At 39.5% G+C, this 51,236-nt stretch overlaps 5 protein-coding genes and 1 long non-coding RNA gene across 8 annotated transcripts; 5 read left to right on the top strand and 1 right to left on the bottom strand.

Moving 5' to 3' along the window:
- The first annotated feature begins 2,697 nt into the window (after window positions 1-2,697).
- On the top strand, window positions 2,698-7,407 carry LOC146674930 (uncharacterized). Its single transcript, XM_085399036.1, has 7 exons — window positions 2,698-2,823; window positions 3,753-3,848; window positions 4,009-4,140; window positions 4,220-4,354; window positions 4,468-4,505; window positions 5,443-5,483; window positions 5,567-7,407. Exons 2-7 carry the CDS (start codon window positions 3,807-3,809, stop codon window positions 7,171-7,173), a joined length of 1,995 nt encoding a protein of 664 aa, XP_085255162.1. The 5' UTR covers window positions 2,698-2,823; window positions 3,753-3,806; the 3' UTR covers window positions 7,174-7,407.
- Window positions 7,408-12,462: 5,055 nt separating this feature from the next.
- On the bottom strand, window positions 12,463-14,159 carry LOC146674931 (uncharacterized). The gene is made up of 2 exons (XR_014909691.1): window positions 13,998-14,159; window positions 12,463-12,760 (listed from the first exon to the last, which is right to left on the bottom strand). It is a non-coding gene; the product is annotated as an uncharacterized LOC146674931 (long non-coding RNA).
- On the top strand, window positions 12,948-17,494 carry LOC146674932 (uncharacterized). Of its 2 annotated transcripts, XM_085399077.1 has the most exons (7): window positions 12,948-12,998; window positions 13,080-13,152; window positions 13,433-13,561; window positions 14,706-14,821; window positions 15,062-15,153; window positions 15,410-15,583; window positions 16,515-17,494. In XM_085399077.1, the coding sequence occupies exons 4-7, from the start codon at window positions 14,731-14,733 to the stop codon at window positions 16,968-16,970; spliced, it is 813 nt and encodes a 270-aa protein (XP_085255203.1). In that variant the 5' UTR covers window positions 12,948-12,998; window positions 13,080-13,152; window positions 13,433-13,561; window positions 14,706-14,730; the 3' UTR covers window positions 16,971-17,494. The 2 variants fall into 2 exon arrangements, with proteins under 2 accessions (XP_085255203.1, XP_085255209.1); XM_085399083.1 differs by lacking the exon at window positions 13,433-13,561.
- Window positions 17,495-21,354: 3,860 nt separating this feature from the next.
- Window positions 21,355-27,312, top strand: LOC146674933 (E3 ubiquitin-protein ligase RNF19B-like). Of its 2 annotated transcripts, XM_085399058.1 has the most exons (8): window positions 21,355-21,434; window positions 22,364-22,402; window positions 22,584-22,640; window positions 22,935-23,015; window positions 23,760-23,863; window positions 24,070-24,158; window positions 25,904-26,074; window positions 26,226-27,307. In XM_085399058.1, the coding sequence occupies exons 1-8, from the start codon at window positions 21,388-21,390 to the stop codon at window positions 26,673-26,675; spliced, it is 1,038 nt and encodes a 345-aa protein (XP_085255184.1). In that variant the 5' UTR covers window positions 21,355-21,387; the 3' UTR covers window positions 26,676-27,307. The 2 variants fall into 2 exon arrangements, with proteins under 2 accessions (XP_085255184.1, XP_085255191.1); XM_085399065.1 differs by lacking the exon at window positions 21,355-21,434 and having other exon boundaries at window positions 22,373-22,441; window positions 26,226-27,312.
- A 224-nt stretch (window positions 27,313-27,536) lies between these two features.
- On the top strand, window positions 27,537-31,937 carry LOC146674934 (uncharacterized). The gene is made up of 10 exons (XM_085399046.1): window positions 27,537-27,924; window positions 28,625-28,733; window positions 28,811-28,929; window positions 29,135-29,205; window positions 29,290-29,419; window positions 30,483-30,574; window positions 30,673-30,804; window positions 30,891-31,019; window positions 31,143-31,168; window positions 31,383-31,937. Exons 1-10 carry the CDS (start codon window positions 27,720-27,722, stop codon window positions 31,516-31,518), a joined length of 1,149 nt encoding a protein of 382 aa, XP_085255172.1. The 5' UTR covers window positions 27,537-27,719; the 3' UTR covers window positions 31,519-31,937.
- A 1,727-nt stretch (window positions 31,938-33,664) lies between these two features.
- Window positions 33,665-37,556, top strand: LOC146674935 (thialysine N-epsilon-acetyltransferase-like). The gene is made up of 6 exons (XM_085399137.1): window positions 33,665-33,816; window positions 34,043-34,094; window positions 36,078-36,161; window positions 36,648-36,749; window positions 36,841-36,881; window positions 37,054-37,556. Exons 1-6 carry the CDS (start codon window positions 33,754-33,756, stop codon window positions 37,219-37,221), a joined length of 510 nt encoding a protein of 169 aa, XP_085255263.1. The 5' UTR covers window positions 33,665-33,753; the 3' UTR covers window positions 37,222-37,556.
- The last annotated feature ends 13,680 nt before the right edge of the window (window positions 37,557-51,236 follow it).

Below are 51,236 nucleotides of genomic sequence, written 5' to 3' on the forward strand. Positions count from 1 at the left end.
GGCGCAAAACACCAGCTACTGGTAGACAGAACAATCAGCCGAGACTGCAAGACCAGACTGACCAACCTGTGCACTGCCTGGATTGATTACAAGAAGGCCTATGACTCAATGCCCCACAGCTGGATACTGGAATGCCTAGAATTGTACAAGATGAATGGGACCCTAAGAGCCTTCATCAGGAACTCAATGGGGATGTGGCGTACAACACTAGAGGCCAACTCCAAGCCCATAGCACAAGTCACCATCAAGTGCGGGATCTACCAAGGAGATGCTCTGTCCCCACTGCTGTTCTGCATAGGCCTGAACCCCCTCAGTGAGATCATTAACAAGACTGGCTATGGATACCGACTACGGAACGGAGCAGTTGTCAGCCACCTCCTGTACATGGATGACATCAAGCTGTATGCCAAGAGTGAACGAGACATCGATTCACTGATCCACACTACCAGGCTATACAGCAATGACATTGGAATGTCGTTCGGACTGGAGAAGTGTAGCCGGATGGCAACAAAGAGAGGGAAGGTAGTCAGAACTGAGGGGATTGAACTACCAGAAGGCAACATTGCAGACATAGAGGACAGTTACAAGTACCTGGGGATCCCGCAAGCAAATGGGAACCATGAAGAGGCCGCTAGAAAAGCTGCAACCACCAAGTACCTGCAGAGGGTCAGGCAAGTCCTGAGGAGTCAGCTGAATGGTAAGAACAAGATCCGGGCCATCAACACGTACGCCCTGCCCGTGATCAGGTACCCTGCTGGGGTAATAGGCTGGCCAAAGGAGGAGATAGAAGCCACTGACATAAAGACAAGAAAGCTCCTCACCATGCATGGAGGGTTTCACCCCAAGTCCAGCACCCTGAGGCTGTACGCTAAGCGGAAGGAAGGGGGCCGGGGACTGGTGAGTGTCAGCACCACAGTCCAGGATGAGACAACGAACATCCAAGAATACATTGGGAAGATGGCCCCAACTGACCGAGTGCTCAGTGAATACCTCAGGCAGCAGAAACCCAAGAAAGAGGAGGGAGACGAGGAACCATCATGGAAGGACAAGCCCCTGCACGGTATGTACCACCGGCAGATAGAGGAGGTGGCTGATATCCAGAAATCCTACCAGTGGCTGGACAAAGCTGGACTGAAAGACAGCACAGAGGCACTAATCATGGCAGCACAAGAACAAGCTCTGAGCACAAGATCCATAGAGGCTGGGGTCTATCACACCAGGCAAGACCCCAGGTGCAGGCTGTGTAAAGATGCCCCAGAGACAATCCAGCACATAACAGCAGGGTGCAAGATGCTAGCAGGCAAGGCATACATGGAACGCCATAACCAAGTGGCCGGCATAGTGTACAGGAACATCTGTGCCGAGTATAACCTGGAAGTCCCGAGGTCAAAATGGGAGATGCCCCCAAGGGTGGTGGAGAATGACCGAGCTAAGATCCTGTGGGACTTCCAGATACAGACGGACAAAATGGTGGTGGCTAACCAACCGGACATAGTGGTGGTAGACAAACAGAAGAAGACGGCCGTAGTGATCGATGTAGCGGTTCCGAATGACAGCAATATCAGGAAGAAGGAACACGAGAAGCTGGAGAAATACCAAGGGCTCAGAGAAGAGCTCGAGAGGATGTGGAGGGTGAAGGTAACGGTGGTCCCCGTGGTAATCGGAGCACTAGGTGCGGTGACTCCCAAGCTAGGCGAGTGGCTCCAGCAGATCCTGGGAATAACATCGGAGATCTCTGTCCAGAAGAGCGCAGTCCTGGGAACAGCTAAGATACTGCGCAGGACCCTCAAGCTCCCAGGCCTCTGGTAGAGGACCCGAGCTTGAAGGATTGACCGTCCACAGGGGCGTGCTGGGTGTTTAGTTATATATATATATTGGTTTGACTGTTTTGGATTGTTTCTCTTCTATGGTATTTTATGATCAAGACTAACGTTTTAAATATATAGCTTCTTTGCATGCATTCTTTCTTCCCATCAGCTAACAGGTACCATGGTCTGATGAAACAAGGATCCACATGTTACTTGAACAGTGTGCTGCAGGTGCTGTTCATGACCAAAGACTTCAGAGAGGCTGTGAAAAAGTTTGTTGTCCAGCTTTAAGTGTGATTCTGTATTTATCATATATGAAGTTTAGGATGCATTTGTTAATCACTCATGTTTACTTCCTGTGTAGGTACTCTGAAAAAAATCCTAACACTGACTTCCTTGATCATCATCTGAAAGTCTTATTTGATAACTTACATAAGGATACAACATACACATATAAAATAACAAAGAAGATGGGCATCAACAACGGTACAGAACAACAAAACTTTTTTAACACTGTAAATTCCTGAGCACTGTATAACTTTAAACATATTACTATTATTTATTCAAATGTTTCATCATTATAACAATGGAAAATTGTAGGTTGAAATTACAAAATGACTTAAAAATAATAATAACATGCATTTATCACAGTGAATGAACAGCAGGATGCTGCAGAGTACTTTGAGAGGATTTTAAGAATGACCAGTCCTGATGCATCAGAGGTAAGGTCTTCATTGATATATCTATACACTGGATCAATATATAACTTTTTAATTCAGGGGTCTTTGTCTTACAGTATAAAATGCTTTGTCAACTTTTGTTGTGAACAAATGCTATCTAATTATAACTGAAAGAAAATGAACAGATTTTTGTGCATCTGTATTTTCAGATCTTTCACGGTCAGTTAGCAAACAAGACCACCTGTTCTAAAAGTCATATACAGACTGATGGAGATGCACCATTTTGGCATCTTCCTCTTTCACTGGTGGATTCCTGCAGTGAAGACTACAGTGTGGTAAGGATCTGACAAGCTGCAAACTTCTCTGCATGTTTCTATTCTCAGGATGTAGCAGCTGTGAGAAATTGTTTTGACCTTACATCCTTTTGCCAGTAAAAGATATATAATCTTTTCATATTTCGCTCAGTAAATGATGACTGTTTTATTCTATCCACTGCATTTAGCTTTGCTTAAGTGGATTCTGTGCAGTGCTTTCTCTGATTATGTAGCAGGAAAATGTATAGCAATGATCTCTGAAAAAAATGGAATCCTGAAGATTTTTTATACTAATCATGGCCTCTCTGACTTGCACTAACGTATCTTTGGGTTTCACAATTTATATTAAATTAAAATTAAAGCAATAAGATATAAAGCACACATTCGACACTTTGAATCAATCTTAGATAGTATATATGCTGACTTTGTCATTAAAGAACAAGCAAATAGTCCTGATCTCACCAAAAAATTGCTTGTCAGTCAGTTGTCCAATTAATTTGAAAAAGTGGGATCTGTGTCCAAAAAAAAGCTGTAATTTTGATACAGGTCATACAAAATTATTTTTAAAAATCATTGAATTAAACCTGAAAGTCTGCACTTCAGTCACATACTGACTGATTTACAATCCACTGTGGTGGTGTACGGAGGCAAAACTACAAAAAAAAGCTGGTGTGGCAATTTTATATCAGGTAACTGGTTAAGCTAAAAATTATTTAAATCAGCTCCTACAGTCCAAATGAATGCTAACATGAGAAGTTGTATATATGTTTACTGGTTTGGATTTTTTTCACTTTTCTCTTAAGCAATATATCTTAACCTTTGAGTCTGAATTAATAAAGTTAGTAGGTCATGTTTAAATCTTCCTCCTCGTGGAAACATTCTTCACTTCACTGGTCATCACATGATTGTTTGAGCTGATTTTAAATAACATGGGTGTATTTATTTTTCAGGAAGAAGGAATTGGAGAGTTTTTTAAACCTTCAGATTTCTGTGGAGAAAATCAGATGTACTGTGAGCAGTGTGATGACAAAGTTGATGCTACTATGGTGAGTATAAAGAAGTTTATGATTGTTTTATGATTCATTAAATACAATTACTCAAGCATATTAACATGTATTGGGAACAGACAAACTCCTTGAGGCGACTGTTATTGTGATTTCGTGTTGTATGAATAAAACTGAACTGAATTGAATGTTTTTCATTCAGACAGATGTAATAAAGCATCATCCAGATGTTTTGTGTCTGATGCTGAAGAGGTTTGAGTTCAACTATAATTACATGTCATACATCAAAATCACCTGTTCTGTGAAGGTTCCCTACAGGCTGCAGATACCAGAGGTATTTTTAGTATTTTATCACAATCCTGTTTGTTTTCTTCAGTCATTCTGATGCTTTCTGTTTTTCCTTTGGTAATCAGAGTCAGACATATGAACTGTATGCGTTTGTGGATCATTTTGGGGATCTGAGAGGTGGACATTACAGTGCAACAATCAAGATCCAGGAGGAACATGGAGACAAATGGTATCAATTTGATGATACCATTGTCACAGAGGTAGGACTAAACACTCATTCATTGTTGATACAAAAAATAGTTTACATTACTCATGACTTACAGTGGCCAAACAAATCCATCATGTCAAACTTTATTATTTTTTCCATCATCAGGCTGACTATCAGCCATTCCAGCTGGATACCACTGAGAGGTAAGTTTTTGTGCTTTGTATCCTCACTGTACATTATTTTCCAATTATTTCATAACTTTTCACGTTCGCATCCATGGCCGTTCTAGAAATCTATATATATGTGGGCAGACATAAATGTAGCTAATCTAGCTTTTAGGGTAACTGAGGCACGCAAACCCCCTGACCTCATTAAAAACAAAAGAAGAAAGAATAAAATAAAATATTGCTCGTGAGATTCTAACAACAACAAAAAAACATGAAATTTACCTTAATTGGATGTCCTACATTAAATATGTTTAAACCCAACAATAGTACTACTCACTATTCCCAATATTAACAAAATTAAAAAAGGGTAGGCCAAGTTATATATATATTAAAAAAGACAATACATAGACAATACATAATACATGCATAGTAATAAAAAAATTGTAGATTGTAGATTGGATGCGCTTAAACAGAGCACAGAGGAAAAGAATAAACGAGACATGAAACCAGCTGATATTTCAGCTACTGTAGTAATTCTTATCCATATTCAGTTTGTCTATTATTCTATTTATTATCTATTATTTTCTTTAACAACTTCAAAAAGTTTGACTTAAGGGGGCAGGATGTTTGTTTCAGGGGGCAACGCCCCCTCTTGCCCCAGCGTAGAGTCGCATTTGTATCAAACAAAACATGCATTCAATACACTTTTCTCAAATATACTGTGCTACATGTTAAAGTATTGTTTCAACTCTATCCCTAAAACTCTCCTGTGCAAAAGCGAAAATAATAAAATGAATGAAGAAAATGTAAACAGGTGTATCTTTAAATATTTACGCTATTAGAAAAATATCAACATACACAGACACATATTAATAAGTCAGAAAACACTGCTGCAAAAAATAAATCTGTTTTAAAATATTAGCCAAATAAATCACTGCATGCGACAGTAACATATATCATATTTGTCCATTAGGTTCCAGACTGCATATCTTCTGTTTTACAGGAAAAAGAAAGGTAAGAGCAGATATTTTATTGTGGTTTCTTCAGCTGTTTGGTGCCTGCATGACTTTGTTTTTGCTTTGTGCTTCATGCCTTAGATACTGGTATTCAAGAGTCCACAGATGTGTCCATCAGTGAACCACCCACCATCAGTAGTGAATATGATCAGAGTCAAGATGGGAAAAATAAGAGAAAGAGAGAAGACGCGGAGGAGAAAGACACCGAGGATAATCCAAAGGCTGCTCGCTTACAAGAAGCAGGGGGATCACCTGACACCCCTTGTAATGTGGATCCTCCGGACAAAGAACTAAATAAGGACAATGGAACCACTGGAAGTGATGACCTGGATCAAAAACATACAGAAGTGGATGATGCTAAAAAGAACAGGCCAGAAATTAATCCTGATTTTAAACTTGATGTCAGTGACACATCAGCAGTATGTGATGAACTAAACAGACAGTATGAGATGAGTAAATTAATGGATGGTAAATCAGATAAAGCCGAAGATAAACAGTCAGAGAAAAAAAGCCATGCAGATCCTCCAGCTGTTAGAGAGAACATATATGAACATCAGGAGGATAAACAAACAGTTGAAATTTATTACGACTGTAGTCACACTGAGGAGGCGAAAACAAAAACAGATTTTCAAAACGATGCAAAAGGAAAGATTAGTGCTGATAAACCAACAGCAGTGATGTGCTGTGACACACTTCGAAATAAAGAAACAGTTGATGTTAGAAAAGAAAACATAATAAAAGATGATCAGATTCATGAACATGGATACAGTGATACATTGAACATGCAGGATATCAGTGTTACACATTCAAATAATGATGCTTGTGTAGAGAGAGAAATCAGTGATATGGAGGAGGACAGGACAGAAATAAAAGGAGCTAATAAAGGTGACCACAGTAATTTTGGGGAAAACACAGCAGAGAAGGTAATTGGTGCTGCTAAAACACAAAAAGATGTTGATGTGGAGGAAGAATATGAAGGAAATACTGAACAAATTCAGATAAGAGAGAAATCCCTTCAGAGACCAGCAGGATCAGAAACTATAGAAATACAGAAAGAAAACCAGGATTTTGGTACTAATGAAAAAACAAAAGCAGAGAATTGTCAACCAAAGGTCAGCACTGAGATTAAGGAAATCACAGAAGGAGGACGTGGTTCACAGAAGTCAGGAAACGTTCAAATAACTTCTGTAGAAAAAAAGCAGAACCCTGATGGAGAGCATTCTGGGACAAAGCTGAAGAACACGGGAATAGAAACTGTAGAGAAAACCTCACAGGGCAGCTCTGAGAGACATGTCAAAAATAATGAAGGAAAGACTGAAACTAAAGTGCAGGCAAACAATGCTATCAAGCCTGGAGGAGTTAAACCGAATGAGTCAAGTTTGCCAGAGCAGCAGAAAAGAAGAACCAAAAGAGAAGAACAAAAACATAATGACACAAGTTCTTCAATATACAACAAAAATCATGAAATGGATGATGGAGAAATAGAACCTGCAGGTTCAGAATATGATGAAACAAATGAGACATGTGGGTGCATCCCATTAAGAAAAAAAAAAAAAGAAAAGAAAGAAAGAAAAAACAGTGGCAGCACAGAAAGAAAATTAAAAACAAAACAAAAGAAAACTACTGGGTTATTTGCGCAGGCAAGGAAAAAACTGAAAAGGCCACACCAGAATTTGGAGTCAGATTAAGTTGAAATATTTTTTAAAAGATTATATATTTTACAAGCCTCCACTTGTGATAATTCAGCATAAATGAATCATCTTTATTTGAAGACATTATAAGCAGGCCACAGAGATCAGTAGCATACAAGCCATATGCGGAGCTCTTTAATAAGTGTAACTATCTTGATTTTGATTTAATTGGAGAATGCAGTATGTGTGTTATCAGCAAGAAGAAAGAGGCAAGAAAACAAAAACAAAACAAACAACAACAAAAAAAAACATACCAGTATATTTTTATTATTTTAAGCAGCTTTAGAATCATTTGCTGTGAAAAAGAAAACACGATTTTTGCTATTTTTTTTACTCTATCCCATTTAATTGTGATTTTGCGACATAAACCCTGTTTCACTGTGATGCAGTTTGTTAAATGACCAGACTGATTTCTTAAAAATATTGTTTCCCGGTTTAATATTTCCCAGTATTGTTTTTAATATCAGTTTTTTCATGTGACCGTTCCTCTTTTCTTGGATTTTAGTATAAATGGTATAAATGGTAATCTGTTTTGAGGCAAAAATAATATTTCCACTAGTGGCATATTTTTGTTTAATTTTCACTGAAGGGAACACAAGTATAAATGTTACACTGAAACTAGTGGTTGTAAGTTATTGTTTGCAAAAACCTGATGTCACACTGAAGAAATGACAGACTATTTAAGATTTAGTTAATGGAAAATTCTTATTCTTATTCTTATTCTTATTCTTATTATTGTTATCACTATTATTTTCCCAAATTGCTTTTTACCTAACTGTTTAACAAATATTCAAGTAGCTTATGTTGTTGTTCTTGATTAACTGAACATGATCATATTTTTTATTATTTTCTTTTTCTTTTATTCTTTTATGAATTTTGTTGGTTTTCATTGTTCTTTTTTGTTCTCGGTCTTCATTCACATTTGAGCTTTATTCTTCATACTTCTGGAGTCTATTTAATTTGTGTTTACTAACCTGATTTTGATCACATAACCTGATTAGGAGCAGGTTGTGTTCAAAGTTTCAGTTTCAAATTAACCTCAGAATTTCACTGATTGTCTTATTTACAGCATTTTTAGGTGTAATATAGATTCTCTACTAAGATCACAAATGGACTACACCTATAAAATTGCAGCTCTGTAAATAGTTCATTGTGTTGTCACTGGAATGTGTTCACTTGAGGCAGAAAATATATAAATGTTTTTTCACTTGATTCTAATCTGCTGCTAAGTCTCTTTTGTTCTGCTGGAATTGCAGCTACTAAAACACAGAACACACACTAAACCTCTTTAACTATGACTACAATGCACATTGTAGTTCAGTTTTAGCTATTAATTCTTGGGTTAGTTAGTTTCATTTTGGGCTTCACCCAGTTTCTGTTGACAATAATACACTAGTATCTAGTGTTCTTCTGATTGGGGAGTGTTTATCAGCTGTTCCCTGTAATATGCTTCTCATTTAATGTAAATATGCATATCCAGTGGTGGGCAACTTAAAGCCTTGGAGCTGTTCTAATTGTTAATTGTACACAAACTGTGAATATATTAAAAGGTAATTCAAACCTGTCATAATGCATCAAGTGACTTGCTGCAAGTACCCAGGAGAAACTGAAATAAAAGATAATAAATAAAAAGATAAATAGGCTGCTAAATCTTGGTGCTTTAAATGAGTAAGAGATAGCGTTTTTCCCTTGGTTAAATTTCACTTATAATTTTACCAGTTAAGCCAACTACAGCAGCTATATGCACTTGTTATGATGGTGTTAGGTTATATAACAAAAATTCTCACATATATTTAGTGTTTTGGTATTTCCTTATATTGGTCACATATAGACTGTTTGTGATGCTGATAACAAACTCGGTGTCTTTTGTTTTTGTTCTGTGCAGTGGTCAGGAGACACTCTAGTACCAGAGATGTTGTGCGGTTATGCCGTCACACTGCCTACCTGGTGGTGCCGCAGTCTGCTAGATCAAGTTTCTTTCTTTCTTCATTTTTTCCATCCTTTTTCTCCTTTTTTTCTTCTTTCCAAAATGTGGTCGATATTTACATTTCCTAAGGAGAAAACAAACACAGACTCACAATATGACATAAAAGGAAAGATTAGTGCTGATAAACCAATAGCAGAGATGTGCTGTGACACATTTCAGGATAAAGAATAAGTTTAACGAAGGAAAAGAAAACATCCTACAAGATGATAAGAGTCATAAACATGGAAACACAGAACATAGAAACAAAATGTGAGCAAATGTGAGCACAAAGAGTCACTGAAACCACTAAGATAAAGCTAAGTAGTTACAATAGAGACAAAGAAAATTATTTATGGCACAGATTAAATAACACCTCCTCCTCAGAGATTTTGATCTAACCTGACATGAAAGCATCACACAGTGTCTGCGTGGTACTAAAGGTCCAAAAGTGTGACAAGAAAATGCTCCTCACACCAGCATCCTGAACCATTGATATCAGGCAGGGTGGATCCATGCTTTCGTGTTGTTCCTGATCCTACTGTCTGAATATCACAGCAGAAATTGAGATTCATCAGACCAGGCAATGCTTTTTCAATCTTCTGCTGTCCAGTTTTGATGGGCCTGTGTGACCTGCAGCCTCAGTTTATTGTTCTTCTTTTGCTGCTGTAGCCCATCTGCTTCTCATGGTTCAACATGTTGTGCATACAGAGATGCCAACCTGCATACCTGGTTGTAATGAATGGTTATTTGAGTTGTTTTTGCCTCCTATTCATCTCAGCACTCTGCATGCCAAAATGAATTAAGTTGCTCGCATTTGACTGGTTGAGTGGAAAGCTGAACTACTGTGCAGTTGAACAAGTGTACCTAATGATGTGGCAAGTCTTTTGTACACAGGCGTTTCTCCCCACACCTTCTTTTACTGCTTCAGCCTCAGCTGAGATCATATCATGTCAGAAAATTTGTTGTACCAGGAAACATGTCTTTAAAACTATAACCCTTTAATAACTATAACCCTGTGATTCAGCTGGATAATATCTTACAGGATTATTTTTTTATTTTCAGTAACAAAGTCTTATTTAGAAAATCTTTCAGGTGGTCAAGGAATTTATTTTTTATTGTTTGTTTTCATTGCAGAGATGGGTGCCAGCTACCATCCATCCATCCATCCATCCATTCGCTTCCGCTTATCCTTTCCAGGGTCGCGGGGGGCGCTGGAGCCTATCCCAGCTGTCATAGGGCGAAAGGCGGGGTACACCCTGGACAGGTTGCCAGTCTGTCGCAGGGCCAACACACAGGGACAGACAACCATTCGCTCTCACATTCACTCGCACATTCACACCTAGTGGCAATTTGGATTATCCAATTAACCTATCCCCACAAGTTGCATGTCTTTGGACGGTGGGAGGAAGCCGGAGTACCCGGAGAGAACCCACGCAAACACGGGGAGAACATGCAAACTCCACACAGAAAGACCCCGGCCTGATGGTGGAATTGAACTCAGGACCTTCTTGCTGTGCGGCAACAGTGCTAACCACCGTGCCACCGTGCTGCCCGGGTGCCAGCTACCTCTGAGCTAAAACTGGATAAGCTTTTAAGAAGATAGATAGTAGATTTTGTCCCAAAAAGTTGATTCTGTTCATCTGGATGTAACGTTTTGTCACTTATCCAAGTGGCTTCTTCAGTCTCTAAGACCGAAGAAGTCACTTGGATGAGTGACCAAACTTTTCTCCCACTGAAAACGCTGCATCCAGATGAACAGAATCAACTTTTGGGGATTTACTTACCTGGATGATTGAGCATGCATCTACATTTTTATATGCTTTCAGCTTCTTTGCAGCAATAAAAGGTCATGTGACCACAGAATAACAATATTTTTTAACTATTTCTGCTAACAGTCCAGCTTTATTTGTCAAATAATGGGTTTATTGTACTGCGGTTGAAATAAACCTTTGTCCTTTGTGGTAATGTTGTCTTTGTGAAGCTCCTTATTCACCACTCACAGCTTGGATATTATTTCAAAGCACTTTTTTATTAAGACAAACATGATGTGAAGCAACAGGTTGCCATGGACACATATCAAACACCACAGATGGGTGATTTTTCTCTTTTTTCTTTTTTTTAGAGAACAAAATGTCTTGCTCACATAACCCTGATAAACTCTCAAAGTACTCAACAGTATCACACATATCTTCCACTGGATGGTTAAATAGACTTATGCACCCCTCTGTAACTTTAAAGAAAACTGATAAAAGTTTTCCGGCAAAAAGTTCACAAGCCTCATCTTTTCTCCTTCAACATACTTCTTTGTTTTGTGGCCAAATAATTCAATCTTTGTCTATTTTGACCATAAAAACCTTTTTCCAGACGAGATTTGGCTTGAAATGTGAGCAAATTTCAGTCAATCTTGAAGGTGCTGATTATGGAGCAGTGCCTTCGTTCTTGGTCAGCAGAGATGTATAGCTGTCTTCACTATGAACAGTAAAACTGGTGTTCCAGCAGTTATACATCAATGGCATGCTTGAGGCTTAATGGTTCCTGGGTTTTTCTTGAAAATCATACCCAGCTTCCTCTCATTTGAGGATGACAATTTGAGTCTTCCACGGGCTCTTGACAAAGAAAGTATGTATGTTCATGTTGTTTGAACTAAAGCTCTTGGAATCTGCTCACTTCAAGACACTTTTCCAATATGTGTACATCTGCAGTCCTGTAGTCCTAAGGGATAATTTCAGTTCTTCATTTTGAGTTTGATCACTACCTCTTTGTTAACTTTGTGGGATCTATGATAGTCTGTGCTCAGACTCAGTCTCAAGAGTCAGAGAACCTGCAGCTGGATCTTCAGCAAATACAATATTTATGAAAAGACACCAGTGACATGCTCTTGATTTACTGTTGAATATGCTTTGTGAATGTGTTGTAACAACTGAAAAAATTATTGGAGATGAAGCATTAAGAGAGAACATGGCTATTAAACTTAACTGAAACTAAACTTAGAACTAGCACCAACTATGTAAACCATTTTAGAGAACTGAAATTAAAAAATCGATTTAAGATCATATTTATACAATATTTTGTACCTATAGCTAAAGTAGGAAAAGTGAAAATCAAAAAGTGTCCTTTGTCATTGCCAATTTCTTGAAATTACTCAAAGCAAGTATACAGAAGCGTTAAGTATTTTATGGCCGTTTACAAGACTGTGGGACTATTATGGTAACTGAAAAAACGTTTAAATAAAGATTAAATATTAATTAAAAATAATCAAAAATACAAAGAACATAACTGGAAAAAATGTTTTATTTCATAGAACAACACAGACTGGTGGTGCATTTGGAATAAAGGATGATCAATTAAACAATCATTGTCATTCAACAGTAAAACAGCATAATAAGTGAACCATTTACAATACATGTAAACAGTGTCAAGAGGTTTTATGAAGCATCACAGAAAGTAGCAGCAGTAGTGGTAGGACAGGTGGAGATGGTCTTAGTCAAGCTTTCAGTCCTCCAGGAACCTTCATCACCATGTGGAGGACGGACATGTGCTGGATTCCATATTCAGACAGAAGGGTGTCGTCTCCATCCAACATTTTATCTGTGAATATCAGGCGCAGAGCCTCCTCTCCTGCACGCACGCACGCACACACACACACACACACACACACACACACACACACACACACACACACACACACACACTAGATTTATCATATTGATTGATGTATATAAGTGTAACAAGTGTCACCTGGCAGTTTGTTGCTCTCTGCCAGGTGATTGGCTGAAGTGTGGGGTGAAAGTCAGCGCTCTTCTGTGGAGAAACCCAGAGGCAATTAATTCACTCAGGTGCAGCGGGTATACTGTCGGTAAGAGACTTTTTGCCATTTTTGTTTGGATCGTTTGCTATTGCATGTGCCTATTTTTAATGTGTCATTGGACTTTTTTAGTGTGACCACGAATTTTAATAGAAGAATTGATCAAGCCCTAGATCGACAGCGCGCAGGGAAACTGATCAATATTGTAGGTATATTGAGTGTTTGTTTTAGCTTCATGATTTTGAATGGTTTCATAAAATTGATATTTTATTGGGTAATATTTTAATTGATAACGTTGTTTGTTTTTCAGCTGTGCTGTCTCTGCTGTCCTTTTTTCGTTCTTTTGATTGATTTGTAATTTTGTTTTGGTTAGTCCGTCCAGCCGTAAAGGCGGTTATTGATTGAGAGTAAGTTGTGTAAGGGCGGACTAACCTCCCTTTTTGTTTTTTGTTTAATTGTTTGTGCCACTTCCCTTTTTCTCCCAGATCGCAGGCCATGCATAGCACTGATTCCCAGCTGCGCTGAGACCTGAATTGTTTGCAGTGTGTGCCACGATTGCAGTGTCGCTAAGCGGGGTGTGACGGGTTGCAGTGTTGTTTCGCACAGTTTGTGTGGTAAGTCTCATGTGCAGCTGGGATATCAGCACGATGTGTTGTAAGTCCTGTCTGGAAATGACTGGGAATTTGTATGTTTAACTCGTGTAATAAATAAATGATCAATTTATTTCTTTGCCCCGTTTACTCATCCCTTGTCCTCGGTTACATAAGATTTAAGAAAAGAACAACAGGGTGCTTGTGAAGCTGCAGGTGATGCCTTCAGGGCAAGCCCGGAAATTAAATTATCAGACAAGAACTACGATTCATTCAAAGAACCCTGTACTTCTGATTGCTGTAAATCTTACCAGGGTTACACTTACTTTCACTTCAAGCTGCTGAGTTTTTACTTTAGGATTAGAACTTTATATAAATAATCTCATTACAGTAAATATACCTTTGAATTAACCAGCAACATAAAAGCATACATACACTGTTTTATTATCTGCTGTCTTACCTGCGGTCTCTGGAAGCTTCTGCGCCAATTTTTCCTTGAGCTGTTTCACAGTCATGCTCTTAAACTGCTCCTCAGTGTTGCACAGGTCCAACATCATCTTCTGACCCCTTAGTCCATGAACGACCACCTGGTAGATTTTTCCCATTTTCCGCTTAAGTCCGATTTGTTGCGCTCCCAAAGTCTGTCACTGATATGTCAGTGCGAACAAGGCTCCAAGGTTTGACGTCAGAGAGCAGATAAATTCTTTCACTTTCGCTCAGAATTCTTCAGATTCTAATTATTTTTATTTATTGTTATTTTGAAGGTAGTATCCTCTCCGTCTGCGTAAAACTGTTTAAAATGTTTATTAGGGGGTGATTTTCACCTTTGTTTGTCGTATGACCAGGGAGCGTTGTTTATCAAGTGTTGGAATTAATCGTTTTTTTGTTTGTTTGTTTTTTAAACCAACGCACTAACGCACAACTCACAATTAATATTCTACGGTAGGCTTCTTAAAGCTGTAAGGATTAACTGTACACGTAGTGCGAATATATCAGAGGGGAATGCAAGCCTGTTATCGTGCACCATGTGACTTGTTGTAAGTACCGTAGAGAAACTGAAAGTTAAACGGGCTGCTGAATCTTGGTGCTTTAAAAGAGGAAGGCAGAGCAAGATCCTCGGTGCTAATTTCATTTGTAGCGTTTAAACCAAGATCAAGTTTGTGGACAGAGCAAACCTCCTCGTCTGAACCAGAATGACGACACAAGATCAGGATGACAAGAGCTACGACCCAAACGATACGACGCTGACATTTGTCAACAGGAGGGATGAGCTGGATCCATTATGTAAGAACTAAAATACGTTTAAAATAAACGGTTTGTACTTTTACCTGTTGTCTGTATACTTGTTATTTTACCAGTTAACCCAACTAAAGCAGTTATATACACGTGTTATGCCGGTGTTAGCTTATGTAAGGAAAATGCTCACATATATTCAGTACTTTGGCAACTCTTCCTATTGGTCAAATACAGACTGTATGTGACGTTGATATAAAACTCGTTGTGCTTTCTCTTTGTTTTGTGCAGCCGGTGATGACAGTCTCGTAGCAGAGATGTCCTGCGGTCATGCCGTCACAGCGGAATCTCTGACCGGATGGTGCCGCAGTCTGCTGGATCAGGTTTCTTTCTTCATTTTTGTTCTTTTTCTTTCCAAATTTTGGTCAATGTTTACAGTAAAATAGAAAACACGTCAAATGGAAATCACACTCTTAATTTTAAAAACTGTCATCCTGATCTGGTTTGATAGGACTTTGTATGATGAAGCTCTTTGTTGCCAAACAATACTTTGTTTTGTTTCATTTTAAACTTTTTTAAAAAAGGTTTCTCACTCTGTCTTCCCCATTACGGGTGATTAAACCTTTTGTGTCCCTGCAGGGACAATACAAATTTAAGTGTCCTGCTTTAAATGAGGACACCTACGAGACGTGTGGTGAAGTGTGGTCATATCCAGAGGTGCGCAGGCTGGCAGCACTGACAGTTAAAGAGATGGCCTACTTTGAAGAGAAGATTGCCCAGCTGGCAGCCAGAGACTACTGTGAACTGAAAATAGTAAGTCTTCTATAGAGAGTGTTTCTAATCCACTCAGCAATCATGAACAAACAGGCATAAGACAGAAAGACACAGGGCAAGACGACTCAACTTCCCTGCTTGAAAATTTATGTTTAAACTCCCAGAAGTGACATGCACAAGAAGTCGAAGATCCCACAAAGTAGATATAGATGGAAATAAGAAAATGCAAATATAGGTGAATGAGCACGAATTTAGTTTGTAAGGGGAAGCTGGAGTACCTAAAAGGAAACAAGCAAACTCTACACAGAGAGATCCCACCTTTCCAAATTCAAATTCAATTTTTATTCGTCACACGCTCAATTATACACAGTATGACATGTAGTGAAATGCTGTGTAATGTCCGACCATTAAACTACAATAAAGAAATGTACAAAATTTACAGATTTTACATTTAGAAATTTACAGTAAAAAATATGTAAATAACAATTTAAGAAAGAAATTATAAGAAGAAATAAACAGAGTGTGTGTAGTGATGTGATGTAGCAGAGTCCAGTTCCACACCTGGTTCAGGGCCCGAGTTGCGGGGGGAAGAATTCATTGTCTCTGTTTTGGCCTTAAGGGAGCGGAAGCGCTTCCCAGACCTCAACAGTGAGAAGAGTCCATTGTTGGGATGGGAGAGGTCCATCATAATCTTCCTGGCTTTGGTCTTGCACCGCTTGGTGTAGATGCACAAAAGGTCAGGAAGCTCTGATTGAATGATGCGTTTGGCCGAGATCACCACTGTTTGGAGATCTTGTCAGGGTGTGGCCTTCTAGCCTTTAAACTCAACTCTCCATGCAAAGTTTGTGGGGCTGGGTTTATGCAGGCTTTTCCAGCCCAAGGGACTACAGTTTATCCTAGATACAGAGGAAAGCACAAAATGTTTTACTTTTCAAATTTAAAACTATTCTTTTTATTTTTCTCACAACAGTGTCCTGGTTGCAAAACCTATGTGGAGAGAGAGGACCTGACTAACCTGAGTGTGAGGTGCACAATCTGTACAGCAGACAACAACAAAGCGTATGAGTTCTGCTGCCAGTGTTTGAGGCCGTGGAAAGGTAGAGCTCCACGATCAGACCGCTGTGATAATGATGGCTGCGTAAACCACGAACTCGAAGTTCTCAAGAACTGCAAGACTACCGCTCTCCCTCAGGTTCGGGGGGTCGATGCCTGTCCCTCCATCCGGGCCTGTCCCACCTGTGGTGAGATAGTGGAGCACGACAAAACAGGCTGCAAGAACATCATCTGTCCTCGCTGTCAGAAAGAGTTCTGCTTTGTGTGTCTGAAACTCACTCCTGTGTGCTTGAGGACAAGTTCTTACTTCATCCCCTGCAGTGATGGTGTAGCTCCCAGACAAACTTCAATACCCGTGTGGCGCAGAAAGTAGCAGACAACACAGACTTTATGTACTCTTCTCTCATACCAGACTTTCCTTTAGAATTGAATTGTCATTCTGGTAAAACCTAAACAGAAAGCTGGAGCAGAACCTTGTTTGCTTAGTTTAGCTCAGCATATTACCTAGCGTTGCCCAATGAATCATAAAATAACATACTCTGCCTATGTGCTTCTGGGAAAGGTTTCTTGACTCTACTTCTGATTGTTTACACTGCTGTTTTGGTAATTGGTGAACTTGACCTGGTGTATTTTCTTCCCCTTTCTTCAGCTTGGACTAGTCTAAAAATGTGATAAGGACTTAAACAAAACTATAATATCCACCCTTTTTACATAATTTGGGAAATCTTTGATCTTCTAACACACCCGACGCATGCTGTTCAGATAAAATGTGAAGCACTGTAATCTGAAAATACAAGAAGGATATAAGTAGGTATCTTTTACATCACTCACCTTTAACAGGAAGCGTTTCTAACTTCTTTATGAATGTTTCCACAAAGTCTTGAATTATGCTGATGTCCCATTAATTATTTTTATGCCTTTACTTCAGACTGGCAACCTGCCCACTGTGTGACAGCTGCAGCAGGAGCGATTATTTCCAAATGGTTTTTAAAGTTTTATTTAGAGATTTTCGAACTCTTAAAGTGAACTAGATTTGTTTTCATGCATTGTTTTAACCGAAAGCTATTATTGTTAAAAGCAACATTGCTCACTGTGTTGCTTTAGCTGTGCTTGTGTTTATAAGTACCTGAGCAGAAATAAGTCAAATGTCAGCTGCTGATGAAGTCCATGTTTCAAACAGTTCATATAAAGGGCACACAAAAGCCAGAGAATGTACAATAAAGTCACAATTGTGATTTTTTTTTTTTTTTTTTTTTTTAATGGTCTCATATTTTACCCTCTGCTTTCATTATTATTATTATTATTATTATTAATGTAAACAATTTGAAGGCAGACCATTTAGCTATTCAACAAAAACAATTTGGTTTCATGTCTTTGTTTAATTTGCAAAGTAAAGAAGCTGAAAGAATATCTTCTACGTGGTGACTCCATTATTTTGGCCAGTGGTTGAACAACATGAACCAGACTTACCAATAAAATGCTGCTCACGCATGAATCTGAGTAAATGACTTGTGGTGCCCTGAATATTTTAATATAAGTTTAGATTTTTTAAATAAAAGTTATCTTCTTTGAAGAGAACACTGCCCAACTGTTTAGTTTACATATTGTAAATTGCTAAATTGTTTAATAATTTAACAATTCATTAACTTGATAACTTAAAAAGTTTATTAATATTAAGTTTAACAATAAAATTAATTTCTGAGTTTTCACTGAATGAGTTTTACTGTGACTGTAATCCCCCCTATTTCTTTCTGAATTTTGTTGCAAAGGCAATGTTGTGTCACTGATGCAAAGCCCATTTTATCTTACCTGATGTCATCGTAGAGCGATATTCTTTATCACCAGAAGATGGCAGTATTAGTTGGGGCAGATGTAAAGTAATGGAGGCCTGTTGTTGTAACAGCAAGGGAAACTCTTTGTAAGTTATTATACAGTTACTAAGAGCTCCTAAACAGATACAACACCCCACTAAACCTAAAATAGATCTTCAATGTTTCTGATGGCATCCTTCACCACCCTTGTCTATGTCTCCTCCTGAAGAATCTTCATTAGGTTCCATTTCTCCTCCCATGGAAATATGAATGCCAAAATTAGGTAACACTTTGAAGAGGTGCTGATCTGTGTTCATCTATCAATTTCATTATTGATGGATTTGATTCTTTGCTACAAAAAACTTCTGTCAATTAGGTTTTATTTAAATTAATTCAAAGTTTTTACCTTCATAATAAACAAACAAACAGACTTCAAACTTTAAAAATTTGTGAATAAATCAGATATATTTTGCTCTTTTTGAGAGATCTTCCCAGAGATTTACTCCCATTTATTTTGGTGTTGTACCTTCAAACAGGAGGAAAGGAATGCCGATAAAGGCTAAGTCATACAGTATGAAGTAATTTTACTTAATTTATTTTTTAATTAAACAGTTTTGGGGGATTAAATCAACTCAGTTGAAAAGGCAGGTGTCAGCTTATCTCTTCATTTGCAAATTTGTGCAGCACAGTGCAGAGTTTAGCAGCACAATGTGTTAGAGGTCAGACCTGCTACATTGTTACTGCAACCTGGATCCACACCACTTTAGACTCCTCCATCATGGTCTCTGGGGTTGTGGATGAACATCAGTTTGGTCACCAGAGGTTGCTGTTTTAGATATGATGCTACATATTAATGTTCATGTAAGTGATGCCTTAACAGCATTATTTTTTCAGTCTTCATATTTTACCCTCTGCTTTCATTATTATTTAATTAATTTTTTTTCAAAGTATATTTAATAAAGTCAGACCAGCTATTTAACAAGTACAATTTGGCTACATGCCTTTGTTTATCTCACTCTAACAGGTGAGACTAGAGCTCAGTGCTCAGCCATAGACTGTGTTCCTATGCTCTGACTGGATTATTCACATGTGGTCTGGATTTTGATGGGGTTTCATATATATATATATATATATATATATATATATATATATATATATATATATATACAGGGAGTGCAGAATTATTAGGCAAATGAGTATTTTGTCCACATCATCCTCTTCATGCATGTTGTCTTACTCCAAGCTGTATAGGCTCGAAAGCCTACTACCAATTAAGCATATTAGGTGATGTGCATCGCTGTAATGAGAAGGGGTGTGGTCTAATGACATCAACACCCTATATCAGGTGTGCATAATTATTAGGCAACGTCCTTTCCTTTGGCAAAATGGGTCAAAAGAAGGACTTGACAGGCTCAGAAAAGTCAAAAATAGTGAGATATCTTGCAGAGGGATGCAGCAGTCTCAAAATTGCAAAGCTTCTGAAGCGTGATCATCGAACAATCAAGCGTTTCATTCAAAATAGTCAACAGGGTCGCAAGAAGCTTGTGGAAAAACCAAGGTGCAAAATAACTGCCCATGAACTGTGAAAAGTCAAGCGTGCAGTTGCCAAGATGCCACTTGCCACCAGTTTGGCCATATTTCAGAGCTGCAACATCACTGGAGTGCCCAAAAGCACAAGGTGTGCAATACTCAGAGACATGGCCAAGGTAAGAAAGGCTGAAAGACGACCACCACTGAACAAGACACACAAGCTGAAACGTCAAGACTGGGCCAAGAAATATCTCAAGACTGGTTTTTCTAAGGTTTTATGGACTGATGAAATGAGAGTGAGTCTTGATGGGCCAGATGGATGGGCCCGTGGCTGGATTGGTAAAGGCAGAGAGCTCCAGTCCGACTCAGACGCCAGCAAGGTGGAGGTGGAGTACTGGTTTGGGCTGGTATCATCAAAGATGAGCTTGTGGGGCCTTTTCGGGTTGAGGATGGAGTCAAGCTCAACTCCCAGTCCTACTGCCAGTTTCTGGAAGATACCTTCTTCAAGCAGTGGTACAGGAAGAAGTCTGCATCCTTCAAGAAAAACATGATTTCCATGCAGGACAATGCTCCATCACACGCGTCCAAGTACTCCACAGCGTGGCTGGCAAGAAAGGGTATAAAAGAAGCAAAACTAATGACATGGCCTCCTTGTTCACCTGATCTGAACCCCATTGAGAACCTGTGGTCCATCATCAAATGTGAGATTTACAAGGAGGGAAAACAGTACACCTCTCTGAACAGTGTCTGGGAGGCTGTGGTTGCTGCTGCACGCAATGTTGATGGTGAACAGATCAAAACACTGACAGAATCCATGGATGGCAGGCTTTTGAGTGTCCTTGCAAAGAAAGGTGGCTATATTGGTCGCTGATTTGTTTTTGTTTTGTTTTTGAATGTCAGAAATGTATATTTGTGAATGTGGAGATGTTATATTGGTTTCACTGGTAAAAATAAATAATTGAAATGGGTATATATTTGTTTTTTGTTAAGTTGCCTAATGATTATGCACAGTAATAGTCACCTGCACACACAGATATCCCCCTAAAATAGCTAAAACTAAAAACAAACTAAAAACTACTTCCAAAAACATTCAGCTTTGATATTAATGAGTTTTTTGGGTTCATTGAGAACATGGTTGTTGTTCAATAATAAAATTATTCCTCAGAAATACAACTTGCCTAATAATTCTGCACTCCCTGTATATATAGCTTTCTTGTCTTGACGCTAGTGGCTTCTATCTCCTCCTTTGGCCAGCTTATTATCCCAGCCGGGTACTTGTAATTTGTTGTAGAGCAGACCTTTCCAAAGTGTGGGGCCCGCCCCCTAGGAGGGAAAAGAAACAAAAAGCTTGGACACTGCTAGCACGGGGCGCCCAACGCAAAGCAGGAGATGAAGCATAGCTGAATATGTTTCCAAACCAACTTCATTCTAAGCCAAAGACTAGAAAATATGGTGAAGCAGATCTTCCCTTTGGTTTCACCTGCACAAGTGCCAAGGTAGGTCTCCCCTCACGGACAAACAGTATCCCACAGTTGTTTATGTTTTTAAACCTATTTTGCACAGAGAGGCATTTTTTGAAAAATGTATTGATAGCAATGTTGAATAATATTACACAGGAAAAAACAACTACATGTAAAATAATCACACCGTGACACATTAAATGCGTGTGTATATGTAAGCGTGTAAAACTGCAGACAGTCAGATTAACAGTATATCTGCATTTCTGGAATTCATCTCATGTAAACAATAACGTGTGCACAGCGTGGCGTGAAAAAGGCACATACCTTTGACATTTCCTGACCAACTCTGCATTCCTCATCCACACATAAACGCAAAAAAGGAGTTTTTAAAAAATCTCAGTTTTCGGTGATTCAAAACGCCGCTTACCTGTGGATGAAACAGCTGCGTTTTCAAAAATACCCGTGTAGGTGTGGACGTAGAGTAAAAGAGTTAGTAGTAGTTTATTTTCTTACTACCTGTAATTTATTGCAGATTACTTGTATTTGCTTAATTGTTTACTAAAGTTTGGGAACCACTGCTGTAGAGGATGAAGACTAAGATTTCTTGCTCGCAGAAGAGTATAATAATGAATTAAAAGTAAGCATTGACGGAGCATCCATAGAAGAGTGAACTACATTATGCATTATGCTGTTGTACTTGTTGATTCATTTATCTATAAGCAGCATTTAAGCGGATGTTTGCTATAGATTTATTAAATTATTTATATCAGTGAATTGAATTGTTAACGCAGAAAAAGTATCTCTTATTCTCTCTGTCTCGCTGTGTGTGTGTGTGTGTGCATTTAATTTCTATAATTCTGAGCTTTTATTTTCTCTGCGTGATTAAAAAAAAAAAAGAAAAAGAAAAGAAAGAAAAAAATTTCCTCTGCGCGATGACTGACTTCCTGTCATGTCACTTCCTCAAGGTTAGTACAGTCGTCGCTTAGCGGTCCTGCTGAGGAGCGGTGAGTACGCGTTAGTGTCCCTGTTTGCACACCAGTTAGGTATTCAAATCTTGCTTTATACACTCATAAGACTTGTGTTATAGTTTTTTTTGTTGTTGTTTTTAGTGTAAACTGTTTCTGTCGAGTACATGCTAAAATTAAACTGCATGCATGCTGTCTGCTGTTCTTCTTCATCCTTTAGGTCTCCAAATACAGTCGCAGTCATGTGTGAAGCTTTATTGAAGCTTTATTTCAACGGGTACGTGAGCTCACTCTTTGTTTTTAAGTGGTGTATATTTTATTTTTTAATTCGTAACTCCTTCGGTACAGACACATATATAATATATAATGGCCACTGATGATAGGTTTCCCTGAGGTAGAATAAAATAAAATAAAAATAAATTGTGTCTATGTGATGACAATAAGTTGTCACTATATGCGTTTCTATATATTTCTGTGCGTTTAGGAAGCTTAGTTAGATTTTCTGTGATGGTTCACATTTTGTCCACAGGTTTAAACAATAACTTACTAAGTTCATCCTTTTTACTGTTAGGTTGCTGTTCCCATACCGGTCGGGAAGTAAAAGAAGAAGGAAAGTACCAGAAACTAAAACGACACAAGCTGTGCCAACAGGGTAAGATGTTACTTTCACTTTTTAAACCTACTCTTGATATTTGCAGTCTTTGCTCCTTTGCTAATTAAATCTGTGTCATCTTATAGAATCTGTGACATAAGGTAGTCCTAATATGGTTATGTATGTCATTTTTAATAGAGTGATCACTGTTCTTAAAAGTGTTTTTAATTTAAAAATAATAGGCAATCAAAACTGAAAGCCCTTAGTGCTTTCAGTTTCATCCAACTGGAAATTCCCTGGATGTTGTTTAAACGGCTCATCATAGCTCACACAACACTGTGAGCATGCAGTCGCTTCAGACCCCTTCGTCCTTTTACACATTTTGTAGCAGCTTTGTGTAACAATGAAAACTGACATTTTCTAACATGAGTCAACATTATTCAGCCCGCGATCATAAATGAATACATGTTCGTACATGCACATTCCAGTGCAGAATGCAAGCTCCATAAAGGCGTGGCCGAATGAGTTTGGTGTGGCCTTAAACTCAGCCCCATCGTACAGCTTTAACATGAACTAGAAGAGCGATTGTGAGAAAGAAATGTAATGGCTCATAAGTACTTTAAATACATCTTTAATACCTTTTAACGTTTTTATTGTATCGAGTCTGGAAAAGACATGGTTCTTGTGACAGGTGATAATGGCAGATGCGATTTGAAATCCATATACTAGACTAAACTAAACTAACTAAACTAAACATAAGACTAAACCAGACAGTATTCGTAGTGTCAGATTTTCTTTCCGTAGAACCCAAATGAGCGCTCCAGGACCGGAGCAGGTGGAGAAGCGATACGATCCACTAGATTCTACCCTAAAGTTCGTCAACAGGCCAGATGATCTGAATCCACTGTGTAAGATTTTTTTTTCTTTTTCACCACCATGTTGCCCCACAAAAACTGCTACAAACATTTTTTTCTGACAGTCATTACCACACATTATAAAATTTCTCCTATTCCTTTTTAAAATTTTTCATGAGCCATGGAGTTTATTATATTTTGGTGCAATCCAGTATATGTAGTGTAACTGATACATCTGTTATTGTCCACTTCTTCCTCAGGTGATGACTCTCTCAGAGCAGAGATGTCCTGTGGCCACGCTGTCACTCCTGAATCTCTAACACGATGGTGTCGTACCCTGCTGGATCAGGTGTGTCATGTCTTTGTAGCAGATAGTGTATGTGATGGGGTGGAGCCGAACCGGAATACGTATTCGGAAAGGAACAAATATCGTGTTTTTTATGAATACTTATTTCGAACAAATACTTTAAAAAATATTTGTATTCGGGAACAAGAAAAACTTTATATTAAAAAGCTGAGTTTCCTTATGAGACTGCAGTGCATGACCGGATGAGTGAGTGACGTGTGAAAGGTGACTGACACAGGCTGCTCCACACAGCAACAGAGAAGACTCAGCTGAGCGATAAAAGACTGAACTGCATCACTATTTTTGTTGAATAGAATTTTTGTACCCTCGGCTGTTGACAGAGTAACGTTAAAGTTCGGTTTGAAAGGTTAAAACAATGCTTGTGTAGTTGTGTTGAATTGTATGCACTTGTGGGAGTTGGTACATTTAAGTTACTCGTCTTTGGCAGACAGAAAGATGTAGGCTATAGGCCAGTTAACCTTAGCAGAGCTTCCCGTTGTCCTTATTAACGTAGCTGAAACTCCCCACATGGATTTGGTCAACTAAATAGAAAAGAGTGTGGCTGCTGCTGAGCCATCTCTTGGTCCTCCACCAGCCAAAAAACTTGTTCCAGTTCTGTGTGGAAGCATTTTACATTCAGTGCTGCAGATGAAACCAAAGTGATATGTAATGTGTGCAAAAATCAAATCAGCAGAGGCAGAGATATCAAACATCTGTCAACATCTGCTATGCATAATCACATGCACTTAAAGCATCTTATTCCTGGTACTGTCTGCCAATCCCCACACAAGCACCAATTCATCATCACAGCCATGTTCTGTCCCTGCAAGTCAGTTTCACTGTCTGTTCACCACCACCCGTCCAAGGTGGTGGGGGTTCATGATGTTCACAGTGGTATTTTACTAGTTGTTGGTTTTAACCATGAATGAGGCAATGGATGTTATTTTCTTTTCAATGAGGTTCCTTGTTACATGTTCATTGCTGGATTTATGGAAAACCATCAACTAATATTGCACATCCATAATTATTATAATGGATATAATTAAAGAATAATTACACTCTAACATTAATTAGAAGTGTAATGCAAAAAACTGGATTTTTACACCTATTTGAATTTTACTCAAATACAAATACAGATACAAATACCGGTCTGTTATTATAGTTATTATATAATTCCATCTAAAATTTAGTTTTTGGAGTTTTTGGTAAAATCATTTCAGATTGATTTTAACAGCTTTGTGTTTGTAGCAAAAAGAGGTAAAATTATTGAACTTATAAAATACACTGATTTTGTTTAAGTTATCACATGATTGGGTGCCAATAGGTAATCTGCAGAAATGTTTTGGTTTACTGTTTATATTTGTAGCTAAACATGTTGCGGATTTAACAACTATATAAAAACGTAAAAGAACGAAGGTATAAAGATGCATTAAAAATAAAAGTAGAAGTTTTAAAAACAACAAATTCTAATTAATTATCCATCCATCCATCTTCTTACACTTTATCCGGGGGAAGGGTCGCGGGGGCAGCAGCCTAAGCAGAGAAGCCCAGACCTCCCTCTCCCCAGCCACCTCCTCTAGCTTATCCGGGAGAACACCAAGGCGTTCCCAAGCTAGCCGAGAGATATAATCTCTCCAGCGTGTCCTGGGTCTGTCCCGGGCCCCGGACATGCCCAGAACACCTCACCCAGGAGGCGCTCAAATTAATTAAATTAACTTTTTTTTTTTTAAATTGTAATTTTTTAAAAGGGCAATTACAAATTCAGATGTCCGGCTTTAGTGGAGGGAACCAAGCAGTGTAATAAAGAGTGGTCGTACCAGGAGGTGCGCAGACTGGCTGATCTGACTGTGGAGGAAATGCAGCACTTTGAAGAGAACATGGCCCGTCTGGCTCTTGCAGACCACTGTGAGGTTCAGGAAGTAAGTGTGCCAGTTATTTATGTTTTAATTTGTTTTTCCTTTTTAATGTTTACAGCTTCTTGATTTCAGTGAAATCCAGTGGACTCAATATTTTTTTAATATTGTGGTTGGGTTTCTCTTAAAAATGTCCCTTCATTTATTTTCACATCAGTGTCCACAGTGCAAAACAAGTGTGGAGAGGATGGATCTGTCTAACCTGTGTGTAAAGTGTGTCGTATGCACAGCTGTTCAAAAGAAGAAATTCTACTTCTGCTGGCAGTGTCTGAAACCATGGAAGGGTTCAGGCCCTCGATCTGACCGCTGCGACAACGACGGCTGTGAGAACAAGGACCTGCAACTTCTGCAGACATGTAAAACCATTGATCTGCCTGACGTAAAGGGCGTCACCAGCTGCCCCGCCATCAGACTCTGTCCTACATGTGGCCTGAGGGTGGAGCATAACAGAAAACACTGCAAAAATATCAAATGTCCTCGCTGCAAAATGGAGTTCTGTTTTGTCTGCCTGAAACTAAAGCGTGAATGTTCCAGTTCACCATATGAAATCTGCCCCAGTGGGGTCGCGCCAAGGCAGACCTCCATCCCTGTGTGGAGGAAAACATGAAAACAAGAATGAAGTGTATGTGTAACTCGGGTTCTTTCGTCTTTTGGTTTCTCTGTCTTCCTTTTTCATTATTGGGCTCTACTGGGCTAGCTTTGGATGAGCTTGCTTAAAAAAGAAAGTTCTAGAGGTCAACTTGTCTTTGAATACAGTTTTTAACCATCAATATTTTTGGTAACCTTTCTTTAACTGAGACAAAAGATGGATTTTCTTGATACTGTGGGGTCTGCAGATATCTGACATTTTCATGGTGATTAAAGTTGCTGTAAGACCAAGAGTCTGACAGACACCATCTCAACATGTGATTGTCACTGCTGCTTCTTCTGATGCCTCATGATATCTGATACTTCTTTTGCTTTAAGGTGTTTACGGTGTCCACAGGAAATGGAATCTCATTACTATACAAATCCTGTAAATCTCACCACTGGCAGCCTCAGATTCTTTGGCATAAAAACATCTAAAGTGCACTTCTACAGTTATCCTTTGTAATGTTCACATTTGAAACATACAGTTTCTGACATTGCATAAAATAAATCTATTATACTAAATGTCTGTGTCTTATGGTTCTTATGGTTGTCTTAAGATTGTTGGGGTAATGTCTGTTTTTTGGTGTTATTATACGGTCTTTACCTTGCAATATAAAGCTTCTTGAAGACAGTTGTTGTGATTTGGCGCTATATAAATAAAACTGGGTTGAACTGAATCTGAATAAATATTAAGATATAAGATGTGCAATAAATATTTTTTTAAAGGTTGGTGATGTGTAGCCTGCTGTAGTCAGGAACCTCCAGGTTAGTGCAACAGCTGATGCCAGCTATTGTTGGGAACAGAAATACTGAGAACAGAACAGTTTGGGAAGAGAAAGAAAGCTGCTGAGTTTGCACCTGTAGAATAGGAAACTGACAGAAATGCGCAACATTTTTAACAATTAACATTTCCGACACGCCTTGAACCCATCACTGATCCGGCAGAAGTGAAAGAGAAAGCGATAGTCGGAGTGTTTTTAACTGCACGGGAGATTGAGATAGCCTAATGCTCCTATAGCGAATGAACTGTTTTATTAACAAATATCTGAAGAAATGTCTTAAAACTGTGTTGAAGGCAGGCCTGCATCTTTGGCTTACTTTGATTTCTTTTCAAAATAATCGCGTTTGTTTCTGCCTCCAACAACAATTTCTTTGTAGATCGTCACAGGGGCAGAAAATGCGTTTATTTGGTCGACATGGTTTCAAGAACATCTCTACCTCTGTGGGTAAGATTTGTAGTGAATTTCGAAGTCCCGAAATTTATTTATTTATTTTTGGTTAATTGTTCTTCTGTGTGTTCTCTATATAAAGTTTTTCCTACGCTCTTCAGACGTCTTTAAATTCAGCCTGGAAACGCTGTTGAAAGAGGAACTGTCCTTTACTCAGAGCGTCTTCAATTGAGCTGCTTTATTATTAAGAGTTTACTGACATATGATGAGAATTTATACACCTTGCGCCATTTGTAAGGACGTGCCTTTCTTAACCTGCTAGGTACCTGACAAGGAATGTCAATGTCAATTTGTAAATGTCAGTGTTTTCTATAGCACATTTACAAGCAACAGCAAAGTTAACCAAAATGCATTACAAGTTCATTAATGAACAATAGAAACTAAATACAGTAAAACGAAAAGTGAGAAGACGCAAATACATTATGTAGTGACAACATAAACAACATTTAAAAAAATCTGATGGTACTTAAGCGGAACTCGAATGAAAAGCCAGGGTTAAAAAATGAGTTTCAAGATTTAATTAATTCTATTTTTTTTAAATTATTCTTGGTATTATATGTTAGCAAATGTAGATCAAATCATTGGCTTCAATGGATTATAGAAAAGACGCAAAAGGGAACGAGCTATTTTCTGACGACCTTCTGTCTGTGCTGGCAGTTTATGATGCACACTCATGTTCTTATTCTGCAATTTACAGAAGCTAATATTAAATACCATGGGCTGGTAAACCAAGGTGCGACGTGTTACCTGAACAGTGTGCTGCAGGTGCTGTTTATGACCGAAGACTTCAGAGAAGCTGTGAAAAGGTTTATTGTCACATATGTGCATTTAATGGGGTCTATGGTTCATTTTTATTACTTATGGGGACTTTGTCTGTGTTTAGGTCCTCCAAACAAAATGTTGGCATTGGGCTTCTTGGTGCCCTTACAGACTTGTTTGATAATTTACAGAAACATACAGCAAACACACACAAAATAATAACCCAGCTGGGCATCAACAGAGGTACAGTATGATAACACACAGACAACAAAACCTTTGAATAATGTTTTTGATGTTTCATGTTTTTGAGAAACTTTGTCACTTTACACAACATTTTGAGGGTTTATGATTGGCATTTTTGATTGTAGTGAATAATTATGGGGTTATATATTTTTTTTAATTAATGAATATGTTTGTTAAAGACATGCACATATATTTCTCCATCCAGTGTATGAACAGCGAGATGCTGCTGAATGCATCGAGAAGATTTTAACCATGACCAGTCCTGAGGCATCACAGGTAAGGTCTTTGTCAATATCAAATGGAATCGTTTGGTTTGAAAATAATACTTAATAATATGTTTTTGTTCATTTATGTTTTCAGATCTTCCACGGTCTGTTAGCAAACCAAATCACCTGCTCTAAAGGTCATAAAGAGACTGACAGGGATGCACCATTTTGGCATCTTCCTCTGTCATTGGTGGATTTTTACAATCAAGACTACAGTGTAGTAAGTACATAAACTTCTCAGCATGTTTCTGTTTTCAGGACTCACAGCTGCAACAAGTTCACATAATATTGCCAGTAACATATCTGTGTTATTCTATCATTTTCCTTAATAAATACTTTTGTTTGATTGGGAACTATGTATCTACTTTGAGGACACATAAAAATCAGATGATGCCTTAGATCCTGCTTGTGTCAAAACATATTAATTAATATTATTTCTGAAAATGTTTCTTTTTTAAAAATATATTTTTCATTACTTTCAATGCATTACAAAACAAACATAACACAGTTGACTTACAGTCTCATGAGTCATGTAAATATCCTAAGTCAGAAAATGCAACAAATGTATCTTTTAGTGCGAAATGATAAGAAAAGGTAAACCTAATCCAATGTTTTGTAGAAAAACAAAATTGAGTTTTTGATGTGATTTTTGTTTGTTTTGTGGAAAATGCGTTAGCGAGTGGTGGCTGAAGGTTTTAATGGCTATCATCCAAACTTGATGACAATGGCAAAATACTAGCAACCAAAGGAATTGCAAGGAGTTTTTTGGTTCAGCTTCTTTGTGACCAGTTTCACCCAGTGACTGCCAGCAATCACTCGCTAACTGGGAATACACACTTTCCAACACTTATCAAGTATGTGAGCCTGTGTTACTGAGGTCTTAGAGAGTTCATGTCTGAATACTACAAAAAAATGTTGAAGCTTAACCAAGATTAGGTGAAATTTTACATACTGGATCTAAATCACACTGAGGTAAACTGCCAATGAAATTGTAGTTCTTTCAGTCTGTCTTCAGATCTGTCCAATGCCTTTTTTTCTTTTTCTGACACATCTAATCAACTCTACAGTCCAAGTCCTGAGTTCACTGATATGTGTTCATGAATGTTGGAAATTTTGGTTTGTTTTTACTGTTTATATCTCTCTTCAAAAGACAATATTATGTCTTTTAAAGAGGTCATGAATTATTAATGTTAACATGCCCTTCTTGAGAAAATCTTTGTGAACACTGAGCTCTTTGGCACATCTATATCAAAGCTGCTTCTGAATTAGTTTTCATTTTTCAGGTAGACGGCATCGAGGAGTTTTTCAGACCTACATGTCTAAATGGAGAACACCAGATGTACTGTGACCGCTGCGGTCACAAAGTTGATGCTACTATTGTAAATAAGAACATTTTTTGTGATTTCTGAACATTGATATTGATTTAATAAAATTATAACAAAATGACACACATTAATAACCCATATTTTTCACTCAGACAGATGTGATAAAACATCACCCAGATGTTTTGATTCTGCTGCTGAAGAGGTTTGAGTTCAACTACAGTTACATGTCCTACTTCAAAACCAGCTGTTTTGTGGAGGTTCCCTACAGCCTGCAAATACCAGAGGTATTTACAAAGTGTACTTTAATATTTGATCAAAATCATCTTCATTTTTCTTTCTCACTTTGTTATTTTTTGTCCTCTGTGATCAGAATGAGGTGTACGAACTGTATGCAGTTGTGGATCATTTTGGTGGTCTGAGAGGTGGCCATTACAGCGCAACAATCAAAACCCAGGATGAAGACAGATGGTATAAGTTTGATGATACCCAGGTCACACCGGTAAGGCTGATCACGTTTTCTTCAGTGTAATTGAACCACATTCAGAAATTACTGTATTGTATGTTTATGTATAAACATAAAAGAAAAATTCATCATGTTATATTTGTTTTTTTTCCTTCATAGCTTGATTACCAACCATTCCAGGAGAAGTAGGTTTTTGTCTTTCTTCTTGTCCTTGCTATAGATTAATTTGCAAATATATCAATATTTAAAGTTTATTTAAACACAAATATGATATAGATGACTGTACGTATGGAGTATGTTACACCAAACTCTAATCACAAGTGCAGATTGTATTTTTCAAAATTGTTTTAAGGTTTTTTTTAAGTTGTGTTTTGTCTTTTTTTCTATTTCTTCTTCTAGATCCCAGAGTGCATATCTTTTATTTTACAGAAAGGCAAAAAGCAAGAGTCATAATTGTTACCATAGGCATATGTTTCTTTATATTTTTTTATTTTATTTTATTATGTATTTTATTATTCGTGCTGTAGATAGTTAAAACAGGCAGGTTTTCCACCTGCAATCAGTGACAAATATGACCAGTGAGAAGACGCTTATGACAAAGCAAAGTCAGTTATCACACTGCAGAGTGATAATACACACAAAAATGATGGACATGTATAATTACAGTGATAATTAGTGTTGGATCTGAACTCTGCTGTTAATGAGATTACCCAGTAAATGAAGGTTTTTCAGGACACTTGGGGGGAAAATGGACACAAAGAAATTGTCCGGCATCATGAAAATTCAGGAGTGAAGTTAGTGACAGAGATGCAGCTGTGATAATCTAATAGACAGGTTGAGATTAGCGACGGAGAAGACAAACATGCAACAACTAAGGATGAACATCAAAAACAAGCGAATTAAATGTCAGGATTTGCTTGCATGCTGTGATCATTGCCCTGTTGCATACCTGTTGGACAGACGACCTCTTTCTTGTGTGTGTGTTTTATATTTAAAATAAATTCCACAATTTTAAATCTAATTAATTTTTTTAATTATTTCAAATTGATCTGAGGTGTGGGCGCATTACTTCCTCAGCCAATCAGGTGGCCTAAACTTTTGAAGTAATACTATTTTAAATGCAGTATTGAGAGATGATTTGAAAATAATGAAGGAAACATTAACAAATAAACTGTTTAAATGAAGTAAGCAAAAGTGTGGAAAAAGGGCAAAGCACAAGAGAAATAATGAGTGAAACTGTTATTTTACAGGACTGGGAAATGAAATTCTGCTCCCTTCTTTCTCATTTTTTTTAAACTGATGCTTCAGCTTTTTTTTATTATAATATTATTTTTGGTTTGAAGAGCAAGAGAATCGATCAGGTTTAATTACACAGATGTTTGTTATAAGTTAAAATGATTTTTTTAATTGCTTGATTCTTTAACAGAAACCCCTGGGCGAACACTCCTTCTACAATTTCTTCTTGGACCAACTGTAACGCACATAATTTCCTTAGTGATTAATAAAGTATTCTGATTATGATTCTGATAGTTTCAGGATACATGATCTGCCATTATCCAATGACACATCTGCTTACCTGTATCTTTTGCTCGTTTCTCCTCCTCTTCTTTTCCCTTTTTTTCTACACTGAGCACCTGAACTTTTTTTGTCCATCTTGCATTGGTTTTAATTTTGGACTTTTGGATCACCACAACGAGCCCGTTCTCAACATGTTGACGATTTGTCGTAAAATGTTACGCTTTGGAAATGAGAACGTGTTGTTATTAGATGCTGCTCCAGCCAGCCAGAGAGTCCCCCGCCGCCCCGCCCGGTGCTTATTCCATCCCCAAAATGGGTGATGTCGGGGCAACATGAGTACGGGCAGCTTTTTTTTTTTTTTTTTTTTTTTTGCCGGCGCTGGCAATCCGTGTCACAGCTTGTTCATGACATGTTTGAGGACACTGAGATAGTAGTGATGTGTGTGATAGGAGTGACAGATAGGTTTGAATGTGAGGATGGGATCAAATCAGGGATCAGCTCTGACCACCTTCTTGTGATAGTGATGGTGTAAAGGTTGTTGATGGATGACTCCACTTTGGATTCAAATAAGGCAGCATGCTGCAAAATACTGGATTAGCTTAAAAGAAAAAAAAACATTTTTGATGACATAAAAGTCTAAAAACCTGACTTTTGTGATTTGTCTTGCAATTCCAGTATGGAGGTCTCAAAATGCACATGCTAAAGAAAAAAAGATTTCACTCTTGGGGACCTCATATATAAAGAATATGTGCAAATTTTTCAGATGAGCCACAACAGGAGTCATTTGACAGGAGTCACTGAGGCTATTCCCAGGAATCCGGTTGGTATACATAAAAAAATCTTCTCAGTGTACATGATTTTAGGCAATGTACAATTTTGCTAGCTAGATTAGGAAGAGGAAATGATGGCAGGCAAGCTTTGGTATCTTTTGGGGACAGCTGGTTTTTAGTTTATGCCATGTTGTCAGTCAGTTCACAGTTAATTGGTGGATAAAAGTCAGTGGATAAAAATCGTGTTCATGTGGCATCAGCTCTCACAGGGATTCTGGGGAATCAGAAAGCAGATGCGTTAGCAGGGAAATCTACCAGTAAAGAAAAAACTGGCAAAGACAGAGTAGTACATGTGACAGGGGGCGGTAATGCAATGGAGACGGATGCCAGCTGCTTTTAAATCCCAAAGAAGAAGAAGAAGTTGGAAGGAAACGCGGCTGTCCAGCTCTGCGATCACGACCTCATCACCACATCTACGCAGCATGGACTTCTCAATCCGTGCAGCCAACCTGGACGACTGCAAGGACATCGCGCGCATGATCATGGTGAGCGGAAACGTGCGCGCGCAGTCCAGCTGTGTGTGTAAGACATTTAGTGACATGCATCGACCGTCAGGCTGACATCCATCAACCTCTCTGCTGCTGCTGTCATTATTACATGGTTCAGATGCAATGTGCTCGCTTTGCTCTTTAGTTTCAGTGCAAACAGGCTAATAAATGTTAGAGAGCTCGTTATGAACGATGAGCTCATGCTTTGTTTGTTTTTCTCCAGGAGCTGGCAGAATATGAGAAAGTGTCAGACCACGTGAAAGTCACCCAGAAAGGTACTGTATGTAGTCAAGTTCTCTGCCTTGACTTTCAGGGTATTTTTTTTATAATATTTATAAAACGATTAAATCCAAGGTGATATTTTTGGAGGTGCACAGTTTATTCTTTATGTCTGTGAAGGTTCTCAGTCATCCAGGTCATCGTAGTCAGAGGTCTGGGCATTCCTGCAGCGAGGAATGCCCAGACCTCTACATTGGAGAGACCAAACAGCCACTTCACAAGCGCATGGCACAACACAGAAGAGCCACCTCCACAGGACAAGACTCAGCTGTCCATCTGCATCTTAAGGATAAAGGACACTCTTTCGAGGATGCCAATGTTCACATTTTGGACAGAGAGGACAGATGGTTTGAAAGAGGAGTGAAAGAAGCCATCTATGTCCACTGTGAGCGACCATCTTTGAACAGAGGCGGGGGTTTACGACACCAACTCTCTGCCATCTATAATCCAGTTTTGAGATCCCTTCCCAGACGCCTTAACGCCCACTCACACCCTGGGCCATCTGATCTCAGGAATTTGCATGATAAGGTGGGGCCAGGTTTCACAATGAACTCACCCGAAACTCTGGCTGATTGGAGCCCACACCCAGTTTCACACCTTGGCTCAGGCGATTAGAGGATCATCAGGGGTCCTTTATCCCTCTGTGGGGGGGGGGGACTCTCCACCATTTGACCTTAGAACTGAAGAAGCTTCTCGGATGAGAGGTGAAACGTCTTCAAGCAACTTAAAGAAGTCCAGACGCTTTTCTTTGCAAGCTCCTTTGACAGTTTATTCTTGACTTTGGGAAAATGAGATCTTATAAAATCTCGTCAGTGAAACACAGAAACTAAATTTTAATGTCTGCAGCTGTAAAATAAACTGAGCTAAGACACGTACACATTCAACTGACATTTTTTTAAATGCAGATGCAGCTGCTTCAGTCCATGACTGGCAGTGCTTGATGAAAGATAAAAGACGAAAGTGTTGCTAATCAGAAACTTTCCAGATTGTGTTGAATGGTTGATCAAATTCTGGTGGCACATTTCTGCATTCATAATTTCTTCATTTTGACAGGATATCCAACACCACACTGGCTGAAAGGCAGCTCTGAAACATGACAGAGCCTATACCGTGTTTTACAGATGGCTGTAGACACTTGTACCTCTCTGCTGACCTCCTCTATAGTCATGTGCATCTTGTAGCAATGTGGGCTTCGACCACAGCTGGAGTTTCTGCCAGGAGCTGAAGTGGGAATGCACGTCCAGATAAAACACACTTCTAACCAAAAAGTATCTGGATCAAATATAGTTTGGTGTTTATGGTAAATGGACTGGTTCTTATATAACGCTTTTATACTCTTATGAGCACTCAAAGCGCTTTGTACAAATTGTGCAATCACCCATACACACAAGCACATTTTTATTTAGTGCTTTCTAACTAACATTCACACACATGCATACTCCGATGGATGCATCGGAGAGCAATTTGGGGTTAGTGTCTTGCCCAAGGATTTTTGGCATGCAGACTAGGGAAAGTCAGGGATCGAACCATCAACCTTCCAATGAGTACATGACCTGTTCTACCGCCTGAGCAACAGCTACCCCAAATTTAGTTGTTTAGTTATATTTGTGTAAGCCCAGTAGATTTTTCACACTATAATAAAGTATTTGTCTGTGAGCCATTTGTTTCTACCACCAGGTAACAGGTTTTCCCAGGAAGCTTCATTCTAAAATTAGGAATTAGAATCAGAATCAGAATCAGAAAGGGGTTTATTGCCAAATGTTGAGCAGGTTTACAACATTAGGAAATTGCTGCTAGGAAATTATGGACCTTTGAGGAAAAACCATTGCACTGTATTTTCCAACAAAAGGTCAAGAACTGGTTTTAAAGCTCTCTCTTAGCTAAGATTACATTTTGATAAAAAGCCTCAAACTGTTAAATGTAAACTGAATTTCCCCTTGTGAAAACACCGTGTAACAGTATCTATAATTTCTTTTCAGACTTGGAGCAGGATGGCTTTTCCAAGAACCCGTTCTTTCATGGGATCATCGCTGAGGTGCCAGAACAGCACAAAACCAAAGAAGGTGATCATGTTACGCCCAGTTTTCTCACACACTGTTGCGATCTACTGTCTAACAGCTGTAACAAACTTAGAACTGATGGTTGAGTGTTTAAAAAAACATATGAACCCATATGTGACAAAACCCTTAAAGTAAGTGAAAATAACCGACAGAGTGGGCGAGCAGGAGAAACAAAAGAACAGGGCAGATTTTTAACAAAAGGTTAAAAATGTGAGGTTTTATTTATAAAGTTTGCTGCACATTAACTGTAAGCAGCACCAAAATTTGTATCATTTTTTTCACTGATGTAAAGGAAATGATACATAGTTATGTGTTTACAGTGTAATGTAAAGCATTATGCTGTTAATAATCACTCTGATAAATGTTCAGAGTCATTCACTCAGTTGGAAGGAACGACAAAAGAAATATACAAATTTTATGAATACAGACACGGTTTAGCTTCTTCTAAATGTCGACTGTTTTTACCAGTAGATATTTTTCTTCTTTCAGGGTACACGAAAATCGGCTATGCACTTTATTTCTATGCTTACAGCTCCTGGTCAGGCAGAGCCATTTATATGGAGGACCTGTATGTGATGCCTGAGTTCAGAGGTACAGTACAGCCTCTGAGAAGATGTCTCATCATCACTGTGTCCTTATATTTGCAGGAAATCTCAAGTAATGCACATGATCTGTCTTTCAGGGAAAGGTGTCGGTAAAGCACTAATGAGCAAGGTGGCACAGGTGAGTGAAACATGTGACTAATGGAGAAGGTAAACCTTGAGCATTTTCCTGTTTTCAATATTTGCAGGAAAATATGCTGAACAGTGTCTCAGAGGCAGCATGCAGAAACAGCTTCCATGCTACATCTACAGCAGTCATTCCTGTCTTCCTTCTTGTTTTTGCTCTCGTGTAGCTGGCTCTGGCTGCTGGTTGCCACCAGCTCAACTTCACCGTCCTGAACTGGAACAAACCATCTGTGGACTTTTACCTCAGCCAGGGCAGCTTCGATGTTACTGCTACCATGGGTTACCACTGCATGCGCTGCGAGGGGGAGGCGCTGAAGCACCTGGCTCAACTTTAACCCATCCATCATGACCTTGTGACCTTTGCAGCCATGAGGTCAGCCTGCGCACTGCAGGAATGGAGCACCACTCAGTGGCCTCTTTGTAAAACCTAACAACTTGAAGCGCCTACCTCAGCGTTACAAGGATAACTGTCTGAAGGTCTGTGCATATAAGCTAAAAGTGCAGCACGCCTTTTTAAATGAATATAGTTCAGATATGTGTTTATTTTATAAATGGCATTAAATTGGTTTTCTAATTTAGTTGCAGTTATATTTTTGCAGCTACATGTAATTTACAAGCAGTGGATGTTCCAGTGTGTAACATCATAAAATAAAGCGAATTGTATACATTTCTCCTGATGAGGTTTTTTGTATTAAGTTACCAATAAGACACATAATTCAGATACTGTCTTCCACATTTAGCAGCTGTCAGAAATAAAAAAGAAATGAAGTACAGTTACTTCACTACTTTACTTCTCACTAGTTTTTACTTTTATGCTTTGCATTGTAACACAAAATCTCAACTTTCCACTCTATAGTTTCAAAACAAGCTGTCAAAATGTTGAGATTACAGTTGCCATTTCAAGTCAAACAAATGCCAAGGCTGCTTAATCCTCTACAAAATGCTTAGTTTAGATGAGTTAGTGAAACAGCTTGATCAGCTGTCTTATTCTGTCTACAACATTCATTCTCTTTACTGCACAAGTGTGTGACGATTAATATCCCTGCATCTGTCCATTGGCAATAAGGAGAGGTCACTTAAACATTATTTATTGAGACAGAGAAATTAATGTATGATGACCCATCATGGCAGACAGATTATGAGCGGTGATAGGATTTAGGACAGGACCCCTTTGAGTCTACATGGTGGTGGTGATGAAGATGGAGAGTCAGGCTTGGCTCTAACTGAGGTGTCTGTGAGGTGGTTTGTGAGGAAAGTACCAAGGTGGAAAGCAGAAAGTACATTAGCAATAAAACAACGCAATTAGGTTTTCAAAACATAAAAATATATACAGAAAATATGGAAACAAGCAGAGGTTCGAAGGGTTATAAAGACAGTAAAAATCTTTATTGGAGAAAATACTGTGAATTACTGGGTAAAAATACACCATTAGACAGGGTTCAGTGTACAATTAAACCTAAGTCTGGTAATTCAAAAGATTATTACTTCCCAGCAATAATAGATAATGATAAAAATTAGATAAATAAATCTGAATTATTAGCAAAATCATTTGCAAAGGTGGATAGTACAGACAACCTTTATGATAAAGAAAAAAGAGGATGGGAAACAACATTAAAGAGAAATATCAAAATACTTCATGATTAAGAAAATAATGAGGATGTAATTCATATAAATTTTTCTTTTAAAAAAAAAACAGAAGAAGAAGAAGCGCGTCAAATTTTGTACACAGGGCCACTCGAACGATAGTTTCCATTATTGGAAACTTAAAGTACAAGGTCTGAAAGAAGTGTCGCGAAAATGCCGCTCACGCTTACGGTCATAACGGAAAAGGGATTGAGATTTGAGCTTGAAGTGGAGTGCGATGATACTGTTGAGAGTTTAAAGCTTCGAATAAAGGAGAAAGAAGGAGTCCCCCCCGGTAGGCCTGAAATCGCTACTAATACACTGCATGATTGTAATTAAAACGGTCATTCAACAGTTACAGATTACTGCCTTACACATAGTGTTAGAAAAACTGCTATCCACTCACTCCTTCAGGTGTTACATGATATTTTTTTTTTATGCAAAAGCGCCCTGCTTTCACACAGTCTGCTCTAATCAGTTTGCACGGTTCAGTGGTTCAGTAGGTTTACGTTGTGCGTTTAGTTGCAAGCTCAGCAATCTACCCCAGTGTTGAAGAAGGACAGGTCGTTGAGATATATTTATATTTCGGATTTTCCTGTATTAAAATAAATAACCTGTTATGAATTTCTTGTTCTTTACAGCACGCAGGTCTATACAGGCGTATTTATATATTTCAGGAATTACATATGCAAGTTGTTATGAACAAACTTCATATTCTTGATCATTCTTGAGCTGAGATATGATACTTAAGTCACATCCATTATATATAACTTTGAATATAATTATCAACAGACCCCACAATATTGTCATTTAACATGTGGCAGTACTTTAAGGATCATTTGCAGGTTTTTTAGGTGAAATCAGTAGAGACTAAAGTCATTACATTTTCTCTTTCCTTATAAATCCTCAGTATTCATCAGATATCCTGAGCTGAATCAACTCAGGATATCTGATAGAAAAAAAGAGATCTTCCAGGAATGGTGATGGAGTTTTCCAGAGATCTGATTGGTCACCGGGCAGTGATTTCATACCTGCTGATCTAACCATTCACAGCAAGACCCTAGCATGGTAACCATGGTTACCATGGCAATCCGAGAAGCGACTGAGCTTTATAGAATAGAAAGTTACGTGGATAAGATGAAATCCTGCTTCGTAGTACAGGCCTCTGGGCGAACACCAAATACACAGGTCACATAATTGCAAGTAGATGTTTTTTGTTTGGTTTTTTTGATGTTTTTTTACAAATTGTAAATGAAAAAGTATTTTCAGTTTTTAGAAATTATTAGCCTTTCTTGACTTTTGGTGCCTGATTTTAACTTTTAGTTTATGTCTGTTTCAGATCAACAGAGAATTATTTTTCAAGGCAGGGAGCTGACGGATGGTCACTGTCTCAGTGACTATAATATCCAACACAGGTCCATTGTAAATGTAACTCTAAGACTGAGAGGAGGATGGCTACCTGAGGAAGGTGATAAAACCCGGAGCAGGGAAGAGCTGTCTAACTTTTAAGTAATTTTAACAACACAGCAGAACAACATCTCAGTGACACCAAGGCCCAGGTTGCTCAAGCGCCACTGAGGAGTAATTTTAGCATGACAAGGAATCCTCAACCAAAAGCACAGAAGAAGTCCTCCAATGAGTCTGTGAGGAAACGTCTGCTCAGTGGTGACGGGAGAAAAGTTTTTAAGACGGAGACCTGAGAGAATGTGTTGTACTCATCCCCCTGCACTGAAGATGACAACACAAAATCCAATTTCTACAGTTTTTGTTTTGATACTATGTTATGAATTGTAGTTCCTATAAATAAGCAGTTGCCATGCTACTTTTAAACCAGTTCAGCTAGGCGGATAGCACACAGCGTGATGAGCCAGTGACACTTTCAGCATTGGCAGCAGTAAAACTTTAAACATGTTAAATTCTTGAAACAAGTTCATCCTCCTCACCACGTAAAGAACTGTTTAATTTGCACTCTGATGGTAAATAAAGTAGATGGGTTAAGTCCTTTGGCTACATAAAGTTACAAAAATTGAAAAAAAAATATTTTGCACCTCTAGTCAGGAGATGTCAGCACTTGTTATCATGGTAGAGTGGCTCAATGTTTGGTGGTCAAAGTCCATGTCCATGAAACAAACCCGTTTCACTAAAATCACTGTTAGACTAAAATTTTATTTTATTTTTTCATATAATGATGCTTCTTTATCTAAACTTGTGTGTCAAACTTTGGTTGTTTGTTTTTAAAAAAAGAGGGATCTTTGACTGGTTATTATTTTGACTTTCAAAGCAGAGATAAAAATTCCCACCGTACTGCTGTGTACTGTGTATTTGTATTAACTGATATAACAGGTTATTTGCTTGACCAGTTTCTCTGAATTATAATGACCTCTGGATCACCTGGAACTGTGACAGCGGTCACTACCTTTGGTCTCCAGTTCCTTAGACTGAAAGGAGTTAATAACAAGCTGGACTTTGGGCTGCCAGTCTTGACTGGACTGTCGAATTTTGGATGGATACCAAAGAATCAGCGAAATTTCAAACATTTGTTTGTGGATGAGTTCAACAGATGTGTATTAAGCTAACAAAAACAAGGCAACACATCAGATGAATATTGACCAGCACACGTCAGTGAATTTATTCTGTTTGACTTATATGTGAAGCTACATTTCCTCCTGGATCTTTTGATTTGTTTTTGTATTCAACATATGTCTAACATTTCAAATAAACTTCTTTCTCTTCTGGAGTCAGAGAGGAAACAAATTATATTCATATCAGTAATAAAAAACACTGAAGCCTGGTTAATATAACTCTTCATCACGACCACTTTAGCTTCTGGGATTACAGTTATCTTACTATGGCACATTATTTAGCACTTTATAGTTTGTTTTTTTCAACAGATGCAGAGTGGGACATTCACTCAACAGTTTGTTCTAACGAACCTGCAAATTTACCCTTTTTATTATTTTCAAAAGTCTTCGATCATATGTAAAATGGAAATAAAAAGAAAATGCATTGTTGAAAAAAATCGATGAAAATATGTAATGTTTAGAAGCTTAATTAGATTTATTAGCTAAAAAACTTTTCAGAAAGAAAACCAGAGGGAAATATAATATTTGATTTTCTGAAAAATTGAGATTGTACAGCTGAATGAACTGACCTTATTTTGTGTTCCAGGTTTACTCTCAGCAGTGAGATATTCTTTATTAGGTTCAGTATTTATTCATTTTCCATAACATGACGCCCCAAGTGAATGCCCTTTGTTAAAATATCCCTTTATATTTCTGATCTGCTCTTCCATTCTTTCAGAGTCAGTTTAAAATTCACTCAGGGACACTGCTGAGAGTAGTATGGAAGTAGGTTATATAAAGTGTTCTGATGATGCATTTGCTTTATCAGTCATGACACACCTCTCTGTCTGGTCCTGTATTTGCGTGGTGTTGGATCGATATCAGATTTTTCAGTGGCACACACTCCAGCCTACATGAGTGTGTCCAGCTGCAGAGCAGGAGGAGCAGGGCAAAGTGGTTCCAGGACATGTCTGCTGTTTGTTGAAACTGAAGTAACACACTGGACTCAGAGGAGCAAAGCAAACTGAAGTATCAATAATTTCGAGCTTGTCTACTTCTCACAGTCTGTCCTCTAACAGACTGGAACAAAACCTCATCAAATCCACTTGACATGGCTTTCTCCCTCCGCACGGCAAACCTGGACGACTGCAAAGACATCGCGCGGATGATCATGGTGAGCACACATGTGGACGCTCATGCAGTCCAGCTGTGTGTGCGATTCATGCAATTTTTCAAAACCACAATGTTGCTGTTATCATTAGATTAGTGAGATATTATCGGATGAACTGTGCTCGCGGTGCTCTACAGTTTCAGTGCAAACAGGTTAATAAACTTTTTACTGTCGGCTGAGGAACAGTGATGTTAGCATGTCCTGATAAATGATGGCAGCTGATGCTATTTATGCGTTTGTTCTTTCCTACACTGTTAGCCTTTGCAGTAATTTCCATAGCTTAGTACTGCAAAATCAACAGTAAAAAACTCTAAAGGATGTTTGCAGTTTGGTACTGTGATTTGCATGTAATTGTGGGAAAATTCCATGAGATTACATTATTTTTACGGTAACTCACCGTACTCATGGAAACAGCTGTAAAATACAGCAAATGTAACAATTGGTGATGTTACTGAGATTATACTATTACACCATCCGGATTTCTGTTGTTTTCTACTGTAGATCTAAGAGTAATTACTTAAATCCTCATTCAGAGTGTATTACTATAAAATGTGATTCACTGTGAAAGTAGTATAACATATAAACTACAATATACAGCATAATTTTTAACTTAAGGAGTAAGTTGCAGCCACACTAAAATTTAATTCCTTGAACTGAATGGAACCTCATATATTAATAAATGTATTTGTTGGGAGAAAACTCTGCAAAAAACCCAGGAGAAATAAAGACACAATGAGACAAAGTTACTTTCTTTGCTAAACGTGTACACGGGTGAGCTGCTGAGAACAACTCACACCATGCACAGTGGCTTGGCATTTTTTATAGGCACAGATCACAGAGACGGTAATAAACAGATAAAATAAAACAGATAAAATAAAACAGTTCAAGAGTGGTATGTTGGTCACGTGTCCATCCGCCAGGCAACATAGTGCCGTACAAGTAGCGCGAAAAACAAACTTCAAAGTAGCGCTACACGTTCAGCCGGAGGCGTGGATGACAAGCGGCAATAAACTTGCGAAAAGCAAGTTATGCTCAACTCCACCGGTGGAATTTGACAGCGTGGAAAAGTGTGAAAACATCCATGATCACCAACGGATTTCGAAGGGCTGGACTGCTGCATGATGGAGAGGAGGACACCGCCACGGCCCTTCTGAGGGTGTTCGACTCTGACACTGACAACGAAGGAGAGAAGCTGAGAGTGGATGACGAAGCCATCCTGAGCCTGTTCGTTTCCAACACTGGAGAAGAGGACTTTGGTGGTTTTAGTGCGCAGGAAGATGGTGGTGAATGACTGACTTTTCTTCTTGTTAAAGCCGTGTCACTGCACTTGAGCCTAAAAGGTAGTCCGAATCTATTTTTCTGGTGTGCTGTAGGTTATTGTTATGTACTACATTTGTTACTCATTTATGAAGCACAGTACATGTTTTGTACTTGTAATTACCGCTACTTGTACATATACCAAAAAAGTTGTGCAAATATGTACCCATAACTTGTTTTTCAAAATATTAATAAAAGGGGTGTGTCTCCAAACAGCCATCTCTTTCCTGACAATTCGCTTTGTGCATATTCTCTTACATATGATAAGTCAACATTGAAACACCTGCGGCTTTTAGTCAGGTGCAGCTACTGTATGTACAAAACAGGATTTTCCCCTGATTTTAGCTTGTGCGGCTAATATTCAGGTGCGCTTTGTAGTCCGGGAAATACGGTAATAATCCTAGAGTGAGTATAAACTACTGCTCATCTCCCTCCTGTTGGGACATAGTATAGCCCATGGCTCAAAATAGCAGCAGTCTTATACAAATTATTAGGCAATATTGGTTTATCACACAGATAATAAACACCATCCTGCAAGCTCGCTCCTTCTGTAAGTCACAACTGTTTTCCTGCAGTAGGTGAGTGGCCCTATATGTCTGTTGATGTTGCACTGCTAAAATGTGAACACCATGTTTAACTACAGCTGCCTCTTTTGTGATCTTATCTGCAAAAACTTTCCCTAATGTAACTGGATCTGTCATGGATCGCTGTGTGGCAGGCAGGATGAGGACCCAAATGCAAAACTCACAGACACGGGGATGAACTCGAGAAACACAGCTTTAATGCTGGCACGGCAGAACACAGGAAATACAAAACTAAACTGGGGAAAAGTAAACTAACACTCGCAGGTAGACACAGGAAGATCCACACAACATGAGGGAGAACGCGACGCCGAACAGAGGGAGACGCAGACAGAAATACACAGAGGGTTAACGAGGAAAGTGGGAACACACGGGGAACACACGGGGAACACAGCTGACACAGATAACCATAACGAGACAGGGCGGGGTGAACATAACACTGACGGGTCAAACACTGACGAGTCAAACAGGAAGTACAGAGGTTCAAACAGGAGGAGAGAGAGCACGGGGAAAACACAGACATAACGGGCTGAGGAAGACATGGAATAAAACACGAGGGCTCACAGTTACACAGGGGCACACAGGAGGTAACCAAATAAGGAACATCTTAACAGAAGAACCTAGGAACCAAGGCATGACTAGGGGATGAAATACAAAACATACAAAAACTGAGAATACCGGGCCCACATGGCCCGGGACCATGACAGGATCTTTCCCTCACATGTGTGCTGCACATTCGCAAACGGCAATTCCACTGGTTAATAACACTGCCTCCAGCAGATTTTGCAAGAGTTTGGCGTGTTCTACAGGTTTCCCTGCAGAGGTTGTCACACCTCGTCTCACTCACTGCACTACAAAGAAATGTACAGTAGCAAATACATACTGGCTATCAGTGTATATTGTCTCTCTGCAGCTGTACATGCTTCCGTTAAAGCTAGCATCTCTACTGCTCAAGTAAATATGAAACATGCTAGTTGTCCTGCACAGATAACTTTCTCACTGTCTACTACAGTAAAACCTGTTCTAGTCTGTCCCTCTGCTATTGTAAAACTCAAATCATCAACAAACCAAACCTTTCCCTCAACGAGTGGCACATCTGTTCAGTCATCCTTCGGCTTACACTTCTTCTCCTCACGCTCTCTACACTCATGAGAAGTGCCCTCTTCCTTCGTTGGCAAAAAGGGTTTAACAGATTCAGAATTGTGCACCACTTTATGGTAATATGTATGGTTGTGAGAGTAACAGTAACATTAAAGACAAGAGTCTTGTAGGTGACAGAAATGTAAGTTTAGTCTGCAGTAGTAAACATCTACCTCGTGTGGAGCTAACAGTGTCAAAAGGTGAAATAAACTATTTCCTGAAACATTGTACAGCTTAAGCTGCTGCACATACTGATCTCACGCATGGAGGTAAAGCACGAGCAACTAAAGCTAATCTTTTAGGATAGTAAGTTACTGGCTTCACTTGTGGAAAAAGTGCTGTTAGTTATTTTACAGTCACCTAGCATTTGTGCTGTTCACAGAACCACAAGTCCATCGCTGGACCTCCTCTGCGCTGTCACTTTTGGAGCTTGGCACGCTCCCTCAGGTTCCATTTTCCAATGCTGCTCAAGATTTTAAAGCAGAGCACGTCGTACACCTTAGTTGTCTTCCTCAACGTCAAAACTCTTTCATCTTATTTAAGATTTGCTGTTCAAAATCTCCTCGTGACAATCCTTTGGAAGCCCAGTAACACAGCTCTCTGTGCTGAAGGTGATCCTCCTGACGACTCTCTACAGGCCTCAGCTTCCATCTTGTGGACGATCCTCTGAGTCACTCCTTCTCGTCATGGCACCTCACAACATCTACAAATTAAAAAATGACACTCCTCTCACCACACGGCTTTCGCCATGTGTCAACTCCCCAATGAGACATGTACAATGTAACCAACTTTAAGGTATAAAGGTGAATTACAGCGCAATAATTACTTGGGCTCGTAATAAGACCCTGGCCAGAATCAGAAGACACCAAATTCGTATGGAGCCGAAGTATTGAGCAGCAATAATGACCTGGACACAATGTTAACTTTTGAGTAGCCACTCTTGTATTGTTACAAAGTATAACTGGTATTTGTCCAATTTGTACAGATAAAGTATAAAATAAAATAAAATAAATAGTGTGCACACTCAACAAAATAAAAGTACTCGTTGGGGCCCTTTAAGAATTTAGAGTTAAGCTGGCGATAGCCAACTTCAAAGGTCCTTGTGAGTGTAACTGGAATGTATGAGTGTGTGGTGTGTATCTTCTTTGGGGTAGATCGTCCTCAAAGTGGTTGGCTCGCCATCTATCACAACCAGAATATCGTCCTGGTCCTTGGACTTTTCCGTCCTCTCCAAAAAACCTGACCTATAATCCAGGTCATAAAATGTACATTCTAATCAGTCTGTTTCAGATGCATTGTTTAAGGTTAAAATACAAAATCAAAATATTGCATCACCTCATATTCATTGCATCAACATCTTAAATCTTATCAAATCTCACAGTTCTGTTGTACAACATTCAATTTTCAAGCATATCAAATATGAGAACTAAACATCTAAGTTGCTCAAATATTTCTCTATTCATGTAAACATTAATTAAACAATACTTATGGTAAGTAACCATTGACACTCAAAATACAATACACCATAACAAATTCAGAACTATGTGCAAATAAGCAACAAAATATACATATGAGTTCAGTTCAGAGGCATTAAAGCAGTGTGCTTAATTTCTCCACGCTATAGGCCTATTCGTGAGAGAGAAATGCACTAAAAATTACCCTCTAGATTACTTTAAACTCACAGTGAACTGACAAAAATTAGCTTTAGAGCAGCTAAGAACATGTTGCTCACCGTTGCTCTGTTTCACAAAAGCCCAACACACACTGGCGTTGGAATTGCAGCAGCTCTCCGGATGAAAGGTGAGTGGTTAGCCTGTGAGACACCGAGCTAGCATTAGCATGATCGCGACGGTAAGTCTCTACAAGTTTTTTCCATCAGAATAACACTCGTCTTACCGACGTTGCCTCTCTCCTTCATCCAGCCACTCGACTCCGGACTTCCAGCAGGTAAGTAGGCTGGTTTTCCTTCCTCTCAATCCTGAGTTTTCCTCTCTTTTGTCCGTGGATTTCTCGGTTTGAGTAGCAGATGCCTCCACTCCTCTTGCTGAGATAAGAAAAACCCGGGACACCATGCACCTCCACCTCACTTCCTGGCTGACAGGGTCAATGCGGCCTGGGTAGGCTCTGATTGGTTGCTGAGCTAGGTGCCCTCACGTGGGGTGAACTGAGAGGTGCATTCAATGGTCATAGGAAATACGACGCTTGTTGATGTGGACAGTTAATATAAAGAGAATAAGTATGATATTTTTCATCTGGGCTACACCCTCCCCTCCTGAACTCATGCACGTCCCTGTGCATGGTAGACGGTTAAATGATGATTATTTGACGGGTCAAGGAAGAGGGCGAAGCAGGCTCTTCACCATCACTGATGACATCGGCCCAAGCTGAAGACAGTCCTTGCAAGAATGATTTTGCTGCAGTGATCAGAGGATTGCCTAGCTCCGTATAGTCAAGCCGTCGTGGCGGACGACGGTTTCTCTCAGATCTCCTTACAGAATCATTTGTATCCATGTTTTCCCTTGTATCCACTGGGACTATCTCCTCCACTCTCTCCTCAGAATTCGCACCTCTGGTGCAAGCCTCCTGAAATGGAAGTTGCCTTTCTTGGACGTCTGGGTCATCAACAGGTGAGTCAGTTTCAGTTAAGGTTATTTCATCCACTTGTTCGGTCGGTGTGACTCCATTGGTAGATAAGTACTCAGTATCATCTGTAGTACTGTTAGGCATATCAGGTATGTTGCCAAAATCAGATTGGCTGTCAAAAACAGGTGGGTTGTCAATATCAGGAACATTTACAGGACTCTCACTCACTGTGTGGACAGGGGAACTCAACCAAACAGGAATGAGCAAATCATCTTCTTCGTCTGAGGAGTTCTCTTCCTCTAGCGCTGGATTTGCACGGGTTCTTGGCCTGCGTGACACTGGCTTCTGTACATGCTCACTGCTTTCCTCCACAGGTAGGTAGCCACATGGTAGCAACAGATCCCGGTGTAGTGTTCTTAGGGGACCATCTTTGTTTTCAGGTTTAACTGTATATACTGGGAGGTTGCCTGCCCTTCTCACCACTACATGCACAGTGTGTTCCCACTTGTCTGAAATCTTATGTTTGCCCCGGATACGGACATTCCTGACCAATACCCGATCTCCAGCTTCCAAGTCTGATGCAGTTACATGTCTGTCAAACCTCATTTTGTTCTTGTGAGCCATCTTTGCAGCCTTGTCCATAGCTAACTTGTAGCTTTCTTTGAGACGTGACTTGAGTTTTTGCACATATTCAGAGTGAGATGAGTGTTGTTCCTCTTGCACTGGCAGGTTGAATGCAAGGTCAACTGGCAACCGAGGTTGGCGTCCGAACATCAGTTCGTACGGGGAGAAACCAGTCACCTCATTCCTGGTGCAGTTATAAGCGTGGACCAGGGGTCTTACATGGTCACGCCAACAGGACTTATCTTGATCACGGAGAGTTCCCAACATATCAAGCAAGGTACGATTAAATCGTTCCACAGGATTGCCCCTAGGATGGTATGGGGTTGTCCTCACCTTGTGGATACCAGCCACCTGACAGAGCTCCTTGATTGTGCGGGACTCGAAATCTGGACCCTGGTCACTATGCAATTTTTCTGGGATGCCATAGTGTACCATAAAGTTCTCCCACAGACACCTTGCCACTGTGCGGGCCTTTTGATTAGGTGTTGGGATAGCAACTGCAAATTTAGTGAAGTGGTCCGTGATCACCAATATATCTTTGGTTCCACTCCTGTCAGCTTCCAGGGACAAGAAGTCCATGCACAAGAGTTCAAGAGGTCGTGTCGTATTAATGTTGACCAAGGGGGCCGCTCTTTCAGGCCGTGCCTTCCTCCGCACGCACCTGCCACACGTCTTCACTTTCCTTTCCACGTCCAAAGCCATCCTTGGCCAATAAAATCTTGACCTTACAAGGTCCAGTGTACGGTCGACTCCCATGTGACCCATATGGTCATGCAGGCTGGTGAGAACTGTGTTGCGAAGCTCAGCTGGAAGTACAAGCTGGTAGGTTTTCTGGGACCCCTCTTGGCGTCGCCGGTACAAGACATTGTTGCGGAGCTCAAGACGGTTAAGCTCTCGGAGGAGCAGTGGAAGCTCAGGGAGCTGTGTGCGCACGGTTGGAGGTGGTGTGTCCCCATATTCGATCTGAGAAATAACATGCTTTATACACTGATCGGCTCTTTGCTCGTCTGCCAGCTCTGCCTCAGTTAGATGGGGAATGGTTGGCAGACCTCCAAACTGTTCCTCTTGCCCATAGCTATCAGGTACAGCACTAGGAGACACAGCAAGCACCTCCACCAAGGCAACACAATCTGCATCTGCCTCTCTTTCATTGTCAGGACTGACGCTGTAGGTGAACTGCCTCTCACAGATTGCTTTCACCACAGACTGATTTACAGCATTGATGTTGTCTGGATCACAAAGGTGATCTTGAGTGAACTGTTGTATGCGTTCAATCTCTTTTTGTGATTTCAGGTCGTCCGCTAGCCCTCCGTGTGGTCTGCGTGATAATCCATCCGCATCTCCATTCTGCTTCCCTGGACGATAGAGGAGTTTGAAAGAGAATGTGGACAGTGCTGCTAGCCACCTATAGCTAGTTGCGTCAAGTTTTGCTGAAGTCAGAATGTAAGTCAGCGGATTACTATCCGTTACAACAGTGAAGTGGTTGCCGTAGAGATAGTCGCTGAACTTTTCTGTAACTGACCACTTGAGCGCCAGAAACTCCAACTTGTGCGCTGGATAGCGATTTTCGCTCCGTGACAGCCCTCTACTTGCATAGCCTATGACTCTAAGTTGTCCCTCTTGCTCCTGATACAATACAGCACCAAGCCCGGTGGTACTGGCGTCGGTGTGCAGTATATAGGGTTTCTGGGGGTCAGCGAAGGCAAGTACAGGGGCAGTGGTGAGACTTTGGATGACTGACTCGAAGGCTTCCTGGCAAGCTGGCGTCCAGCGACCTCCGAAAGGGTCTTTTGGGTCATGGTACTGATGTGCACTTTGTCTTGCGTTTACTTTTGATTTCTTGTGGCTAGGTGGGTACCCCGAAGTTAAGTTGTGGAGAGGTTTCACAATGCTGGAATACCCCTTAACGAACCTTCTATAATACCCAGCAAAACCAAGGAACGACTTTAACTCTCGCAGGGTCTGTGGGACAGGCCATGTTTTAAGGGCCGAAATCTTCTCAGGGTCAGTCCGAACTCCATTTCTGGAGACCACATGTCCCAGATAACGGACTGAAGTCTGGAAGAAGACACATTTCTCTGGTGACAGCTTTAACCCAAACTCTTTTAGACGAGTGAGCACTTTCATGAGTCTTTCTTCGTGTTCCTCAAGGGTTCGGGAGAATACTATCACGTCATCAAGAAAGACCAATGCATCCTTCAAATGCATATCCCCCATGCACCGCTCCATTAACCGCTGGAACGTGCTGGGGGCGTTCGTTACACCCTGAGGCATTCTGTTGAACTCCCAGAAGCCGAGAGGGCACACAAAGGCCGTCTTCGGTTTGTCTGCTTCTTCGACCTCGATCTGGTAGTACCCTGATTTTAGATCAAGAACAGAGAACCACTGTGAACCATTGAGGGCTGAGAATGTGTCCTCTAGCTTCGGAAGGCTGTACGCATCTTTTATAGTCTGAAGGTTTAGACGCCTATAATCGATGCACAACCGGACTTGGCCGTTCTTTTTCCGGACTACCACTATGGGTGACGCAAATGGGGACTCTGACTCTCTAATAACTCCTGCATCAAGGAGTTCCTGAATGTGCTTCCGGACAGCCTCAATGTCCCGTGGGTGGATTGGCCGGGCACGTAGTTTGAAAGGCGTGCCATCCGAAAGTTTTATATGATGTCGCACCTGGTCCGTCCGGCCAAAATCCAGGTCGTGCTGTGCAAACACCTCAGGCATGCCGCTGAGCTGCTGAGTGATGCGCT

The sequence above is a fragment of the Rhamphochromis longiceps genome, linkage group LG3 (assembly GCF_057381845.1).
Source record: "Rhamphochromis longiceps isolate RC_006_pf linkage group LG3, R_longiceps_female_GT1.1, whole genome shotgun sequence".
In the NCBI taxonomy this organism is placed as follows: Eukaryota; Metazoa; Chordata; class Actinopteri; order Cichliformes; family Cichlidae; genus Rhamphochromis; species Rhamphochromis longiceps.

What these genes read in the sequence shown, in the direction of transcription:
- LOC146674932 (XM_085399077.1), top strand. Translation starts at nt 14,731, where the DNA reads ATGACGACACAAGATCAGGATGACAAGAGCTACGACCCAAACGATACG. An exon ending in GCCGCAGTCTGCTGGATCAG is followed by an intron (nt 15,154 to 15,409) that starts GTTTCTTTCTTC and finishes GTGTCCCTGCAG; the next exon opens with GGACAATACAAATTTAAGTG. An exon ending in ACTACTGTGAACTGAAAATA is followed by an intron (nt 15,584 to 16,514) that starts GTAAGTCTTCTA and finishes TTCTCACAACAG; the next exon opens with TGTCCTGGTTGCAAAACCTA.
- LOC146674935 (XM_085399137.1), top strand. Translation starts at nt 33,754, where the DNA reads ATGGACTTCTCAATCCGTGCAGCCAACCTGGACGACTGCAAGGACATC. An exon ending in CGTGAAAGTCACCCAGAAAG is followed by an intron (nt 34,095 to 36,077) that starts GTACTGTATGTA and finishes ATTTCTTTTCAG; the next exon opens with ACTTGGAGCAGGATGGCTTT. An exon ending in ACAGCACAAAACCAAAGAAG is followed by an intron (nt 36,162 to 36,647) that starts GTGATCATGTTA and finishes TTCTTCTTTCAG; the next exon opens with GGTACACGAAAATCGGCTAT.
- LOC146674934 (XM_085399046.1), top strand. Translation starts at nt 27,720, where the DNA reads ATGAACTGTTTTATTAACAAATATCTGAAGAAATGTCTTAAAACTGTG. An exon ending in TCAAGACTACAGTGTAGTAA is followed by an intron (nt 29,420 to 30,482) that starts GTACATAAACTT and finishes TTTTTCAGGTAG; the next exon opens with ACGGCATCGAGGAGTTTTTC. An exon ending in ACAAAGTTGATGCTACTATT is followed by an intron (nt 30,575 to 30,672) that starts GTAAATAAGAAC and finishes TTTTTCACTCAG; the next exon opens with ACAGATGTGATAAAACATCA.
- LOC146674930 (XM_085399036.1), top strand. Translation starts at nt 3,807, where the DNA reads ATGTACTGTGAGCAGTGTGATGACAAAGTTGATGCTACTATG. An exon ending in ACAGGCTGCAGATACCAGAG is followed by an intron (nt 4,141 to 4,219) that starts GTATTTTTAGTA and finishes TTTGGTAATCAG; the next exon opens with AGTCAGACATATGAACTGTA. An exon ending in CAGCTGGATACCACTGAGAG is followed by an intron (nt 4,506 to 5,442) that starts GTAAGTTTTTGT and finishes TTTGTCCATTAG; the next exon opens with GTTCCAGACTGCATATCTTC.
- LOC146674933 (XM_085399058.1), top strand. Translation starts at nt 21,388, where the DNA reads ATGGTGAAGCAGATCTTCCCTTTGGTTTCACCTGCACAAGTGCCAAG. An exon ending in TCACCTGCACAAGTGCCAAG is followed by an intron (nt 21,435 to 22,363) that starts GTAGGTCTCCCC and finishes CACTTCCTCAAG; the next exon opens with GTTAGTACAGTCGTCGCTTA. An exon ending in TTGAAGCTTTATTTCAACGG is followed by an intron (nt 22,641 to 22,934) that starts GTACGTGAGCTC and finishes TTTTACTGTTAG; the next exon opens with GTTGCTGTTCCCATACCGGT.